The sequence below is a fragment of the Erythrolamprus reginae genome, chromosome 4 (genome assembly GCF_031021105.1).
Source record: "Erythrolamprus reginae isolate rEryReg1 chromosome 4, rEryReg1.hap1, whole genome shotgun sequence".
Taxonomy (NCBI): Eukaryota; Metazoa; Chordata; class Lepidosauria; order Squamata; family Dipsadidae; genus Erythrolamprus; species Erythrolamprus reginae.
In genome coordinates this window covers 35,111,003-35,183,091 of record NC_091953.1, presented here as the reverse complement: position 1 = coordinate 35,183,091, position 72,089 = coordinate 35,111,003, and the positions used below count along the sequence as shown (strand labels likewise).

Here is a 72,089-nt window from a genome sequence, read left to right as displayed (position 1 = left end):
TGGTTATCCATCATCTCAGAGGATAAATGACAATATAGGTTCATTAGTATATAACTATATAGATTCATTCACAAAGAAAGATCTATTTTTATTTGTCCTTAAACTATTAACTATAATTTGACCAGACTTGTTTAGAAGTATGAAAAAATAAATTTAATATAGTTCAGGCAGTTACAATAAAGCAAAGCCATCTATTATTAAAGTTATTTATAAGAAAGCAAAACTAGATTAAAAGATAATGTTTTCTCTGTTGGCTCATTAGAATGTAGAAACATAAAGCTAAACTATGGCCCCAACTTTGATAAAAACAAAATATATTTACTTCAGTGATATAAGAAAAGTTGAATAAACAAACTAAATTTGATACCTTCTATTCTGTTTTGGAAAATAATGAAATGACATACATACATCAAGAAGCATTCCCTGGACCCAGCCGTACTTAATAACTATCGTCCAGTCTCCAACCTTCCCTTTATGGGGAAGGTTGTTGAGAAGGTGGTGGCACTCCAGCTCCAATGGTCCTTGGAAGAAGCCGATTATCTAGGTCCCCAGCAGTCGGGTTTCAGGCCCGGTTACAGCACGGAAACTGCTTTAGTCGCGTTGATGGATGATCTCTGGCGGGCCCGGGACAGGGGTTTATTCTCTGTCCTGGTGCTCCTTGACCTCTCAGCGGCTTTCGATACCATCGACCATGGTATCCTTCTGCACCGGCTGGAGGGGTTGGGGGTGGGAGGCACTGTTCTCCAGTAGTTCTCCTCCTACCTCTCTGGCCGGTCGCAGTCGGTGTTAGTGGGGGGGTCAGAGGTCGGCTCTGAGGTCTCTCCCTTGTGGGGTGCCTCAGGGGTCGGTCTTCTCCCCCCTGCTATTTAATATCTACATGAAACCGCTGGGTGAGATCCAAGGACATGGGGTGAGGTATCATCAATATGCTGATGATACCCAGCTTTACATCTCCACCCCATGTCCAGTCAACGAAGCAGTGGAAGTGATGTGCCGGTGCCTGGAGGCTGTTGGGGCCTGGATGGGTGTCAATAGACTCAAACTCAACCCGGATAAGACGGAGTGGCTGTGGGTTTTGCCTCCCAAGGACAATCCCATCTGTCTGTCCATTACCCTGGGGGGGGATTATTGACCCCCTCAGAGAGGGCCCGCAACTTGGGCATCCTCCTCGATCCACAGCTCACATTAGAGAACCATCTTTCAGCTGTGGCGAGGGGGGCGTTTGCCCAGGTTCGCCTGTTGCACCAGTTGCGGCCCTATCTGGACTGGGACTCATTGCTCACAGTCACTCATGCCCTCATCACCTTGAGGTTCGACTACTGTAATGCTCTCTACATGGGGCTACCTTTGAAAAGTGTTCGGAAACTTCAGATCATGCAGAATGCAGCTGCGAGAGCAGTCATGGGCTTACCTAGGTATGCCCATGTTTCACCATCACTCCGCAGTCTCCATTGGCTGCCGATCAATTTCCGGTCACAATTCAAAGTGTTGGTTATGACCTTTAAAGCCCTTCATGGCACTGGACCAGAATATCTCCAAGACCGCCTCCTGCCGCACGAATCCCAGCGACCGATTAGGTCCCACAGAGTGGGCCTTCTCCGGGTCCCGTCAACTAAACAATGTCAGTTGGCGGGCCCCAGGGAAAGAGCCTTCTCTGTGGCGGCACCGGCTCTCTGGAACCAACTCCCCCCAGAGATTAGAACTGCCCCTACTCTTCCTGCCTTCCGTAAACTCCTTAAAACCCACCTTTGCCGTCAGGCATGGGGGAATTGAAACACCTCCCCCAGGCATGTTCAATTTATACATGGTATGCTTGTGTGTATGTCTGTTAGTATATGGGGTTCTTTTAAATCTTTAAATATTTTAAAGTTATTTGGATTATTTATGATTTGTTTATCTTGTTGTGAGCCGCCCCGAGTCTTCGGAGAGGGGCGGCATACAAATCTAAATAATAAATAAATAAATAAATAAATTATGCTAAACTCTTTTGATGATTTCAGATGATATCACTGAACAAAAAATTATTAGAACTTCCTCTGTATAGTTTGCTGTACTTTTTTATAATTAAAAAACGCAGGATGTTGAACACATCTGCTGAAATGAAATACTTAAAAAAAACAAGGAAAAACAAGAATATTACTCAAATACAAACTAGTAATGTATATGTAATACAAAATTGTGAAATAAAACCATATTGTGGTTCACTGGAAAACTAGTACAGTTTTTTTCCCCTTCACATAGGGGGCATTTTTATTTTATTTTATTTGTCTTCTCCACAAATCTTCCACAACTTTTCACTTTTCCTTCTTTTCCTGAGACGAGGATGTGACCTGCTTCAAACAGTAGTCTGTATATGGAATGCCAGTGGTACTCAATGCAAAAAAAATGTGTAAAGCATTAGCCCTACTCAGCATGATACAAGAAATGTTTTCAGCAGGACAGGTTTTTCAGACTAGTCTACCAAAAATTTATGCCTCTCATAGGTAGCCTAAAGTGGACTACACTCTTTAATTCAGAGTTTTGTCTTGCATAGATTTGGAATATTCTAGAATCTTTTCACAACCTATATTAAAAAAAATTACCTCTATGTGGGAAGTTTATTGTTTTCAATTAATTTTGGGATACCTAAAAAAAGGAATGGCTAATTAATAACTTTTTTAGATATACAGTACTGTAAGATTCATTAATTACATCATCAAATAGAAGTTCAAGATGTAGATCTTCCTAGTCCGTTATAGAAGTTCTCTGTTTCAAATCCCCTTTTACCTTGAATATTTTTTTAAAAACTCATAACTACCAAGCAATGTCTAGACTAAATATGGCCTTGAGTTGCTTAATAAACGAAATAATTTCTGTGCAAGACACCTTAAAAGATTCTAGGCATAATTCCCTGAATAAACTGATGAATAAACTGATGAAAATTATGAGAATAAGCAACATCCAATATACAAATGACTATATATAAATAAATAAGTGTAATCAGATATATTAATATCAAGACAAGAAAAGAATGAGATACTGAACCCTATGAAATAAATGCCTGTATAACTTGTTGACTTTGGGATTCTGGATATTTATTCAAATGCTCAGCTTATAGCTAAATAAAGGAAAGACCCTGTCGCATAGAACCAAGGAAATATGCTTATCAACAAGTAGCCCGCCCTCCCCACTCTAACAATGGAGACATTTTCTCATTTGTGGTTCTCAATTGGCATGCAGATCTCAGGAGCTAATTTAAAGTAGTAAATTAAACCATATAATTTACACATTTGAATTGGGACCTTTTCAGTTCAATTTCATTTATAAACCTTGAAATCAGAAAGCTTCATCTTTAGAAAAACCAGAAGCCAACTTTGCTTATAAAATAGAATAGAATAGAATAGAATTTTATTGGCCAAGTGTGATTGGACGCACAAGGAATTTGTCTTGGTGCATATGCTCTCAGCGTACATAAAATAAAATATACATTTGTCAAGAATCATGTGGTACGACACTTAATGATTGTCATAGGGGTCAAATAAGCAATGAAGAAGCAATATTAATAAAAATCTTAGGATATAAGCAACAAGTTACAGTCATACAGTCAACCTGGGAGGAAATGGGTAATAGGAATGATGAGAAAAACTAGTAGAATAGAAGTGCAGATTTAGTAGAAAGTCTGACAGTGTTGAGGGAATTATTTGTTTAGTAATGGCAATAATATTGGTTTCCTTTACAGAACGATTTTAAGAATGACAGAAAAACATTTTAGGGGATTTTTTGCTAGAACACAAAGTGAGTCAGGCTCCCTTTTTTGTTCCTTATAACTACAAAATAGACATGTATACATATTCTATACTTTCTTTAGCTCATGATGTATATAGTTATTTTAATTATTTATCAATTGTATATAACCTATGGGCTCTGCCATGCATTCAACTCTATTTTTGTTGTAATGCCAAAATGTGCTAGCAACATTTTAAACAACTGTCTTTAAGTGTAGATCTGATCCAACATAGTGCTTTTAGGCCTATCATCTTAAAAAAAACTACTTTAATTTGTACCCTTGTAACCTTATTTGATGCATTTAGTGAAAAAGGTTACCTTTATAAGGGAATTTAAAACTGTTCATGTCACATTTTAAGGGTCAAAAGTGGCATAATTACACTGTTGGAGATTGGTATTACACTTCACCCCATTCACCTTTAAAATTGGGGTGACAGAGTTTTAGTTTTCTGAGGATGAAACTTGAGAAATATATTGTCTCAAATGTAGAAAGTGTCATATTTCTGTGCAGTGCTCAAAATGAGTTGCTTCCATCTAAAAGTCTGGCTCTGTTATTACTATTGAGCTGAACTGGGTGGTATGCGGTTCCTTGAAAAAATAAGTGCAATACTTCAATACATCCAACACTATTTCCAACACTGCTCTATTTTTCCCCACTACTAACTTAATATTCACATACAAACCAATAAATTTTCCAGAAGTACCATCAATTGCCTTAAGAATAAAAGAATGAATGTCTTCCAATCTTTCTGGTTAATAACATTAATTACATGTTTCACCTTGAGTCATAGACAACCTCATATTAAATGAAATAACTCTTTAAAGAAAAATAAACTTTTCTTCTAAAATTGCACACTTTTCCTCCCTGAAGAAATGTGATTAGGCATCAAATATATATTACCTCAGCATGTATTCAGATACTGTTAAAATAAATTGTTCTCTTTCAAGTAAAACTAAGGCTTATTCATTCCCAAATGAGGATGGAGGATGGAGAGCTATCCCAAAAGATTTGGGGAAGAATTAGCCTGTTGTAAGTTCAAACACTAACTTAATTTAAAATTGATTTCTTTTACAAACATGGAAAACTAACCTCCAGGAGAATATAAAATAAATGGATCAACGTGGATTTTACTTTCAGATTTTTTTTTTAGAATAAGCATTTGTGTTCTAATCTGGTGATGAGAACAATAAACTTTCAGATAATGGCCTTATTATATGGTTTGTACATTTTGTACAAACAGAGATGGGGAATATCTCCGGGACCGCCTTCTGCCGCATGAATCCCAGTGACCGGTTAGGTCCCACAGAGTTGGCCTTCTCCGGGTCCCGTCAACTAAACAATGTCGTTTGGCGGGACCCAGGAGAAGAGCCTTCTCTGTGGCGGCCCCGACCCTCTGGAACCAGCTGCCCCCAGATATCAGAGTTGCCCCCACCCTCCTTGCCTTTCGCAAGCTCCTTAAAACCCACCTCTGTCGTCAGGCATGGGGGAATTGAAATTTTCCCTTCCCCCTAGGCTTATAGAATTTATACGTGGTATGCTTGTATGTATGATTGGTTCTTTAAATTGGGGTTTTAAAGATTATTTTTAATATTAGATTTGTTCACATTGTCTTTTTTATTGTTGTTAGCCGCCCCGAGTCTTCGGAGAGGGGCGGCATACAAATCTAATAAATACAAATACAAATACAAAATCTGTGGTTTCAGTTTTATCACCTCAGACCATTATCCATGCTCTTTTAAAAATAAAATTGGACATCCAACGATGAAATTTCTGCCTTTGTTTAAGCTAACAGAACGGCAGGGAAAAGTCAAAATATGTATTGCTGGCTAAACTTGGCAAAAATATTTCATCCTTTCTATCCCATTATTTGTGGTAGATACAATAATACTAGAGAATTGTTTATAGACAAGAAATGTAGTCTTTGTTTAATCTTGGGTATAGATGATATGTAAACTTCTCTTTCTAAAATGCAAAAGTGTCTGCTATTTACAAAGAATTTGTTTCTTGAGTAGATGATGATGATGATGATGATTATTATTATTATTATTATTATTATTAATCAGATTTGTATGCTGCCCCTCTCCGCAGACTCGGGGCGGCTAACAACAATAAAAAGACAATGTAAACAAATCTAATATTAAAAATAATCTAAAAAACCCCCAATTTAAAGAACCAATCATACATACAAACATACCATGTATAAATTCTATAAACCTAGGGGAAAGGGAAAATTTCAATTCCCCCATGCCTGACGACAGAGGTGAGTTTTGAGGAGCTTACGAAAGGCAAGGAGGGTGGGGGCAACTCTTATATCTAGGGGGAGTTGGTTCCAGAGGGTCGGGGCCGCCACAGAGAAGGCTCTTCCCCTGGGTCCCGCCAGATGACATTGTTTAGTCGACGGGACCCGGAGAAGGCCAACTCTGTGGGACCTAACTGGTCGCTGGGATTTGTGTGGCAGAAGGCGGTCCCGGAGATATTCTGGTCCGATGCCATGAAGGGCTTTATAGGTCATAACCAACACTTTACTTTTTCAGAGTGATTACTTTTTCAGAGTGAAATTCTGGCTATTGTTATACTACATTTTATTGTGAATTGCTTCTAATCACCCTAGTGCAAATAATAATATTTATTGAGGAGTATAAGTTGATGTGGAATGTTGCAAGCACACAGCTGGCACTTAAAGAAATAAAAAAGACATTGGAAGAATATCTGAAGGACAGTGAAAAATATGCAATTACAGTGGTACCTCGAGATACGAGTTTAATTCGTTCCGGACCTGGGCTCTTAAGTCGAGCAGCTCTTATCTCGAACAACTTTTCCCCATAGGAATTAATGTAAATAATTTTAATTGGTTCCAGCCCTCAAAAATCTCACAAAGTTAGTCTAAATTATGCAGAAAGACAAGTTTTTAATGAAGAAATGTACATGTACATATAAATGAATAATGAAGTTTCTTTCACTTAACTTGTAAACTTTCTTAAACTTTTAAATTTCCATATGTTCAACTTCTCTGCCACCCAATCCTGTAGGACAGAGGTCCCCAACCCTTTTTGCACCAGGGACCGGCTTTAAGCGATCAAGAGAGGAATGGGATAAATGAATGGACGGAGGGTGGGAAGGAAGGAAGGAAAGAGGGAAGGGACAGGAACAGAGGAAGGAAGCAAGGAAACTTATGAAAGGGGAGAGTAAGAGAGGAATGAGTGAAGGGAGGGAGGGAGGGAAGAAGGTGGGAAGGAGAAAGAAAAGAAGAAATAGAGGAAGGGAAGGTAAAAGAGAGAAAGAAAAAGAGCTAACTTCCGCGTTCAGCTTCAGGAGACAGCTGCGAAGCCGCGCGCGTGTTTTAAAAGGTTGCAGCCGGCCTGGGGGGCTCGGGGGGGTGCTGGCAAGCCCCCCAGGCCGGCTGCAAGCACCCCCCGAGCCCCCCAGGCCGGCTGCAACCTTTTAAAACACGCGTGCCGCTTCGCAGCTGTCTCCTGAAGCCGAACGCGGAAGTTAGCGTTCGGCTTCAGGAGACAGCTCCTTGGCGCTCGTATCTCGAATTTGGGCTTGTAAGTAGAACAAAAATATCTCTCCCCTCCCAGCTCTTATCTCGAGTTGCTCGTAAGTAGAGCAGCTCTTATGTCGGGGTTCCACTGTAAGGATTACACCATGAAAAAGAGACCAGAATAACTTACAAGAAAGACCAAATAGAGTAGGAAATAATATGGCAAAGCAAAGTGTTATATGGCCACTACATTAAAAAAAAAAAAAAACACCTAGCAAGCAAAGCCAATAACAACAAAAACTGGTAATCTGGAAATGGCTAAAAGAAGGAAAGTTGAAGAAAGTGATGGAGGGAGGGGAGGACAAGAGGAATGATTGGAGTGAGTGTGATTATGTGTGGAGGGATGGAGGGATGAGAAAGAGGATTCGAAGCATGAGCCTGATACAGAATTGTGAAGTTGGATTGCATTATGGAACTCAGACTCTTCAATAGTTTGCTTTTCTTGAAGTTTTACTTGTTTATTTCTGTGCTTGGTTGCACTCATATTGTCAGGCATTGTATGAACGAGTATTCTCACAGCAGTAGGTTGTTGTAGACTGATAAATTATCAGTCCCTTCTGGTTAAATAATTCCTGAATCTGAACTCCATGCGAGTAGCTCTCTCAATATGCATGTTGTTCTGTGGCAATACATCTTAAGCAGTAACAAGGGCAGTTAACCACAATTAATCTCCTTGTAATGTATTCACTGAGAGCTAAGAGACTCCAGTAAGACATTGCTAATGGGCAGAAATTAGTCATCCTTTCTTCTCCTGCTAGACAGGGGAAAGAGTGAATCCTTTTTTTCTTTTTCTTTTTGGTAGCAAAGAGTCACCCGGCAAAGGACGGTGACTCAGAAAAGGAGAGAAAAAGCTGACTGTTGAAATGGCAAGAAGGTTTTAAAAAAAAATAATGTGATAGAATCAGGAATTTGTTGAAATATTAATTTGAGAACATGCCTCCCGTGGTCAGTCACCTTGTTCAATACACATGTTATAAAAACACCAGGGTTGTAATCCAAATCCACCAAATTATTACCTAACCACATAGATTAGGTTCATTGAAAATGCAAGGCTGAAATATAATTGGCTAATTTGTGATTCAACATATCCTGTGAACCAGCCACCATATTTCCAAAGATGAGAAAATGAACCTCAGATTAGGATTTATAAATCTGAATGTTTTTCTAGTCAGTTATGAGGTATATTACAATTTTTAAAACGGTTTCAGGGAAGTCCCTTTTCACCATTGTCCAAACCAAAAATTGCATACAAAACATTTTATTTATTTATTTATTATTTATTTGTTACATTTGTATGCCGCCCCTCTCCATAGACTCGGGGCGGCTCACAACAGCAATAGAACAATTCATAACAAATCTAATAATTTAAAAACATTTTAAAAACCCCATTATTAATCAGACATACATACAAACATACCATACATAAATTTTATAGGCCCGGGGAGATATCTCAATTCCCCCATGCCTCGCGGCAAAGGTGGGTTTTAAGGAGTTTACGGAAGGCAAAGAGGGTGGGGGCAGTTCTAATCTCCAGGGGGAGCTGGTTCCAGAGAGTCGGGGCCGCCACAGAGAAGGCTCTTTCCCTGGGACCCGCCAAACGACATTGTTTAGTCGACGGGACCCAGAGAAGGCCAACTCTGTGGGACCTAATCCGTCGCTGGGATTCGTGCAGCAGAAGGCGGTCCCGGAGATATTCTGGTCCGATGCCATGAAGGGTTTCATAGGTCATAACCATTTTATTAAAATGTGGACACTTTATGTAAGTACTGAATAAGCTTTGAAATTCGGTCTTAGAGGGGTATTTGATAATCACATATCTGTATAATAGCACAAAGAGAAGCATAAAAATTGCAAATACCATTTGGAATTAAAAAGCAAATAGATCTATGCAATTATAAACATTAGTAACACATGGGCTAAAATGTTAGGAGGAAATATATCAAATGCCACTTTTTAAAGTTAATATTAAGCACAGATCTCTGACTTACTATTTTTCTATTTCTTCCAGACAGTATTTTCTGCTATCTACTTTGTTTAGTTTGTTTGGTTGCTTTCTGGCATTTTTACAAATTCTTTTATGTGTAATTTATCTTAATCTTAATCTTACAAATTTTCACAACTCTGTACAAAATCAATTTTTTCAAAAATTGCATGAAGGAAAAAAACCACCTTTCCTTAAACTTTAAAAAGCCTAGGATGTTTGTGGTACAGCTGTATAAAATACTTTGCATCCTGGCTTCAATCTTCTCTGGCATCTACTGGACTATTCATATGAATTTTACTTCTTCATACTGTAAATCCAGAAGGCAGAAAAACAAGCTGTGTTTAGAGTTGCTACAGCTGTGCATTTAAAAATATGTAATGGCAACACTCAGGCAAGGAAAGGGAAGTATCACCTTTGTTCACATTCAGATTTATACAGCCATAAATTCCACTGGGGTAAAATGTCCGTGTCCAGAATAATTCAAAATGACATCCTTTTGCATCTCGTGTGCATATTTATCTTTACCTCTGTATTCACACAATTTCATAAAAGCGGTTAATCTTTGCAAGGATTAAATTTAATGTTCTGTTTTTCAAAAGGGCAACAGTCTTACTGAGATTTCACAAGGTTCTGGATAGATTGCCTAAGTAAGCACATTTGAGCTAAAGAACAGTTTGGCGTCAGTGAATTACTTACAGCTTTCTAAAGATTTCTTTTCATGCTTTGCCAGAGCCCCAAGTACAACAAATATGCATTGCTACCTTTAAAAACAACTTGACAACATGCAATAGACTCTGGGTGATTTGATGCACAAAGTCTTAAGGAACAAGCAAGCATTTTTCTGCGGAAAAGCAGAAGGAAGGCAAAACTCCCAGTAATTTCTGAAGTACTGTACTCTAGGTTAGCCTAGATTTCATTAATTGGAAGGCTATGGCTGATGATACACCACATGCAAATTAGTCAGAGACCATTTTTTTAATTTGGAAGGGATCCTTTGAGACATAGAGTTATAGAAAAAGATACAATGGAGGTACCTAATCTTTTAGGTAATAGGATTGTGGGGTTTTTTTATTCTTAAATGTGAATTTACTCTAATTCTACATTCAAAATATATAATTTCCTCTTTAAAATTCACAGAAATTTGCCATGCAGTTCTCCAATTTAAAAGAAAAGAAAGTACTAGACAAAGAACAGGTGATCCTTGACTTGATACAATTGAATCCCAAAATTTTATTACTAAGCAAGACAATTGTTAAGTGAGTTTTGTTCCACTTTACAACCTTTTTTGCCACAGTTGTTAAATGAATAACTGTGATTGTTAAATTATTCAGTGGATCTGGCTTCCCCATTGACTTAGCTTGTCAGAAGGTCGCAAAAAGTGATCACATGACTCTGCAACCTTCCTCAATATGAGCCAGTTGCCAAGCATCTGAATTTTGATCTTGTGACCATGGGGATTCTGCAACAGTGGTTAAGTATGAAAAATGGCCATAAGTCACCTTTTCTGTTGTAACTCTGAATGGTCACTGAAAAACTGTTGCAAGTCGAGGTACTGACATTTATAGAAATTTTTGTATTTTATTTTATTTATTTATTTTATCAAACATGTACAAGATAGCAGGTATAGGTATAACCATAAACATAAGCAAAGTAAGTACAGTGATACCTCTACTTAAGAACGTCTCTACTTAAGAACTTTTCTAGATAAGAACCGGGTGTTCAAGATTTTTTGCCTCTTCTAAAGAACCATTTTCTACATAAGAACCCGAACCTGGAAACCTATGCTGATATGTAACAATGAGATGCTGCTGTGATGGGTACCCAACACTTGTGCGTGATGGGTGCCCAAGATCTTTCTTGCCGATTGCTGAGTTTTTAATTTTTTGGCTGAAGAAGAATGGGTATGGCACCACTGCACCCATCACAGCAGCATTCATGCCCTTAGCATTCGGGTAGTGTATTACACTGTGTACTTCATACTTAGAGGGAAATGGAATGAGGACACTCATCTCTAACCTTCATCATAACTCCAGTCAATGATCTACTGACCACTGGCACTGCTTGTTCTCTTCGGCTGGCTTCCCGCTACACGATAGTAGTATCAACTTCCCCCGCCAAAATTCCCGAGAGCTACATGCCTTGTAACCTTGCTTTCTGGATAACCCTTATGTGTGTGTGTGTGTGTTTGTGTATACATGTATGTACATATGTATATCGACTACTGTAACGCTCTCTACATGGGGCTATCTTTGAAAAGTGTTCGGAAACTTCAGATCGTGCAGAATGCAGCTGCGAGAGCAATCATGGGCTTCCCTAAGTATGCCCATGTTACACCAACACTCCGCAGTCTGCATTGTTTGTTGATCAGTTTCCAGTCAGAATTCAAAGTGTTGGTTATTACCTATAAAGCCCTTCATGGCATCGGACCAGAATATCTCCGGGACCGCCTTCTGCCGCACGAATCCCAGTGACCAGTTAGGTCCCACAGAGTTGGCTTTCTCCAGATCCCGTCAACTAATGTCATTTGGCGGGACCCAGGGGAAGAGCCTTCTCTGTGGCGGCCCTGACCCTCAGGAACCAGCTCCCCCAGAGATCAGAATTGCCCCCACCCTCCTCGCCTTTCGTAAGCTCCTTAAAACCCACCTCTGTCGTCAGGCATGGGGGAATTGAGATATTCCTTTCCTCCTAGGCCTATACAATTTATGCATGGTATGTTTGTGTGTATGTTTGGTTTTTAATAAGGGTTTTTAAATTATTTTAAATATTAGATTTGTTCATATGCTGTTTTATTATTGTTGTTAGCCGCCCCGAGTCTACGGAGAGAGGCGGCATACAAATAAAATAAAATAAAATAAAATAAAATAAAATAATAAAATAAAAATAAAATAAATGTATTTATGTATGTATGTATATGTATGTATCCATGCATCTATGTATACCTTTGTACTATGATTAAACATTTCTGTGTCTTTCAAACAAAGTAATACAGTTGATTCTCTAAGTCTAAGGACCTTTATTTATCTGCTGTCTTGGTTCACATTGGACTCCGTTGCTCCTCCAGGCTTCAAAGATCATTAAAATATCTTTCAGTTTCTAATGTATATTTGGGTATCTCTAGGCCCTGGTTCTTCCTCAGATATTTATCTGAGTTTAGGAAAACCACTCATTTCCTCTAAAAAGTAAAACCAAGAAAAAAAGGTCTTTTCAATTATGCGGTTACACATTCTCCTACACAGCATAATGCTTAGTAATTTTGCAACTGCAAGATATTGTTTTTTTAAAAACTCAATTGGAAACACTTTGGTTTCCATGAAAAACATATAGTCCACTCACTGATAACAATAATGTGAATGATCACTGCTGTAATCTTTCTATATTACATAGGAGAGGTTCATGGGTTTGCTAACTAATACTGTACAGTACTATCAAAGAAATGTTGCAACGTACTAATAACAAATATCACCATGACTAAAACAAAGTTACTTTCTAAGTTCAGCTTTCTCAGCCAAATGTATCTAGGAAGCCATGGAGGGAAATGATGGTGAGGAGGACAAATATCATAATCCCTTCTAAAAAGTTCTGTAGGAAAAAAAAAATTCCCAGGCGTTCTACATGGAGAAGTTACGTAATTGAGCTTTAGGCTAATATGCCATCTAGTGGCTTCCAATAATTTGAAGTTTCTAATGGCGAGTCTTCGGAGAGGGGCGGCATACAAATCTAAGTAATAATAAAATAAATAGATTTATCCCCACCCATAGAGAGGGGAAGAGAGAAGGAGGGAGGGAGAGAGGAAGCGAGGGAGAGGGAAAGAGAGGGAGGGAGGGGAGAGCAGCATTTGCGCCGGGCATAAAAACCTATCTACTCCTTCCAAGTAGCAGCTGGCCCGGAAAACAAAGATGGCTCTGGCCTGGCCCAGCATTTTCCCGAAGGGCCTTTGCCCCAGCGCCACCAATGGAGCGACTGAGCGCACTCTGCCTCTGGGTCGGCGTCGCTTTGGAAGCAGGTGAGAGAGGCAGTGCAGGTGCCTGCCACCAATGGGGGGGGAGAGAGAGAGAGAGAAGAAAGGGAGGGAGAAAGAAAGAGAGAGAAATAGAGAGAAAAGAAGGGTGGGAGAAAGAGAGAGAGAGAAAAACAGAGCGAGAGGGAGGAAAGGAGGGAGAGAGACAGAAAGGAAGAAAAAGAGAGGGAGGAAGGAAGAGAGAAAGAGAGGGAGAAAAAAGAGAGGAAGAAAGAAAGAAAAAGAGGGAGAGAGAGAAATAGAGAGAAAGGGAGGAAGGAAGAGAGAGAGAGAATGAGAGAGAAAAGAAGAGAATGGAAGGAAGGAAGAGAGAAAGAAAGAGGGACAGAGAGAGAGAGAAAGAAAAAGAGGAAGGAAGAGAAAGAAAGAAGGAGAGAGAGAAAGAGAAAGAGAAAGAGAGAGAAATAAAGAGAAAGGGAGGGAGGAAGAAAGATAGAGAGAAAAAGGAAGATAATTTTTTTAATAGGCCAAATTTGTAATCAAGACACATACACCCCAGGTCAATGGTGTCCCTCTTTACCAATGTTAATATCTGGTCACTTTATTCTTAACATATGTATCTTTTATGTACACTGAGAGAACATGCAGCAATGACAAATTCCTTGTGTGTCCAATCACTCTTGGCCAATAAAGAATTCCATTCTATTCTATTCTATTCTATTTATACTACTTTCATAGTTATGTATCTATTTGTGAAAATGTTTTCTAAGAGATTTTCCTTTCAAATTGATAAGCTGCTTTGAAAAATTCATTTGAATTCTAAATCCAAACAAATCTCATTGTATATCCTCCCAATAAACCTTCTGTACATTCAAAATCACATTCTCTCAAAACTGATCTCACCTACAAAAGGTGGCAATTAAAGTTTATTTGTATGTGTTTACATATGAGTAATTGGCCTATGCCTTCCTGTTAACCCAATTTAGTTTTGTGCAATTATGTACAATTCAAAAATGCCAGAACAAGACCAAATGTCAAGGAAAATGTTTTGACAAAATTCTGCTTTTTTTCCATTCCCCTCACTTATTCTGTAAATGTCAAGTCATTTAGAGTATGTTGTGTGCTTCTTGAATCATTTCAAATACAGTGATCCCTCGAGTATCGCGAGGGTTACGTTCCAAGACCCCTTGCGATACTCAATTTTTCGCGATATAGTGGTGCGGAAGTAAAAACACCATCTGCGCATGCGCGCCAGTTTTCCATGGTGTTTTTACTTCCGCTACATACAGCTCGCCGCCCGCCCGCCCGCCGCTTGTCCTCCGCCTGCCTGCTCGCCGCTTGTCCGCCCGCCGCTTGTCCGCCCGCCGCTTGTCCGCCCGCCGCTTGTCCGCCGCCTGCCTGCCCGCCGCTTGTCCGCCCGCCGCTTGTCCGCCCGCCACTCGTCCGCCCGCCCGCACGCCGCTACCGCCCCTCTCACCGCCGAGTCCAGCGCTGGCGGCCACCGTCCCCCGTAGGCACCCGCCCGCCCGCCTGCCGCCCCCCCCGAAAGAGATGAGAGAGGGAGGAAGAGAGTGTGAGAGAGGAAGAAAGAGAGAGAGAAGAGTGGAAGAAAGAGAGAGAGAAATGATAGAAAAAAAGACGTCATCGGGTGAGAAAAACCATGGTACAGTATAGCAAAAAAAACCGGGGAGTATTTTTAATTTATTATTTTTTGAAAAATCGCGATATAGCATTTCGCAATAATCGACATCGCGAAAATCGAGGGATCACTGTAATATTAATCTCATCTACTATACAAAAACAGTCAGTCTGTCCAAAAGTCTACAAAATCTTGTAAGGCTTTTTTCATGCTTTCTGAAAGACAACAAGCTAAACTTAATGCTTTGAAATTGCAGATGTTCAATTGCAGTATGCGAGTATAGAAAACTAGACATATCCATAGAGAGGAAGTAAACCAGGTTTCAATATAAATTCTTCCTGAATAATCATCTTATGATTAACTGATTTTCAGAGCTCTTCAAATTCAGCACACTCGATGGTAGAAGAATATCCTCTTTTTTATGATTTTCATATCATCTTATTGAGCCAGTCTGATGTAGTGGTTAAGGCATCATGATAGAAGCCAAGAAACTGAGTTCTAATCCTGACTTCAGCATAAATCAGCTAGCTTGATGATCTTGAGAACCAGCCAGCTTGATGATCTTGTTTTCAACAATCATGGGAAACCATTTCTGAAACATTTTGCCGGGTAAACTGCAGAGACACGTCCAAGCGACCTCCAAAAATTGGAGAAAAAAAAAATAAGTTGCTATTCACTATAAATAACGCATTTTGCTTTTACATACTTCTCCTCTCAGTTCAGGTATGATACTGTCTTATGTTGAAGATGAAAGATCGTGTTAACCTGATGGGAAATTACATCCTTTGTCATATATTACATTTTCCACTTGCACAAAGGTAGCATATGGTTCCACATCATTTTCCTATAAAACAAGAAAATATTTTGAGAAGAAAAGGCATGACATCTTCTGAATAAAGCTTTAAAGCATTCTTTAAAAAAGGAAGCATTAGTAACCCTGTCTATTTTTTCCTTTCATTTTATATACACTATTTATATTATGCTTATACTTGATGGGGAAAAATGTGCCATAATTCTATCCTATCCTATCTAAGTTTGTAACTAGGTTCAATTAAAATAAAAATAGACCATAATCCATTTTCTTTTTTTCCTTCTTGGGGAGATGCTGTCATAGCCTATGGGGATTTTATTTTGGAAGACAATGCTGTCATCTAACCAAGGCCTTTTCTAATAGAATATAGTTTCCATTGTTATAGCAGTGATAAGTAAGAAACCTTTCTGACTGGGCATGCTTTAAGCATAACTTGTGGTAAAAGTGGCAATGTTGATTGAATAACTAAAGTGAAAAAAGTTGAATCCAGTCTTCAGAGTTGATCAGGAAGGAAGTAAACATATTTCCGGTCACAATTCAAAGTGTTGGTCATGACCTTTAAAGCCCTACATGGCATTGGACCTCCGGAACCGCCTGCTACCGCACGAATTCCAGCGACTGATAAGGTCCCATAGAGTTGGCCTTCTCCGGGTCCCGTCGACTAAACAATGTCATTTGGCAGGCCCCAGGGGAAGAGCCTTCTCTGTGGTGGCCCCAGCCCTCTGGAACCAACTCCCACCGGAGATTAGAACTGCCCCCACCCTCCCTGTCTTTCATAAACTACTTAAGACTCACTTATACCGCCAGGCATGGGGGAGTTGAGATATTCCTCCCCCTAGGCCATTACAATTTATGCATGGTATGTTTGTGTGTATGCTTGGTTTTATAATAAGGGTTTTTAGTTGTTTTAGTATTGGATTGTTACATGCTGTTTTTATCATTGTTGTTAGCTGCCCCGAGTCTACGGAGAGGGGCGGCATACAAATCCAATCAATCAATAAATAAAATATTTATTTATTTATTATTATTTATTTATTATTTAGATTTATATGCCGCCCCTCTCCGAAGACTCGGGGCGGCTCACAACAAGATAGAACAAATCAGAAAACTTTAAAATTGAAGAAACTTCAACACATAACATTAAATAAGTGAATTAAAGCAGCATCATAATAGCTGTTGTGTACTAATTTCATGTTATTATTGTGCGTTACATTTATAGTTTGTTCAAACTACATTATTCCCTGTGCACAAACTGATATATAGCAATTAATTTGAGTTCCATATTGTATATTATTTCAAATCAGGAGTGAAATCCAGCAGGTTCTGACAGGTTCTGAAAAACCGGTAGTGGAAATTTTAAGTAGTTTAAATACCACCTTTGGCTGGCCCAGAGAGGGGTGGGAATGGAGATTTTGCCGTATCCTTCCCCTGCCACAACCAGCAAGCCATGCCCACCAAGCCATACCCAGAGAACAATAGTGAAAAAAATCTGGATTTCACCACTTCTTCAAATACTGTCCTGCTGTTTGAAGAGGTATTATTGGGATAACTATTTGATTTGCTTTTTGGTTGTTGTAAAGGTCATCACTACTGATAATTAGTGATTATTATTGATAAGCAGGAAAATACTGGATGCAAGAACTTTCAAATTAGATAGAGAGAAAAATGAGAAAAGCCAGTAAGAATCAAGATTGATATTTCATTGGTCTACCTTTAAAGAGTTAAGTTAATTAAGGAGTTCAAATCTGATGGAGATTCTTGAACATAAGACAATTAAAAATTATGACATTATCTAACAAAAATTGAAGCATAGAAAAGGAAAATAAATGCAAATATTGTTTACAGTAAACAAAGAAATACAGATATTTAATTACAATAAGATTTTGGAAGGGAAATCTTACTGGACGATATGACAAGACAAAATGTAAAATTTATTTGGATTTTGATGCAGATAAATTACTAAAGATTCAAAAAGTGTTTAGAATTAATTCATTTGTAGACCAAAGAGGGAATTTACATTTTTAATAAATAAAATGGCTATAATATGATTGAAACTATTCTGTTAAAAGTGAGTTCAAATATTGAAATTATTATCATGTGCTTAAGAAAATGACATGTTCTTAAGAAACATAAAGACTTGACATTTTATTTATAAAGCATAAATTAAAGTGCATGGCTACATTCCTTTTGGAAGTATTGATGATTGGAGAAAAGTATTCATTTATTCAAGGAAAGATGTTAATGAAACTATATCAGCAAGTGTACTAATTATGATAAACAGCAGGGACCAACTTCAAAATCAGAATTAGCAAAGTCAAGCCTATATAACTGTAATCTATAAAATACTCAAACTGTAAATTAAAGATAACATGGGTAAAATTAAGATGTCAAAAAATATTAATAACTTGAACAATTCATTTAACAGGAAGATGATTCTTTTAAAGCTTACTGTTGATTATTCAAGCTTGATTGCTTGTTGCACTTATTTCCTTTATGAAACTTGGGTTGACAAAGTATATCAGATTCTGTATTTAAACTTGAAGGTTTTTACAAGAATTAAATAAAGGATTTTTCATTAAAAAGGAAGGAGGAATAGGATGGAATATTAAGAAGAATGTATAAAAAACAGCTCATAAACATGGCATAATAATTAAGTTTAATGTTTACTAATATAATTTTAAGCTTGGGTCTCCTTGTTGCTTTGGAAAGGGCCAAATACTTGTTTCTGCACGGTGCTTACAATCCACTACAGGTAATTCTTGACTTATGACCACAATTGAACCCAAAATGACAAATTTGTTATGTGGGTTTTGCCCCATTTGATGACTTTTCCTGCCACATTTGTGAACTGAATCCCTGCAGTTGTTAAATTAGTAACACAGTTGTTAAGTGAATATGGTTTCCTTATTGATTTTGCTTGTCGGAAGGTTGTAAAAGATGATCACGTGACCCCGGGACACTGCAGCCATCATAAATATTTTATGACTTTAAAACAGTGTTTCTCAACCTTGGCCGCTGGAAGATGTGTGGACTTCAACTCCCAGAATTCCATAGCCAGCAGAGCTGGCCACAAGTCTTAAAGTTGCAAAGCTGGCTGTGGAATTCTGGGAGTTGAAGTCCACACATCTTCCAGCGGTCAAGGTTGAGAAACACTGCTTTAAAAGAAAGGCTTTAAAAACATGGCTGTGCTGGCAGGCCAGGAACCATTGAGTGACAACACTGCTCTGGCCAGTAGCATGAATGATAGTTGGATGAATGTTTTTTAATATTGGGGTTTTAAATTTTGTATTTGATTTTACTGTTGTATGCCACCCTGAGTCCGTCAGGAGAGGGGTGGCATCTAAATCTAAATCAATAACTGTCAGTTGTCAATCATCCAAATATAAATCATATGATCCTAAGGATGCTGCAATGGTCATAAGTGTGAAAAATGGTCATAAGTCATTTTTTCGGTAGTCTTGTAACTTCGAATGATCACTGAATAAACTGTTGTAAATGGAGGACTAACTGTACATCTGACTCAGAAAAGGAGCCTGCATCCATAAAATGTTTTTCCGATTGCACTATGCGCCAGCGCGCTTAGCCAAAATAAATGTGAATGTAAGCAACAAATGTTGGAAGTGCAAAAAAGAGGTAGGAACATACTACCACATTTGGTGGTGATGTAAGAAAGCAAAAAAAAATTGGACCCAAATTCAGACATGGATGGAAGAAATATTGGATTATAAACTTGAGATGAAACCAGAAATGTACTTATTCGGAATAATTAGAGGCAAACATAGTAAAGAAAATTATTACTTAATAAATCACATACTCACAGCTGCAAGATTAGCATTTGCACAAGTATGGAAGCAAGAAAAGACCCCAAACGAAGAAATGGTGATTAAAAAAATATTAGACTGCGCCAAATTTAGCAAATTAACATATGAGATAAAAAACCAACAAAATAAGGACTATTACAGAGTGTGGGAGAAATTATACAATTGGGTGGAAATTTAAAAAAATGCATAGTAAATAGAATTGTAAAAGATAAACTTTTAATACATATAGGAAATTGTAAATGTTTAATGTTGTTTGTATGGTGTTTAAATGTTTGTATGTTAAATAAAATCATTTTTTAAAGAAACCAGAAAAGGAGCCTGCATCTTAAAGCCTTACAGCTTCCTTTCTTGTATTTCACTATCAGTGGATAAAGCCTTTGAGACTACAAGTATTCTATTGACTGAAACTGCATTGCTTGCAACTTGCAGAGCTGGCTGTGACTCAGCAGCTCCAGGCTTTGGTATTAGAATTGCTTGCATACTGCCTGCCATAACTAGGGAATGGCACTTTGTTTTCAAGCCAAGAGTCACTTTTATCTGTTAAACTGCATTGCTAGGCACTATATTCCAAAAAGGTGGCTAGGTCAAAGCGTAAAAAAATTGTGATTGAAATTAATTTACAATAACTCCAAGTAAGCACTGAAATGAACTAATTATTTATTAAAGGTCCCTGATTACGTCAGGCACCGCCTTCTGCTGCACGAATCCCAGCGACCAGTTAGGTCTCACAGAGTGGGTCTTCTCTGGGTCCTGTCAACCAAACAATGTCGCTTGGCGGGACCCAGAGGAAGAGCCTTCTCTGTGGCGGCCCCGACCCTCTGGAGCCAACTCCCCCCAGAGATTAGAATTGCCCCCACCCTCCTTGCCTTTCGAAAGCTGCTTAAATCCCACCTCTGCCGCCAGGCATGGGGGAACTGAGATACACTTTCCCCTAGGCCTTTACAATTTTATGCATGGTATGTCTGTATGTATGATTGCTTGTTATATAATGGGTTTTTAACTGTTTTTAATATTGGATTTTGTTATATACTGTTTTATTGCTGTTGTTAGCCGCCCCGAGTCTGTGGAGAGGGGCGGCATACAAATCCAATAAATAAATAAATGAATAAATGAATAAATGAATAAATGAACGAACGAACGAACAAACAAACAAACAAACAAACAAACAAACAAACAAACAAAGATATTTAATAGTCTTCTCCCCTGCATGTTAATATATGAAAAGCACATGTAAACCCTCCTAAAAGTTATTGGGAGCTTTATAATGCCAACAATTTATTTTTAAAAAATATTAAAGGCTAGTTTGAAACGGATCAATTATTGTTTCCTTGAGCTTACCTGGATGGTTTGTCCTGAAACTGTTTCTATAGTTGTCGTTGCAGGGATTTTTCTTTTGCTGCTATGAAAGAGGAAGGAAAACAGTCAGATCTCCTTCTCTCAATAAATGCCACAGCAAATGAATTTTTTTTTAAAATGGCACTGGCTGCCGATTGGTTTCCGGTCACAATTCAAAGTGTTGGTAATGACCTTTAAAGCCCTTCATGGCATTGGACCAGAATACCTCCGGCACCGCCTTCTACCGCACGAATCCCAGCGGCCGTTAAGGTCCCGCAGAGTTGGCCTTCTCCGGGTCCTGTCAACCAAACAATGTTGTTTGGCGGGGGCCCAGGGGAAGAGCTTTCTCTGTGGCGGCCCCAGCCCTCTGGAATCAACTCCCCCCAGAGATTAGAATGGCCCCCACCCTCTTTGTCTTTCGCACGTTACTCAAGACCCACCTGTATCGCCAGGCATGAGGGAATTAAGACATCTCCCCCAGGCTTTCTTATATTTTATATTTGGTATGTATGTGCTGTATGGTTTTTTAAATTGTTGGGGTTTTTAATATAATTTTATTATTAGATTTGTTCTATTGTTACACTGTTTTTATTACTGTTGTGAGCCACCCTGAGTCTTCGGAGAGGGGCAGCATACAAATGTAATAAATTGAATTGAATTGCATTGAATTTCAAATGTATACCACTTACAACAAAGTACCTTTTCAATTTAACCATCATTTCCTCATAAGATGCAAAGGTGTCAGAGTTAAAATGAAGGGACAGTTTACCACTTCCTTCTGAGTTCTGAGTCCTCCTGTTCTAGAATTACCATAATTCTGCCATAACTCCTTCCCCTTTTTGCTTTTCCCCTCCTTTTACATTCCGTTGCACAAGCAACACTGCAGCATTCCAAGTGCAATGGTGTCACTATTGCCGTAATACACAGAGCAGATGCTCACGGTGTTCCAGCAGTGTCTGCAAGGGGACGGGAGGAAACCACGCACAGTGACATGATAAAGCTCCACCCCTTTGAATGGGTTCTAAAGGGGCGGAGCTTGTATTGCAATGCTCTGCCTGCCATCTTGCCAATGCCTGTACTCCCACAAATGTTGTCGTGGCCAACTCCGATAAATAATGAAAGAACCATGAGATAATTTAAGTTAAAACTTGGTATACATACCTTATACAGAACCTCCAGAAATAGATTGCAAGTGCAAATCCAAGTATTCCCAAAAGACCAGTAAGACAGCTATAGAGAATTATCATAGTAGAATTTTCCTTTTTTTCATTTCTATCTGAGAAAAGCGTAAAATGTAAGAAATAATAAGTAGGAGATATTAAAGTCCTAATATATTGAATTAACAAAAGGGTGTCAGAAAAGAAAATAGAATGACTAATTATAATTTAGATAGGTTTCTAGACAGATTCATGTTTACTAATTAAAAAAGGTTATTTAAGGCTTTGTATACAAAGACGCAGAAGACTTTGTATTCATTGTGAAATCTTTATTGCTTTAAGCTATAAAAGGTCATGGCAACAAATACAAATAGGAATGCAAATATCCAATCTTTCTATGAAAGTAACTGGAATTTTCAATCTGTGCAATTTAGCCACCCTAATTGTTTGAAGAAAATATTAAAGAGTACTTTATTTCTAGTATTAAAAGCATTCATTATTAGTTCCAACTTACTTTCTGAAATAATTAGTAATAATAGCTAGTACCTATATCAGTAATGGCAAACCTATGGCATGGGTGCCACAGGCGGCATGTGGAGCCATATCTGCTGGCATGTGAGCCATTGTCCTAGCTCAGCTCCAACATTCATGTGTGTGCTGGCCTGGTGATTTTTTTTGGCTTGCACAGAGGCTCTGGGAGGGCGTTTTTGGCTTCCAGAGAGCCCCCAGGGGGTAGGGGAGGGCATTTGTATCCTCCCCCAGTTCCAGGGAAGCCTTTGAAGCCTGGGGAGGGCAAAACATGAGCCTACTGGGCCCACCAGAAGTTGGAAACAGGCCATTTCCGGTTTCCACAAAGCCTTTGGGGGTGGGGGAAGCTGTTTTTGCCCTCCCCAGGCATTGAATTATGGGTGTGGGCACTTGCTCGTGCACGATAGCACACACGCACACTCTTTCGGCACCTGAGGGAAAAAAGATTCACCATCACTGACCTATATCAATAGTTTAATAATAAGCATACGCTTTCCTCAATTCCCATGGCTTAAGCAATTAAGAAACTTCAGATCGTGCAGAATGCAGCTGCGAGAGCTATCATGGGCTTTCCAAATTTGTCCATGTTACTCCAACACTCCGCAGTCTGTATTGGTTGCCGATCGGTTTCTGGTCACAATTCAAAGTGTTGGTTATGACCTATAAAGCCCTTCATGGCATCGGACCAGAATACCTCCGTAACCGCCTTCTGCTGCACGAATCCCAGCGACCAGTTAGGTCCCACAGAGTTGGCCTTCTCCAGGTCCCGTCGACTAAACAATGCCGTCTGGTGGGACCCAGGGGAAAAGCCTCTGTGGCGGCCCCGGCCCTCTGGAACCAACTTCCCCCAGGTATCAGAGTTGCCCCCACCCTCCTTGCCTTTCGCAAGCGCCTCAAAACCCACCTCTGTCGTCAGGCATGGGGGAATTGAAATTTTCCCTTCCCCCTAGGCTTATAGAATTTATACATGGTATGTTTGTATGTATGATTGGTTCTTTAAATTGGGTTTTTTAAGATTATTTTTAATATTAGATTTGTTTACATTGTCTTTTTATTGTTGTTAGCCACCCCGAGTCTGCGGAGAGGGGCGGCATACAAATCTAATAAATAAATAAATAAATAAATAAATAATTAACATAAAAATAGCTAGAGAAAAATGGAAATCTGTTTTATTAACATGCAAGAATGATTGAAGGAGGATCTGCCCACTTACGCAAGAACCTAGCAACAGGCCATGTGTGAATATAGGAAAGACCCTAAAAACCTTCGTCCATCAGAATAAATCGCTCTGAGCTAAACAGACAGCCTGATATATTACTTATTCATTATTTAAAATGTCAGCAAAGAACAGAGGCCTCCAGATTACTATAAAGTGAATATGACTTGGCGATTGAAACTGATGATTAAATGCTTAAATTTTACCTAGTAGGGTTAAGATAAGTGGCTTTCCTTCAGTAGGATGGGAGATGACACATTTAAGCTTCTCTTCATTAACATTTCTCATATTATATGTACTGATGACGGTCTTTGTGCCATTTGGAAATGTTTCAGTCGCAATTTGAGAGTCTCCTGGAGGAGTCCAGGATATTCCCGCAGCTGGTTTTCCTACAGCCGCCTTGCATACAGCAGTGCCATTGGCATGAGTCAAGGACACTTGTGGAGACACTAAAATGAAATGGGACATATAAGAAATAATTAATTACATTTATCAAGCCAGCACCCATTTAGTTTGAGAGGCATCTTATTATCAGATTTCCAGCCACATTTACCCATCAGTAAGCACATGATAGAATAAAACAGGAAAATACCTATATATTTTCCAATGAACAGACCAAGTAACCTTGAGAAGTAGGGGTCACTATAAAAAAGCATGTATTTGAGCAATCAGAATGACAGAGTTGGAAGGGACCTTGTAGGTCATCTAGTCTAACCAACTGCTCAAGCAGGAGACTATACCATTTCTGAAAAGTGGCTGTACAGTCTCTTCCCAAAAGCCTCCAATGATGAAGAACCTACAACTTCAAATGACCTAAGTGCTAAAGCCCAATGCAACAATATTGCCAAAAAGGCTTCTAGAGTTGTTAACCTGATCCTACGTAGCTTCTGCTCCAGCAATCTCACACTACTCACAAGAGCCTACAAAACTTTTGCCAGACCCATCCTTGAATACAGTTAATCTGTCTGGAACCCCTACCACATCTCGAACATCAACACCCTTGAAAACGTCCAAAGATATTTCACCAGAAGAACCCTTCACTCCTCCACTCGAAACAGAATACCCTACGAAAATAGACTAACAATCCTGGGTCTAGAAAGCTTAGAACTACTGCGCCTAAAACCCGATTTAAGTATTGCCCACAAGATCATATGCTGCAACGTCCTACCAGTCAATGACTACTTCAGCTTCAACCGCAACAACACAAGAGCACGCAACAGATTCAAACTTAATACGAACCGCTCCAAACTTGACTGTAAAAAATATGACTTTAACAATCGAGTTGTCGAAGCGTGGAACTCATTACCGGACTCAATAGTGTTAACCCCTAACCTCCAACATTTCTCCTTTAGACTATCCATGATTGACCTCTCTAAGTTCCTAAGAGGTCAGTAAGGGGCGTACATAAGTGCACTAGTGTTTATCTGTTTTTCCAATTTCGCCCATTTATTTTCACCTAATTGCAACTCCATTAACCTTTCCATTTGAAAAGCTTCCCTATACAGCTCCAAACATGGAACTCCCCATCCCCCCTCTTTTTCATTCGCAATTAACCACTTTTTTCTTATTCTTGGTCTCTTGTCTTCCTCAATCCAATAATTTAGTTTTTTGTCCCACTCTTTAACCTTACATACCGATAATCCCCCCGACAGCACCTGAAATAGGTACATAGAGAATTAATTTTTAGGAAGTGGAATAGGAGTGATATAGGTAAATTAATAGGCCCAATGAAAGGGACTATGGAAATTTGGAAAAAATGGCAAGGGAAAATAGGATTATATAAATCTAAACTGTCATCGCTTTATGTAATAAATAGAGAAAACGAAATTAACTTAAATAGGGTTATAGGAGAGTTGAAGGGAAGAGGGATAACTAAGATAGAACAGTTATACGAGAAGGATGGCAGGCCAAGTAGAAATCGTATAGAATGGTGGTTAGGTAAGGGAAGGTGGCTACAAATAAATGCAATATGTAAATATCTAAATGAAAGGGAGAATAAAGAAGTATTATGGCGGGAGGAGACAGGGTTAGAGAAAATAATAAGAGAAAAAAGTGAGGGGATAAAGGTGCAAGCAACTAATATATACAAACTGCTAGTGCAGTCAGATGGGGACACGATTGATGGATTGACTAAATGGTGGCAAAATGAGATATTAGTAGAGGTACAAGAAATGGAAAATATAGTAGAAGATATAAGGAAAATTAAAAATACAAGAATTAGGGAAATGAGAAGGAAAATATTACATAAGTGGTATTTCACTCCCGTTCAATTTGCACATTTTCAGCAGAATGTCAGGGGGAATTGTTGGCATGGTTGTCAAGATAAAGGAGTGTTTATGCATATGTTTTGGGAATGCCCGATAGTGCAGGAATTTTGGCAAAAAGTGAAAGAGGATATCAATAGAATGTTAAATATACAATGGACAATCACTAAGGAAATGGCAGTACTAGTAAAAAGTAATGCGATGGGAGAATGTAGAGAAATAAAAAAAGCAGCAATAGAAAGCGCTCAGGCAGTAATAGTTTTGGGTTGGAAGGATGCGACAAAATGGACAATGCAAAATTGGTATAGGTACATGGTGGACCATATTCAATTTGAAATTATGGAAAAAAGGATAAATTTGGATAATGAAACTGAGTTGGGACAGCTGATGGGACGGTGGGACAAGGTAAGACGATATATGACGAGCAGAATCCGAGACCAAGCTACAAGAAATAAACTGGAATCACTCTATAATATGTAAACAGATATATTGCTCTTGGGTTAAGTGGATTATACAAGAAATACCCCCAAATTTGGTGGTGGGGAATGTGTGTATGTCGGGGTGGTGGGCACAATTCACAATTCACTACGCACTGTTTTATGTTGTGTGATTTTAAATTGTTAAAAATCAATAAAAAATATTAATTAAAAATAAATAAATAAGTGCACTAGTGTGCCTTTCGTCCCCTGTCCAATTGTCTTTCCTTTATCTCATATATCATATATATTTTCTTCCTTTCATATATCTTCTCCTCTATTTTTACATATTATCTTTACATATATTACTTCATGTCTATTCTCTTTCATATGTATTGTGTATTGGACAAATGAATAAATAAATAAAATAAAACTTCTCCAGGTGTTAAATTGATTGATTGTTCTATTAAAATATTTCTGGGTTGAATCCCTCCTTGACCAATTTCCATCCATTTCTCCTTGTCTGGCCTTTGGGTGCTTTGGAAAATAGATTGTCCCCAATATTGGGCAGCCACTATCTGGATGGTCCTTGGTAGCTGGTGCAGGCGCGCATGCTCCCGACACGTGAGATTTGGCTTCTACCCATGCGCGGAAGCAAAAAAACAGCAAAAATAGCCAAAATCTCATGACCACAAGTGAAATTTTGGCTATTTTTTATGGGATTTTTGCTTCTGCGCATGCACAGAAACAAAAACCTAGCAATTTTCACTGGAAATCTGTCCGTCGTGCTATTCCTGGGCTGAAATCTATTGGTCGTGCCATTGCTGGGCCATTTCCACTGGCTGGACAGCATCTCCCCCATATGGGGGAGAAGTCCATGACAGATTGTCCCTCTGCTCATTGTGACAGTCTCTCAAATGTTGGAACACCACTAACATGTCATCCCGGGTCCTTATCTTCACTAGATTAGCTATGCCCAGTTCTTGCAAACTTTTTTCATATTTTTTAGTCTACAGGCCCCTAATCATCTTTGTTGTTCTTCTCTGCACTTTTTTCTAGAGCCACCTCTTTTTTATAATATGGTGGCCAAAACGTGATGCAGAATTCTAGATGAGGCCATACATTCAATACTATATACAGTGTTCCCTCGATTTTCATGGGGGATGCATTCCGAGACCGCCCGTGAAAGTCGAATTTCCGCAAAGTAGAGATGCGGAAGTAAATACACTATTTTTGGCTATGAACAGTATCACAAGCCTTCCCATAATGCTTTAAACCCCTAAATTGCAATTTCCCATTCCCTTAGCAATCATTTAGATTATTACTCACCATGTTTATTTATTTATTTATTTATTTATTTATTATTTAGATTTGTATGCCGCCCCTCTCCGGAGACTCGGGGCGGCTCACAACAAGTGAAACAATCAAACAATATTTATTAAAGTTTTTTTAAAAAAATATTTATTAAAGGCAGACAAAAGTTTGGCGATGACATATGATGTCATCAGGCGGGGAAAACCGTGGTATAAGGAAAAATCCCATGAAGTATTTTTTAATTAATATTTTTGAAAAACCGTGGTATAGACTTTTTGTGAAGTTCGAACTCGCGAAAATCGAGGGAACACTGTACCTTCATATTGCTGCCCCATACTTAGTTTTGCATAGGTTTTTCTTTTCTTAGCTTGATGTTCTGTCTGTGAATATAGAAAAAAGTAGGTGCATTCTCCCTCCTTTCCATCCCCCCGTCTTGTCAAGCTTTCCATTCTTGCAACATCACAAATTAATCATCAGTCAACCCTGTGTTAATCCCCTCGGTCAATTGCAGTGCTGATAATAAAATTGCTCTATAAAAAAAACATAATGGAAAGTCTCTCCCCAGATTGTTGAAGGAAAATAGTGTGAGGAAAGCTGGGTTGGAGGTTTTGCCAAATGTCCCATGTGTGAGCATTGCATGAGTAATAAAAAAGATAATATCTGTAAGGTCTAGTCTTACTTCAGGACAGGATGGGTTGACGAATATAAATGTTTTTTGATCCCAAAATATTCTAAGAATACCTATAGGAATTGGAATACTACAGCAAGATTACAACATTAATCACAGTGTTCCATTAATCACAGTGTCTCAGGGATGTCTCTCTGCCACAAAGAAGAAGGAGTCAAGCTATTCTTCAAGGCAGAGGTCTTCAAACTTGGCAACTTTAAGACTTGTGGACTTCAATTTCCAAAATTCTCCAACCAGCTATGCTGGCTGGAGAATTCTGAGAGTTAAAGTCCATAAGTCTTAAAGTTGCCAAGTTTGGGGACCTCTGTTTCAAGGCATTTGAAGGCAGGACAAGAAGCAATGGGTGGAAACTAATCAAGGAGAGAAGCGACCTAGAACTATGGAGAAATTTCTTGACAGAACAATTAATCAGTGGCACAAATTGCCTCCAGAAGTTATAAATGTTCCAACAATGGAAGGTTTAAAGAAGAGATTGGATAACCATTTGTTTGAAATGGTATATGAATTCTTGCCTAAGCAAGGGGCTGGACTAGAAGACCTCCAAGGTCTCTTCCAAATCTGCTATTTTTTTTAAAGTTATTTCTTTATTTTCCATTTAAAAAAATATAAACATTTTATCTCTCCTTAAACATTGTGTCATCGTTGGTTCAAATATTCTGTGCAACATCCTCCCACAAATTATATACATTCAACTCATTTTCTTCATAACGTATCTTTTAATAAAAATAGAATAATAACATTAGACATGATTGTTCTCATCATGTTGCCATTTTATTCTTATCTCTATCTTAACGTATTTTCTACATCTTCTTCTTTTATTTCTTATTTCCTTTTTCATTCTCTAAACATTGGTAAAATGCTTTCCATATCATATAATAATCAGTTTGTTCTTTCTCCTTAATTGCTAGTGTTAGTCCATTCATTTCTGCACATTCTAATATTTTCCTAATCACCTTCTCTTTAGTAGGAATCTCTTCACTTTTCCAATGCTGTGCAAATACAATTCTAGCTGCTGTTAATACATGAATAAATAAATATATATTTTCTTTGTTATATGTTTCAGGCCAGCAAAAACATTTCTGGTTTAAACTCAATATGTTGTTTTGTCATCTTTTCCAACCATATATTTATTTTTGTCTGATACTTCTTTATTTTTGTCGACCACATATAAGATCCAGGTATCTGGTGGCATCTCCAACATTTAGTTGATTTGTCTTTAAAAATCTTTGATAACCTAGCAGGTGGAAGGTGCATCTATAAAACATCCTGTATAATTTCTCTTTATATTTAGTTGACATCGTTAATTTATAATTCCTGTCCCACAGTTTCTGCCATTTACCATATTTTTCAGAGTATAAGACATATTTTCCCCTCCCTAAAAGACACTGAAAATTTGGGTGTGTCTTACATACTGAATATAGCTTTTTCGAAGCTTTTCCCCCCAGCCCTGACTGGGTGTTAATGATCCTCCTGGTTTCCTACTTACCCCAAAGCAGTTTTTCCTGCCCTAAAACTTTGTAGGGTTGCTTTTATTTCTACTCTCTCTGAAATTCTTTTTTCCAGTCCTAACCAGGAGATAAAATAATGTGCTGAAGCTGACCAAACTAAGGATGCTAGCCAGCCTGGTAGGTAGATTTTTCCCCTTATTTTCCTCCCCCAAAAGTAAGGTGTCTCTTATACTCCAAAAAATACGGTAACTAGTTCTATCGTATAACCAAAAAAAATTGCCCATGCTATCATTGTCTCCTTTACTTGTTCCTCTGTTAGCTTTTCACCCAGTAAATAATTATACAGTTTCCTTAGTAATCTTTCTTCTGTTCTTGTTAAGATTTTATCTAGTTCTGTTGGTTCTGTATAAAAACCCCATGATTTTGCATCTTTCTCATATCTAGAATGCATCTGCACTTTTGCATACCATAGTATATTGATCTCTTGCTCATCCATTTCCTCTTTCATTTTCAGTTCCCCTTTTTATTCAAAATGTCTTTGTACCTAACAATGTTTTCCATATTAATAACATTTGGATGAATCAATGCTTCCATTGTTGAAAGCCAGACCAGTATCTTCAAATAGTGTTGTTCTTTAATTTTCTCCCATACCAAAATTAGTGCATTTTTTACATAATTATACTCTGTTATTCCATTCCATTCTATTCCATTCCGTTCTTAACCATGGCCAACTAACTGATTAAGATCTGTTGATAGGAATATTGCACATCTATGTTGGCATTTGAAAAATATGGAAAATGGAACTTCAAATTTTTTATGTGTTCAAAAATGAGCAATCCCTACATTTTGCTAGGTTTAAATGAAGATAATAATCGGCTGATACTCCATAACAATCTGCAGTTCCTCCCCAATTAAATAAGCAGAAGGATGGTGGAAGTTTCCTAGAAAATGCCAACAAATGGGATAGCTGACTGCAAATTTTAGCAATTGATGTAAACAAAGGCAGTTGAAATTCCTGAGGGAAGTCTACCATAATAAGTGTCTATCAACCTACCACCTCTTCCAAAACTAGACAATGCAGTATCAACAGTAGAGTCCTTCAGCTTTCAGAGTCCTTTCATATCTCAAGACTTAACATGGACATCTAACATAAAAAGTCATCAAAAAAGCACAACAAAGAATATTCTTTCTGTCTTCAGTCTTAAACTCAGAAAGATTAAACTACCCAAAGAGCTGCTTATTCAGTTCTACAGAGGAATTGAGTCTGTCATCTGCACCTCCATAACTGTCTGGTTTGGCTCTGCAACCAAACAAGACAAACACCGACTTCAATGGATAATTAGAACCGCAGAAAAAACTATTAATACCAATCTGCTTTCTACTGAAGATCTGTATACTGCACAACTCAAAAAGTGGGCTGTGAAAATATCTAAAGACTTCTCATATCCTGGACATAAATTGTTTCAACTTCTATCCTCAAAACGACACTATAGGGCAGTGTTTCCCAACCTTGGCAACTTGAAGATATCTGGACTTCAACTCCCAGAATTCCCCAGCCAGCATTTGCTGGCTGGGGAATTCTGGGAGTTGAAGTCCAAATATCTTCAAGTTGCCAAGGTTGGGAAACACTGCTATAGGGCACTGTATACCAGAACAACTAGATACCGTATAAGGGTAGGGGTTTTTTTTTTCTGGAATGCCATCACTCTGTTTAACAACTAATCCCCACAACACTGTCAAATTATTTACTAAGGATGGAATTAAATGAAAAGGAGGACTCAGAATACTATGAAATTTGGAACAAATTATATGATTGGCTTGAAAAGAAAAAGCAAAATAAATCATTAAATAATTAACTTATTGTAAACATGATGATTCTCAACTATAGTAAAATGGAACAATTATATCAATGAATAACAATGAAATATGTTAATGAAAAAGATTATGTAAGTATGTTAATACAAAATATTACATAAACATGGATTTATTGTTGGTAAAACTTGCTCTATTATAACCTTAGAGCAACTCCTTAATATAGTTCTTCATGTTGTGCTGACCCCTAACTGTAAGTCTAGCACCAATTCTCCCAACAGAGCTTTAAGCTGATTGGCAGGAAGGTCAGAAGAATACCCCCACTGTAAACTCCTGATTGGTCGGATTGCAAAAATATTGTCCAAGCTGCCAGAATAGAAGCTTTAGTTCCTAACACCATGGGAAATTTGTCTTTTCCCATGGTCTTAGATGACCCCTGTGAAATGGTCATTCGACCCCCCAAAGAGGTCCCGACCTCCAGGTTGAGAACCACTGCCCCAGAGGTTATGTAGTGCATTGTATGGAATTGTACTGTACTGTATTGTATTTTTCTTTTTTGTATATATGCCTTTTTGTTGTTTTTAAATATAAATAATTTAATAAAAAACAAATAATTTACTAAGACTGTATTACTATTAGTCTTCTCATCCTTCCTAATACCTATCTCTTCCCACTTCTATCTTTCAATTTACAGTGTTCCCTCGACTTTCGTGGGGGTTGCATTCCGAGACCGCCCGCAAAAGTCAAATTTCCGCGAAGTAGAGATGCGGAAGTAAATACACTATTTTTGGCTATGGACAGCATCACAAGCCTTCCCTTAACACTTTAAACCCCTAAATTACAATTTCCCATTCCCTTAACAACCATTTAGATTATTACTCACCATGTTTATTTATTAAAGTTTATTTTAAAAAATATTTATTAAAGGCAGACGAAAGTTTAGCGATGACATGATGTCATCGGGCGGGAAAAACTGTGGTATAGGAAAAAAAATAGCGAAGTATTTTTTTTAAATTAATATTTTTGAAAAATCGTGGTATAGACTTTTCGCGAAGTTCGAACCTGCGAAAATCGAAGGAACACTGTATATTGTTTTTATTTGTTTCCTAGTATGATTTGATAGCTTACTAGTAACCTTGACTGTCACTAAGCATTGCACCTTTTTATTCTTGATGAATATATTTAATTCTCCTTATGTACTTTGAGAGCATATACACCGAAGACAAATTCATTGTGTGTCCAATCACACTTGGCTAATAAAGAATTCTATTCTATTCTATTCTACTCTATTCCTATTCTTAGATTAATAATGCTGAAAATTCCACTGTGCCTTAGGCACATTAATGTAACAAGGCATTACAAGAACAAGCAAATGTATTAATCATTGTATTTTATAAGTTTGCAAGTCAGCCACCCTGAATCTACGGAGAAGGGCGGCATAGAAATCTAATTAATAAATAAAAAATAAATAAATAAAATTTAATATTATAAACTGTTTTGAGATATCTTGAAAAAATGACATAAAAGTATGAAAAAGAAATATAATAGTTCTGACTATAACAATTCAAGAAAATGATTTTAAATACTGTATACTGTTTCTTACCTGATAAAGATATTTCATATTCATGGTTTAACATTCCTTTAGCAGTAGCAATGAAACATCTATATATTCCTTCACTGTACATTTTAAATGATTTTATCTGAACAGCAGAATCTTCTTCCGGTTTAGATGCCCAATCCATGTTCATACTGCAGTTTCTGGCTACGGTATTGTTCTCTCTCTTAAATGATAAATGGCAACGCGTTCCATTGTTAAAGTTCACTCTCCATACTGTCAGATTAGATCTTTCTGGAGGGCAGTGCAATTCAATGGTTGTTCCAAGCTTTGCATATTTACTTGATTTATCTAGAAAGATACAGAAAGAAATGTTATCAAGAATTATTATAAACAGGGTTGTCCACAAAGATGCCTCTTTGGGCTTCCCCACAGGAGGAAATCCACATTTTAGAAAAGAAATAGTGACAAGACCAAAGTGGTGGACCAATGATAAAATAATACTAAAGTACTAAAAAAGAGAAATTAAAAAAGGAAAAGAAACAAAAGTCAAATTAAAATGAATTTACCTCAAACCATTCAATATACTTCTCTCCACTTTTCTATACCTGCAAATCACTCTTTCTTCTATCACATGATTCATCCACTGCCATTTTATTTATTTATTTATTTATTTATTTTGTCCAATACACAATGAGGGTTTTAGTGGGTATATATCTATATACACATAGTAAAATACATGATGAAGGTTATAGAGGAGATACTCATAGTAAAATATATCTAAGAAATAATAGAAAAGAAGATATAGTAATAGAACATATCAATGAAAGAACAGAAGAAGAGATATAGGAATAGAAGAAAGGTATAGGAGATATAGGAGAGCAATAGGACAGGGGACAGAAGGCACTCTAGTGCACTTGTACTCGCCCCTTACTGACCTCTTAGGAATCTGGATAGGTCAACCGTAGATAATCTAAGGGTAAAGTGTTTTGTACATTTTGTACATTAACCTTCTCATATCTTCTCACTGCTCACATTGTCAGGGGTGTCACCCATTCTATCCACCCATGATTTTCTCCATCAGCCTTTTTTCCTCAATCCATTCATTCTTCCCACATTTATTTTGCTTTCAAGTTCAATTATAATTTAATCCCTTTGTATGGGGGAACCACTTGAATATACAGTAATCCCTCATTTTTCGCATGTTTTTAATGAGTATTTGCACTTTAAAAACCCACCCTTTGCATTAAACAGCCATTCTATAATGTTTTTCAGCAGGAACTACATGTGCTATCCTACCAGTTTTTTTAATAGATTACAGTAGTACTGTAGAGGAATTTTATGAATTTTTAATGGATTTAAAATTTTCAATGGATTTAATGCATTTAAGCCCCCTTTGAAAACCCGTGAAGTAGCGAATCCGCAAAAGATGAACTGCGAAGTAGCGAGGGATTACTGTACTTCTTTTGCATTGATCACTCACCTTTTTCATCATTTATCACACATTTATTAATGATATTACAACTTCTGGTTTTACCACATGACTAATTTTTCACCAGGTACCTTATACATAACTTCCAAGTTCCATTTCACATTTCCTGTCAAAGACAACTGCCTTTGATGCATTAATTTTGAGATTCATGTTTGTGGCGTTATACAACGTGTCTAACATTTCCTAAATATCATTCAGGTTTCCTGCAATAAACATATTATCTTCATGTAAGACATTTGTTTTCATGATATCGGGACAGCTGAGGCTAGAAAGCGTTGTTTATTTATTTTGTTTATTTATTTTATTTATTAGATTTGTATGCTGCCCTTCTCCGTAGACTCGGGGCGGCTCACAACAATAACAAAGACAATGTAAGAACAAATCTAATAATTTAAAAAACACTAAAAAACCCATTATTAAAAGGAAGCATACACACAAACATACCATGTTTATCAATGATACAACCTCTTTCCAGAAGTAAGACTGTTGCCTTCCATAATAGCCTTGCAAAAATCACTAAAGGCTAAACTTAGAGCGTCTATGGTATATAATCATTTATCATCATCTCTTTTTAATTACATTTTTTTCATTTTTATTGTAACTATCAATTTAGGGCGTTTTTGGTTTTTTGTATTACAAAGGATGGCACATATTTTTTTTATCACAACTGTTTTATTATTTGGTTTTGACTATGAAGGGTGTTTTTATTGTGGTATTATTTTGTTGTAATGTAAACCACTGGAATGATTTAGTGGCTTATGTATTTAATAAATACTCTCCTAACATTTTCACAATTATTCTTTATAGATTTATCAATAAATAAATTAAAAACCAAGTTGGACTAAAAGACCTCCAAGGTCATTTCCAATTCTGTTATTCTTCCTTTATTCCGTAGCGTGGGTTGACAAACAAGATCACTATGCTGGATTTCGTATTTCCTCACCAGTCGGGCACTTCCCAAGCACCTAAGACTGCGTGATGTAGCGGCAAATTATGTTTGCCGATCCCAATTAAGCGGTCTTTTGCAATTGATAGATGGAGATTTTGTCAATTCCGATGGTTTTCAAATGTCTGCTGAGATCCTTTGGCACTGCGCCCAGCGTGCCAAGTACCACTGGGACCACTTTCACTGGCTTATGCCAGTTGTTGCAGCTCGATTTTTAGATCTTCGAATTTCACTAATTTCTCTAGCTGCTTCTCCTCAATTCTACTGTCCCCTGGGATTGTGATGTCGATGATCCATACTTTCTTTTCCTCCACAATCAGGATGTCTGGTGGTGGTGGTGGTTGTTGTTGTTGTTGTTGTTATTATTATTATTAATTATTATTATTATTATTGAAAGTGGCTTCCAGAATAATTCAACTCAATACTGGCATATTATTTTGATTACTAAGGTGATACTTTTTAATTACTCACTGAAAAGTTCATAGCATAAGCTGGCCATTTCCCATCTATTAACATAGTCTGGATGGCGGTGGATATAAAATGTGTGAAGGAAGAACAATATTTGCAATTCTGAACTCTGGATTAATTATGGAATAAAAACATAAACAGACAGTAATATAAAAATAATAAAGAAGTAAAATAAATTACTAAGTACATATATCACTATAACCTATAATGATTATCCATTTTTCTCACTCTATAGTTATTCTTCAGGTTATTACACAAACTTACTTTCATGTAACAATGCCACCTACTTTCAACATGATAAAGCAAGGGTCATTGCTTTAGGAATGTAGGTGTTAACAAGTACTTACAAAATATTCTATCTTTAAAAATTGATAGATAAGAAAATTAATTAACATAGAGAATATAGAATATAGAGTTGAATTTAATAAGAATATAGAGTATATATGTTATGTTTTTGTATCGATCTGATCATAGTTAGGCTTTTTTTTCTTTTTTGTATTAGTTAGACTTCTATGATAAGCGGAGCAATGGTAGCTCCTTAAATGTTGAATGTTGTCTGTCCTTTGTTTGTCTTTTGAGAAACTAATACAAAAATTTATATAAAAAAATAAAAATTGTTTAAATATATCCCAGATCTTTTGAAAAACATCCTACTCCTTTCCAAAACAGAAGCAAATGTTCCAGGAAAAGGCGGCATCTATACTTACTGTAACATATTGAACTTACCAGATACTGCCATGGCTATCATAATACTCAGAAGGGTCCCAGCACCCCAAATCTTCATAATAAAATCACTGCATTTTGCTTCCATGGTTCACACAATTGTTTCTGTATTTGACCCATTCTATTGTACAACTATTAGTTGTTCTAATGAGCATCTTTTGGTGAGCATTTTTTAAATTCCAGATGGCATCTTTCTCCTGCTTTTAACATCCTTTCTTTTCTGCAGCAACCGATTAACAATTTTGCTTCTGTCAACTGCCTTTGTACTGCGCAAGACTTCCTGTGCTTACAGTCAAAATGTGATCACTGAGGAAACAGATCAAACATTTATCGCATTTGTTCCCTAAACAAAACTGCTGACTTGTGAAGATAAGTTTTCCCAATAAAATTCAGAGAAAAAGAAGGAGGCGGCTAGCTAAACTTAGGCACTGTCTCAAAACAGAGACTGCTTCAAGTTTCTCTATTTGATCTCCACACATGCTTTTGGTGGGTGATTAAGTTCAAAACAAGTTTACAGAAAGGAAAAACTGTATTAATTTCCACTAATGTGATTCAAAAGGGCACAAGTTTAGTTTTCTAAGAAACGTAGCATTTCTGCCAAGGTACCCTTTGATAAAAATACCTATAAATAGCAGAGGGCACTGAATGGAAATTAAAATTAGTTTTTACAGTACAGTGATACCTTGTCTTACAAACTTAATTGGTTCCGGGACGAGGTTCTTAAGGTGAAAAGTTTGTAAGACGAAACAATGTTTCCCATAGGAATCAATAGAAAAGCGATTAATGCGTGCAAGCCCAAAATCCACCCCTTTCACTGGCAACGGAAGTCCGGAGGTGGGGTTTCCCAGCGAGGTGAGCATCAGTGAAATCGCAGCATCGCAAAAACACCGAAGTCCTCGAAACCCCACCTCCGGACCTCTGTGTTTTTGTGATGCTGCAATTTCACTGAGGCTCCCCTTGCTGGGAAACCCCACCTCCGGACTTCCGTTGCCAGCGAAGCGCTCGTTTTTGTGCTGCTGGGGTTCCCCTCCTGGGGTTCCCCTCCTGGGGTTCCCCTCCTGGGATTCCCCTGCAGCATCACAAAAACACGGAAGTCCAGAGGTGGGGTTTCCCATGGAGGGGAGCCTCAGGGGAATCCCAGCAGTGCAAAAACGGGTGCTTCGCTGGCAACGGAAGTCCGGGGGCGGGGCATCCCAGCGGTGGCGGTGGGTTTGTAAGGTGAAAATAGTTTGTAAGGAGAAGCAAAAAAATCTTAAACCCCAGGTTTGTATCTCGAAAAGTTTGTATGACGAGGCGTTTGTAAGACGAGGTATCACTGTATTTGCTCTTGCCTATTTCTAATCTTAGTATGTTTATTGTATTTTTCAGAGGATAAGACGCATCAGAGTATAAGATGCACCTAGATTTTAGAGGTGGAAAACAAGGAAAAAAGTATCCTGAAGCAAAAGGTGTAGTAATATATTATTTAATAAACCACCAGTATAGCAGAATAGGTTTTACAAACATGTACACTTTTTACAAACTTCAAACTTGACAGCTTTAAGACCAGTTTAAGACTTCAACTCCCAGAATTCCTCCTCCGGTCATGCTAGATGAGGTAATTAGAAGGCAAAAACAGCCCCGTTTTTGTGAAACATGGGCCAGTTTTTGGATATTTTTTTCACAAAATGGGGTGGGCAAAAGGTCTGGGAAGCCTGCAGGGAGCTCCTGGATGCTGGGGTTGTGGTGGCAAAAATGCCCCCATTTTTTAAAATAATTGACCATTTTTGCCAGGTTTTTTTGCAAAAATGGGGTGGGCAAAGGGTCTGGGAAGCCTGCAGAGAACTCCTAAGTGTTGGGGGATGGCAAAAATGCCCCCTTTTTGTGAAAAATGGGCTGGATTTTGGCCATTTTTTCAAAAAAATGGGGGCAATTTTTGCCTTCCTCCAAGCCCCAGATCCTTTGCCCATCCCATTTTTGCAAAGAATGTGCAAAAAATAGCCCGTTTTTAGCAAAAACGGGTGAAATTTTACCATCCCTCAGCACCCATGAGCTTCCTGCAGGCTTCCCAGATCCTCTGTCCCAGATTCTGTTATGCAAACAAATGGGCCGTCTTTCCTGGCCAGCCGAAACGTGCACTCCAGGGAGGATGTCTCCGTGATGTCAAAGCTCCGCCCCTGGAATTCCCTATTGGGATTCCCCACCTCCGTTTGAGCCTCCTGACCGGCCAACAGTTCCACGGCTCTTTTGGGAAGGTGACAGCCGGGCGGTGGTGTTTTTCGGCGTTCTCCCAAACCCGAACGCTGAACCCGAACTTTTTCTGAACTTCCGGGTTTGGCGTTCGGGAGAACGCCGAGAAGCCACCTGGCTGTTTCGGAAGGTGACAGACGGGCGGCGGTGCTTCTGGGCATTCTCCCGAACCTGAACCCGAACTTTTGCCGAACTTCCGGGTTCAGCATTTGGGAGAACACCGGGAAGTGCCCCAGCTGTTTCGGAAGGTGACAGCCGGGTGGCGGCACCCAGCAGAGCGCCCGTTTTTGCGGTCCTGGGAGGTGGGGTTTCCCATGGAGGGGAACCTCAGGGGAATTCCAGGATCTTAAAAACGGGCCCTTTGCTTGCAACAGAAGTCCGGAGGTGGGGCATCCCGGAGGCGGCAGGTTGGTAAGGCAAAAAAAGTTTGTAAGAAGAGGCAAAAAATTTCCAAACCCTGGGTTCGTATCTCAAAAAGTTCGTATCACAAGGTACTACTGTATTTATATTCACAACTTCAACTCAAGCCTCATCACTTTTTGACTTTTCCCTTCTACCCATCATTGTCCCTGCCTGAAACTCCCTCAGGTGCTTGAATGCTTTCTGATAGGTTTTTCTATCTGGTCTGCATCTTCAGCATGAGCTTCAGTGTTAAGTTGAAGTCGAAATTGAAGAGACAGGACTCGCATAGTGAATTCAGCTCTTTAATAGTTCTCAGTATATCTCTGTCTCTTCTGCCTGGCAGCTCCCTATTTTAAGGGGAGCTATCAGGCAGCTCAGCCAGTAGGAGTGCTCTATTTTCCCGCTTCCACTTGGGCCAAGGATAGGCAAAGTTGGCTGTTCTATGACATGTGGACTTCAACTCCCAGAATTCCTGAGCTAGCATGATTGGCTCAGGAATTCTGGGAGTTGAAGTCAATAAGTCACAGAAGAGCCAAATTTGCCTCCCCCTGGCTTGGGCCAATTAATTTAAACCTGTGTTGTTCCTTGCGTCCACGCAGACCTTGTCTACATCCCAGACTTTGTTCTTAATCTCCATATTCAACACTTAGATCTAGAAAGGCCATGATAAGCTGAAGGGAGAATTAAAAAAACCTCTTCCTGAACAATAAAACTATCTAGACAAGTCTGTGGTTCCACAGAAGCACTAGTAACTAGGTCATGAGGAGAGCTGTTTCTTTTCTACACATTGTTCATATAGCGGCTCTGATATTCCAGAATTTGCAGAATATTAGTAAGAAAGTGGATAGATTAAATCAAATAGTACTAAGCTGTCTTTGGGCACCAAAATGGAGACAAACTCTAGTTGAAAGGAAATTCAGGTGTCAGGGTCAGTTTCCTAACTGAATAATTACATTTGTCTCTATTAAATTTAATCTGCTTATTTTAGCTTAGTTCTCTTGTTTTTTAAGATTGCTATGAATTGCCTTTTAAGATATTTGTTCTTCCACTTCTTTTAAGCTGGATGCTGCATAGAGTATGCCATGAGTGTTTCTTGTGCATTATATCCTAACTGTAATTATTTCTGTATTGAAATTGTTCATGATTGAACTATATTAATAATATTAACTGAAAACTTCAAATCTCAACCAACAGGTCCCACAGAGTTGGTCTCCTCCGGGTCCCGTCAACTAAACAATGTCATTTGGCAGGACCCAGAGGAAGAGCCTTCTCTGTGGCGGCTCCGACCCTCTGGAATCAGCTCCATCCAGAGATTAGAACTGCCCCCACCCTCCTTGCTTTTCGTAAACTCCTTAAAACCCACCTCTGTCATCAGGCGTGGGGGAACTGAAACATCTCCCCCTGCCTATGTAGTATTTGTGTATGATAGGATTGTATGTATGCTTTTATATATTGGGCTTTCTTGTTTTTAGACTTTTTAATGTATTATTATTATTATTATTTAGATTTTAAGTATTACATTTGTCATTATATATTGTTTTTATCATTGCTGTGAGCCACCCCGAGTCTACGGAGAGGGGCGGCATACAAATCTAATAAATAATAATAATAATAATAATAATAATAATAATAATAATAATAGCTCTGATTTACACATTGGCAAAAAGAATCAGAATACAAAATACAAACATAGAGGAAATGAACTTGTAGATGATCTTCATTCTATCAAAGACCTTGGGGTATTCATATCCAACGACCTAAGTGCTGGAGTCCACTGTAACAACATTGCCAAAAACGCACTTAGAGTTGGTAGGTAGCTTCTTCTGTGGCAATATCACACTGCTAGCCAGAGCTTACAAAACATTTGTTAGACCAATTCTGGAATACAGCTCACCTGTCTGGAACCCGCACTGCATATCAGGCATTAATACAATTGAGAGTGTCCAGTAATATTTCAAAGAAGAGTACTTTACTCTTCCGCTCTCAACAAAATACCTTATTCCACTAGACTTGAAATACTGGGATTAGAGAATTTTCAATTATGTTGCCTCCGATCTGATCTAAATATAGTCCATAAAACCATATACCAAAATGTCCTTCCTGTTAATGACTACTTCATCTTCGATCGCAGAAACATAAGCATGTAATAGATTCAAACAAAATGTAAACCACTCCAAACTCGACTGCAGAAAATACGATTTCAGCAATAGAGCGATCAATGCCTGGAATGCATTACCTGACTCTGTGGTTTCTTCCCGACACCCCAAAACTTTAACCTTACACTGTCTACAGTCGACCTCTTCCAATTTCTAAGAGGTCTGGTAAGGGGCGTGCATAAGCGCACCACTGTGCCTACTGCCCCTGTCCTACTGTCCTATTTTTATCATTACTTTTTACTCATGTTTATACAAACTACTACTATCCTATAAATGTTAGATAGATAGATAGATAGATAGACAGACAGACAGACATACAGACAGACAGACAGACAGATATGCTTAGATATCCAATCATATATGCCTTTGTGTTCTCATGCTCTGTAAATCAATATCAGATAGTAAGGATCATGAATTATGAATCTTTTTCTTCCTGATATTTTGTTGAGTTTAATATACCCCATGACACCATGATTCTCACATCCCTCTACAAGGATCCAGGTTTTATTGAAAATCCTTTACCTTATTCTTTGAGAATCCTATTTTCTTTCATCCCTACAGCATTCCGTTTAAAGCCTTCGTTATTGAGTTCACTGTCTGATCAAATACATTTTTATTAGTCCTCGTGAGACACAACCCATCAGAAAAAACTTGCTCACTTAGGCCCTAAGCTGGATAATAATAATAATAATAATAATAATAATAATAATAATAATAATAATTTATTAGATTTGTATGCCGCCCCTCTCCGAAGACTCGGGCCAGCTCACAACAATAATAAAAACAATGTTACAGTGGAACAAATCTAATATTAAAAGAGAAAAAACATATAAAACCCCGTCATTTAAAACCAAACAACACACACATACCAAACATAAAATATAAAAGCCTGGGGAAGGTGTTTCAGTTCCCCCATGCCTGGCGATATAGGTGGATCTTGAGTAATTTACGAAAGACAAGGAGGGTGGGGGCAGTTCTAATCTCCAGGGGGAGTTGATTCCAGAGGGCCGGGGCCGCCACAGAGAAGGCTCTTCCTCTGGGGCCCACCAAATGACATTGCTTAGTCGACGGGACCCGGAGAAGGCCAACTCTGTGGGACCTTATAGGTCGCTGGGATTCGTGCGGTAAAAGATACTATTTATTATTATACTCTAAGGCAAAATGATTATCTGAGCACTTTGTTGAAACCAGGATCCTATTGTTGTTGTAGATTGAGCATTCTCTGACCAAAAATATAAATGATGTGGTTTCCCACCATTTTGTGGTTCAGCACACAACCTCCAAAAAATGCTTCCCACTTTTAAAACAACTAATTTCACCACAAACAGAAAAATCCTGGTTGTTTACATATATGGCGAAACTCTGCTCACTTTGTAAAGCTACTATGTCCCTCTTTTCCATCCCTTCCCAAAACCATCAAATACAGTGATACCTCGTCTTACGAACTTAATTGGTTCCAGGATGAGGTTTGTAAGGTGAAAAGTTTGTAAGACGAAACAATCTTCCCCATAGGAATCAATGGAAAAGCGATTAATGCATGCAACCCCAAAACTCACCCCTTTTGCCAGCCGAAGCACCCGTTTTTGCGCTGCTAGGATCCCCTGAGGCTCCCCTCCATAGGAAACCCCACCTCTGGACTTCCGTGTTTTTTTGATGCTGCAGGAAAATCTCAGCACGGGGATTTCCAGCAGCTGAAAAATGGATGCTTAGATTTGTATTGTACATTGTTTTTTCTATTACTGTTGTGAGCCGCCCCGAGTCTACGGAGAGGGGCGGCATACAAAATAAGTAAGTAAGTAAGTAAGTAAGTAAGTAAGTAAGTAAGTAAGTAAGTAAGTAAGTAAGTAAGTAAGTAAGTAAGTAAGTAAGTAAGTGAAATGAATGAGACTCAGACAAGGAGTACAAGATGGTTCCGTTTATTCAGCTCTCTCGAAGTGACTTCAGCAAGGAACGCATCTGAGCTGTCAGTGTCAGAACAGCCCTTTATATACGTTTAAGGCTCGCGCCTAAAAGAAACGGCCGTGCGTCTTAGCCAATCAGACGCGGCCAAGGTTTATTCATAGTTTAAACAGTATTTACAAGGTCTTTTCTTTTACAGAATTTTACATTGGTTATATACAGACTTAACACCCCTCCCTCATTAGTTGAGTCAAACTGTCAATCAGTGAGCCAAGTGACGTAGTCCTCCAATCGATTGGGCCGGCGTGACGTGCGCTCAGACCTGCGCAGATCATTACCGGCTGGTATGTCTATGGTGGAGGTTGGCTCGTCGTTGTCTCCTGTCCGCGGCTGGGCCCAAGTTGGGGCTCTGGCCTGCGGAGACAAGTATGCTGATGGCGCACCGTGCCCAGAAGAGGAGGAAGGCTCGGCGTCGCTGGAGGATGCATCTGGCCGTGGTAAGTCCTTTTGTAATTCCAAAAGTTCGAGTTGCGAATTAATGTCTGCTTGGGGGGAAGAATTTCCGTTAGCGGCCGGCTCTTCAATTGGTGTTATGCGCCCCCTTAAATGATCGATGTGCCGCCTCCATGTGCGGCCATCTTCCAATTGTACCACATAAGATTTTGGGGCTGTTTGTTGCATTATTTTTCCTTTCAGCCAACTCAACCCCCCATCAAAATTTCTAGCAAAAACAAGTTGCCCTAGGTACATATTTCTTTCAGGTGCTATACATGTTTCATTATTTACATTTTGAGTACAATAACGAGGGTGCAACCTGTCCAGGGGGGACCTTATTTTTCGACCCATTAAAATCTCTGCTGGGCTTTTGTTTGTGATGGAATTTGGGGTGATATGCTGCATTAGTAAAAATTGATCTAATTTGTGTTGTATTTCCCCTGGGCCTGCCCTGCGCAAGGCTTCTTTGGCCACACGTACATAACGTTCTGCAAGGCCATAAACCCATGGCGAGTAAGGGGATGTGAGTGCGTGTCTGACCCCTAAGTTGCTTAAAAAACACTCAAATTGTCTGGCAGTCAATTGTGGCCCGTTATCTGAAACTAGGATGTCTGGGCACCCATGTGTGGCAAACAAATGGTATAATGCCTTAATGGTGGCACAAGTAGTAATGTTTTGCATAGCAATGATTTCCACCCATCTGGAGAACGCGTCTACCACAATTAAAAAGTTTTGAGTTCCAATGGGCCCTGCGAAGTCAATATGAATGCGGGACCATGGCCCAGTGGGTCTTTCCCATTCCAGAGGTGTTGTTTTCGGGGGATTGGGTCGTGACTCCTGGCAAGGGTCACAGTTTGCTACCCATTGCTCAATGTCCCTATCTAAACCTGGCCACCACAAGTAACCCCTGGCCAAACCCTTCATTCTGACAATGCCTGGGTGGCCTGCATGCAACATACTTAGTACCTTCTGTTTTAAGGTATTGGGAATGACCACCCTGTCACCCCATAACACGCATCCCTTCAAGTAGGATAATTCCAACCTTTTAGATTTAAATTCTGACAGCCCAGTTTCCTCAGAGTCTCCCAACCATCCTTTTTGAATACAATTGATTACTTTTAACAATAGTGAATCCTTCTTAGTGTGCTCAGCCACCTCTTTGGCAGTGGTCAGGCAGTTTTCCTCAAGGTCAATTAGTAAAACATCCTCTGTGGGGGTTGGATCTGAGACTAACTCGGGCATGGGGCATCTACTTAAGCCGTCAGCATGGTTTATTGATTTTCCCCCCTTATGTGTTAGATGGTATTGGTATCCTGACAGGAATAGAGCCCATCTTATTAATCTAGGGGACATGAAGGGAGGAGTTGGTTTATTGGCAGCTAGAAGACCAAGCAGGGGTTTGTGATCTGTTATTAGTTCAAAGCTCCTCCCACAGAGATAGTAATGGAATTTCTTAACGCTAGAGACTAGGGCCAATGCCTCTTTGTCTAATTGGCTGTAATTTCTTTCTGCCATGGACAATGTTTTAGAAAAGAAGGCGATGGGGGCCTCTGTATTGTTTGGCATTATGTGAGCTAATACCCCGCCAACCCCATACGCCGAAGCATCGCACGTGAGCCTTATTGGCAAAGTTGAGCTATATTGAACCACTACGCTTTTAGAGGTCAATAACTGTTTTATTTTATGAAAAGCTTCGCGCTCCATTGTGCCCCAGGTCCAGGGAACTCCCTTCTGCAGCAGTCGGTGTAGCGGTTCTGCTGCCGTTGCCTTCTGTTTCAGGAAGACAGAATAAAAATTAAGGAGGCCCAGAAATGCTTGGAGTTCTGTCTTATTATTTGGCTCGGGTGCTTTGGTTATGGCCTCTAATTTATCTGCTGTGGGGTGTATTCCCTCACTGTCTATTCTATAGCCCAGAAATTCTATGCTATTGGCTCCCCACACACATTTGTCTGGTTTTACTTTTAACCCCTTAGCTTGCAGTCTAGCCAACACTTCTCTGATGCGCATGTTTAATTCTGCTTGGTTTTTTCCTGATATAAATATATCGTCAAAATATGGGGAGGTTCCTTTTATACCTGCCAATAATCGTTCCATGAAACTTTGGAAAATACCTGGGGCGGTACTGACCCCGAATTGCAGGCGGGTGCACCTGAAAGCACCCCTATGGGTCACTATGGTCTGGGCCAGGGATGTGGCCTCATCGACCGGAAGCTGTTGGTACGCTTGCGCCAGGTCGATTTTTGAAAATACTCTCCCTTCCCCCAAGGAATGTAGCAATTGTTGGACTACTGGGATCGGGTATGGATGGTGTTGAAGGGCTTTATTGATAGTGGCTTTGTAGTCTGCACAGACCCTTAAGGAGCCATCAGGTTTAACTGGGGTGACTATGGGGGTTTCCCATGGCGCTTGTTCTACAGGGACTAAGATGCCCTAGGCAATCAATTTGTCCAATTGGATGTCTAGTTTAGGCAATAGTGGTAGGGGTACCCTGCGAGGCTTAAGTCTGACTGGGGGTACCTTGGGATCTAGAGAGAAGGAGATAGGGGCCCCATTATAGGTGCCCAAAGTAGGGCTGAAAACCTCAGGAAATTCTTGGATAAAGTTAGGAATATCAGGTTCAGCATTTACATGACAAAGACCCAGTATTTCAATACCCAAAGGAGACATCCATGTTAACCCCAGGAGGGAGTGTTTGGCTCCCTCAACCACAATCAGAGGAAGAAAATATTCACAATTTTTAAATTTTACAGGCACATCTACTTTCCCCAAAACAGGTATAATATTACCTTGAAAATCCCTTATTATTAAAGTTGAGTTAACAAAGTCAGTTTTAAGAAAATTTGGCATATACATTTTGAATTTGTCCCAAGGCATAATAGAATGCTTAGAGCCTGTGTCTAATTCTAGGTTACAGGGTTTGTTATTTAAAAGTAGCGAGATGATAATCTTGTTCCCTCCTTTAGCAGTTGCGCAATTTACGTAAGTTTGTGCTTTACCTCGTGCGTAGTCACGGTTAGCGGTAGAGTCGTTTCTGCGATTGAAGCCTCTGGAAAATTTGTTGTCTCGCGGTTGTTGTGCCTGGTTGTTGAAACGTTGTTGGCGGGGTGTAGAGAAGGACTCCTCTGGAAGGGGCGCTCTGCAAGCCTCGGCGATGTGCCCGCGTCGATTGCAGCGGCGGCAAATGGCGTCCCTGAAGGGGCAACGCTGTCGTGGGTGATTTCCTCGGCAACCAGGGCATGGGTTGGAGGGACGTTGGTATCTGGGTTGTCTGGCTTGCTCGGATGGCAGCAGGAGACAGGTGTCGTCGTCCGTGGCAGCTGGGCTGAGGTCATCTGTGGTTTCGGCGCGGGAAACAGCAACGGAGATTTTGGAGACGGTCTCCTTCTTTTCGTGTTCCTTGAGTTCTTTGGCGGCCGCGTCAGCTACTTCGGCTGTTTGAGCCAGCTTGATGACTGACTGAAGCGTTGGGTCGTCCTCTGTCAGGATTTTGTTTCGGACCGTCGCATTCTTCATCCCAAAGATCAGAGCGTCTGTGAGGCGAGCTTCTGGGCTGTCAAATTTGCACTTTGACAGTACCGTGCGAAGTCTCGTGGCGAATTGATTGATTGTCTCAGACTCACGCTGGGTCATCCTGGAAAATTGATGTCTGTAGACTACGGCAGGCTTTGTTGGTTTGAAGTGGTTTGCAAGTCTTGCTTGGAGGTCGTCCCACGGAACGGATTTAGCTGGAAGCGGGTCGGTGAGCGTTTGGACGAGGTCAAAAATCTCAGTCCCGCAATAGTTCAAGAAGATCGCCCGCTTCCTGTCGTCTTCAGCTTCTCCCATTCCTGCCGCTTCTAGGAAGATTTCAAATTTCGCCATGTAGGCGTCCCAAGACGACTTCTCGGGGTCGAAGTAGTCGGGAGCCCGGCCGATCTGGAGGTGATTCATGCTTGACTCGTGGATTCTTCGTTCTCTCGTCGCCAGTGAAATGAATGAGACTCAGACAAGGAGTACAAGATGGTTCCGTTTATTCAGCTCTCTCGAAGTGACTTCAGCAAGGAACGCATCTGAGCTGTCAGTGTCAGAACAGCCCTTTATATACGTTTAAGGCTCGCGCCTAAAAGAAACGGCCATGCGTCTTAGCCAATCAGACGCGGCCAAGGTTTATTCATAGTTTAAACAGTATTTACAAGGTCTTTTCTTTTACAGAATTTTACATTGGTTATATACAGACTTAACAGTAAGTAAGTAAGTAAATAAATAAATAAATAAATAAATAAATAAATAAATAAATAAATAAATATATATATAAATAAATAAATAAATAAATAAATAAATATGTTTGCAAGAATTGTGGAATTTAAATCTTGTGTAGCCAGGGCCGAAGCAAAGACATACAACATAAACATTACTGCTTCATCGTGTAAAAAGCATGGATGTTTTAAAATAATTTATTCATTATGTGTCCACGTAAGAGAAAGACATAGTGATAATTTCTTTTTCCTGTAAGACTTAACAGAAGCAATGTTCAACAAGAAGCTAAATTTATTCTTTAAGAATGCTTTTCTCAGCACAGAATTTGGCCTCTAAATTTGCCATGTCATGCCTGTGTCATCAGCCTATAATTAGAAATTGTCTGAGAAGTTATAAACAGCAACCAAGACTTTTAGACATATTTCCTCTTTTTTATTCCGATACATACTGTATGCGTCATCGGAAAAATTCTGTTCTCAAAATTGTGGGATTCAGCTTCTCAACCCGAGCAACATTAAAATGTATGGATTACAACTCTTTGAATTCCCCAGCCATTTGAAGTTGTAGCATTATCAAAGAGATAACAAATGTAGCCTCTTGTTGAAAATTGCTTCTATAAGTTTCATGGAAAAAATCATAAATTATAAAAATTATAAATTTATAAATTCTACCCACAACCATTAAAAGCATGGTGGATTAATGTTATATTTTATTAGATAGATATTTTATTATAGAAAATAGCACATACACATCATTTAATACTAAATATTAACATTATTGACAAATGCTTAAAATTAACTTCATATTTCTGAAAAAAAAATATATTTCTTTTGATTCCTTTCCTGAATATTTATTCACAAATGTAAACCAGATTAAATTTACTTCACAATTAATCATTGATCCCTCCATTTACTATTATTATGGATCTGCTTTGTCCTTGTGCAAAATTTGGGCTTCATCCAGTCATGTTAATATGCCTGTTAGTAGAAATAACACCACTTAGCCACCTAAGAACTGGGATGTAGCTAAGTGGTGTTATTTCTACTAACAGGCATATTAACATGACTGGATGAAGCCCAAATTTTGCACAAGGACAAAGCAGATCCATAATAATTAAAAACACTTAAAAGATAAAGGACCTGAAAACTTTTTGTGACTAACAGAATTTTTGATCAAGATTTGCCATAGGAAAAAAAGATGTGGGCAGCAAGCATAACCAAAATAGATTTGAATTGACAACCAGAAAAGCTTTCAAGTTTTCCCCATCACAACTAACTTTTTTCCTTACAATAGCTACATTCCCAGAAAAATGCTTTTTGTATGTACTGCCACCTAGCTGTCAAACAATAAATTGCGGTATTATTGTGTTACAGCTTACAGATACTGTAGATGTCAGGGACTCAGAAGTGTTTGAAACCAAACGTATTGTTCTGACAGCTTTATTTCAAAGAGGGTTACAAACAAAAATCAGGCGGTTTAAGACTGTAATGCTAATAAACCCTAATGCGTGCATAAGCGCATAATTGTGCCTATTGTCCCTGTCCTATTGTCCTTTTTTATCATTACTTTTTACTTACGTTTATACCAACTACTTTCCTGTACATGTTTGACAATCAATCAATCAATCTTTTGGCTTAGGATGGACATGATACATGAGCTCATCTGTTTTGCTTGAGTAATAAAACCATGGATTGATTATTGATTGATTGATTTGGTTAGTTAGTTAGTTAGTCCAATGCACAACAATACACAATGAAGGTTATAGAGGTTATACTCGAGTAAAATATATTAGAGAAAGAATAGAAGTAAAAATTTAGGAATAGAATATATCAATTGGAGAATAGAAGGATATTATGAGAGTAGTATAAGAGTATAAGAGTAAAATGTAGACATAGACTTTGATAAACCACTAGCGGAGCATAATCATTGACTATAGGGAAAACACCCTGCACATTTCATTTTAAGCCATGGTCTTATCAATGTCTACTTGTCTACTCTTGACGATTTCCTATTGCTTACATATGGTATAAGTTCGTTTTTAATAAACTGACCTACCTATGAAGCTGCTTACAAAGCCACAAATCCCCTTCCCCCAAATCAAAATGTACGGTACTATTACTCGATCACCTTTTCCTTATGGAGCTATTCCTTGTTTGATGGCTCAGCCACAACGATTAAATTCGCAAATGTACACCAAGACAAATTCCTTGTGTGTCCAATCACACTTGGCCAATAAAATTCTACTCTATTCAAAGCATGCTACGCGGCAGACTAACCACGTTGCGCCTCAGAGCAGAAGGTGAATCAATGGAAAGCTTTAACGCAACTCTCAATCGTTGCCAAAGGCCAAATTCCCACAGCTGTAAAAAAAAAAAAAAATTCGGAAGGGAACTGCTTTTTAATTTATTCGGGTTTCCCTCACGGGTCTATAAAACGCGATTCGGTTTTTGAAACTGCCTTGCGAATAATGTCTGAATATCGCTATTCAGGAAGGACCTTTTCTAGCTCTATGTTCTGTGGCGTCCAGGTCAAAGACTTCCGGGTAAGGCGTGCTGGCTTTCCGTACTGATAGAAGCGTGTATGGAGGGAGACCTTGGTTTGTGCTGCGGCTGTGCGGGTCTTCTTTGGATCTCCGTCTCTGCAATCAGGTTGCGTTGAAGTTTCCTTTCTCTGTTCAGTCTTTGCCGATTTACTGTCCTGTCCTATGAAGGACATCACATTGGGGAAGCAACTTCGGTACCGCAAATGCATTTTTTTAAAAAAAAAAAATTAATCACTTAGCTCTCCTAAGCTATGGATTTTATATAACAATTACAATTAGAACTAATGGGAAATTTCCTGACAGTTAGAACAATTAATCAGTGGAACAGCTTCCCTCTAGAACAGTGTTTCCCAACCTTGGCAACTTGAAGATATCTGGACTTCAACTCCCAGAATTCCCCAGCCAGCATTTGCTGGCTGGGGAATTCTGGGAGTTGAAGTCCAAATATCTTCAAGTTGCCAAGGTTGGGAAACTGCTCTAGAAGTTGTGGATGCTCAGACACTGGTAGTTTTTAAGAGGATGTTGGACAACCATTTGTCTTAAATAGTGTAGGGTTTCCTGCCTAAGCAGGGGGTTGGACTAGAAGACCTCCAAGGTCCCTCCCAACTCATTATTATTATTATTATTATTATTATTATTATTATTATTATTATTATTATCATCATCAGCAGCAGCAGCATCATTATTACTGCTGCACCGTGTTCCAGATTATCGTTTGTTTATTGCTAAATGCTTATTACAGCTTTCCTCCCCACAAACATCTGCCTTTAAATATTCAATTTTATCTAGCAAAAGGAAATTATTTCCCTGACTGAATCTTATTCACTAGGCGCAAATACAAGATGTCATGCAATAGAATGATCAATACCTGGAATGCACTACCTGACTCTGTAATTTCTTCCCCCAAACCCAAAAAACTTCAACCTTAGATAGAAACATAGAAGACTGACGGCAGAAAAAGTCCTCATGATCCATCTAGTCTGCCCTTATACTATTTTTTGTATTTTATCTTAGGATGGATCTATGTTTATCCCAGGCATGTTTAAATTCAGTTACTGTGGATTTACCAACCACGTCTGCTGGAAGTTTGTTCCAAGGATCTACTACTCTTTCAGTAAAATAATATTTTCTCATGTTGCTTTTGATATTTCCCCCAACTAATTTAGATTGTCTACACTTGACCTCTCCCCGTTTCTAAGAGATCTGTAACAGATGTGCATAAGCGCACCAGTGTGCCTACCGTCCCTGTCCTCTTTTATCATTACTTTTTACTTACGTTATGTTTATACAAATAAATACCATCCTATACATGTTTAACAGATAAATAAATAAAATAAAATGCATAAATGATGTATACTTTTAGCCAGCATTTGTTAAAGAAAAAAAATGCTACAGAGCAGGAGTAAAATGTTTGTGGTATTATTTAATTATTACAACCTCTAGATCAACAGTTTTTAACTACCTATGGAAGTGATTTCCAGCCCAAATACTCTCCAGATATTTGGAATGATAATTTCCATCAACCATTGAAAATAGGGGGACTGATGATGGTAAGATTTGAAGGCCAATCCCTTTGGAGAGCACCAGGTTAAAAAAAAAAGAATTAAAACAGTCATGATTGCTAACTTTCGTTCCTTTTTTCCCCACTAGAAATTTGGCCTTGAAACTCCCCATTTTGAAGATACATATCTGTAGTCACTGAATTTATTTATTGGATTATTTATTGGATTTGAATTGCCGTGGTGATGGAAAATCTATGCATGAAGGTGCATCAATTGTCAAAATCTAGCAGATATATCAACCTACTACAGAAAAGGCTTATGGCCCAAGGCAGGACACCTGTACAATATGCTTCATTTACAGACGTTCAGCAGCTCCCCGAAACACAGTTTACTGCCATTACGTTTCCTCTCCAAGATCTGGCAAAATTCTTGTCTCCTAATGTGGACAAATCATCCTTCTACACTTTCAAACCTAACCAGAATGACATCCAGACAGCAGAGATGTTTTTCATTCCATCACAGCGACATATTATTGATTATTCCACTTCTGCAGTCAGGATGGATCATGCCCCAGAAATGCCTCAGCCTGAGGTGAGATAAGTGAAAAGGAGGTTCCATTTTTATTATAGAAACATAGAAACATAGAAGACTGACGGCAGAAAAAAGGCCTCATGATCCATCTAGTCTGCCCTTATACTATTTTCTGTATTTTATCTTAGGATGGATATATGTTTATCCCAGGTATGTTTAAATTCAGTTACTGTGGATTTATCTACCACGTCTGCTGGAAGTTTGTTCCAAGGATCTACTACTCTTTCAGTAAAATAATATTTTCTCATGTTGCTTTTGATCTTTCCCCCAACTAACTTCAGATTGTGTCCCCTTGTTCTTGTGTTCACTTTCCTATTAAAAACACTTCCCTCCTGGACCTTATTTAACCCTTTAACATATTTAAATGTTTCGATCATGTCCCCCCTTTTCCTTCTGTTCTCCAGACTATACAGATTGAGTTCATGAAGTCTTTCCTGATACGTTTTATGCTTAAGACCTTCCACCATTCTTGTAGCCCTTCTTTGGACCCGTTCAATTTTGTCAATATCTTTTTGTAGGTGAGGTCTCCAGAACTGAACACAGTATTCCAAATGTGGTCTCACCAGCGCTCTATATAAGGGTCTCAAATGGTGGTTTGTACTACAGAAACAATAGATTGCCTTATTGTGGCACAGAGGCAACACAATTTATTGCTATCGTATTACTTCAAAGCCTCAATTGTCAATTCCATTATACAGAACAGGTTTCTGATCTTGCATTGTGCATTTACAGAAAACATTTGCTATGTTAGCATTAACTGATATATGTTGGCTACTTCATTTTTAAATCATATTGCCATATTTGACCCGTTCAATTTTGTCAATATCTTTTTGTAGATGAGGTCTCCAGAACTGAACACAGTATTCCAAATGTGGTCTCACCAGCGCTCTATATAAGGGGATCACAATCTCCCTCTTCCTGCTTGTTATACCTCTAGCTATGCAGCCAGGCATCCTACTTGCTTTCCCTACCGCCTGACTGCACTGTTCACCCATTTTGAGACTGTCAGAAATCACTACCCCTAAATCCTTTTCTTCTGAAGTTTTTGCTAACACAGAACTGCCAATACAATACTCAGATTGAGTATTCCTTTTCCCCAAGTGCATTATTTTACATTTGGAAACATTCAGTCAAATAATAATAATATTGCTTCTGATCTTTCCCCCAACTAACCTCAGATTTTGCCCCCTTGTTCTTGTTCTTAACCCTCAAATTGGCATAAAGATGGTATATGTAATCAGCATTTATCGTGGTGGTTGTTGAGGAGGTATGGATAGGAGGACAAATGTTATCAGAATTATGCTATTTGACATGTTGAGCAGAGATATGGAAGGGAAAAAAGTTTCTAAAAGTCCAGGTTGTAAAAATATTTGATTTTTTTTTTACAGAATATCTATCTTGTAAACAAAATTTTGGTCTTTGTGACATGAATGCTGCCCAAATAGCAAAACTGAAAAGGTAAATCTGTTAATGGACCAGGCCATGGTTGTCCCAAAGTGCTTTTTCAAGAGCCAAATGCACTTTCTGTTTTTTCTTTCAAGATGTTTCACTTCTTATCCAAGAAAAAAGTATCTTTGGGTTAATCATTTATCGTTTCTTTATAAATGCCTCAAAGATAAACACAAGCTGATTCATGCTATCTGTTTATTTCTTTCTATTTTAGGTCAGTGTTATCGTTCAGGTACTTAAGTGGCTTTCCAAGAAATATAATCCAAATTCATTTTTGTTTGTTGTAGCTTTGTTTTTTAAACGGGAAGATCCAAAAAACAAAATGATAGCAACTACAAATAAAGCTAATCTTGTAACATTGGCAACTCAATGAAAACAATTATAGTTTAGCAGTGAAAATATTATTTTAATGCACAATTTCTCCCACATTTTTTTCTTTCAACCTCTGTAAATCAGTATTATGTATGTCTGTTAAAAATTTGGGAACAGGCTTGAAACAATAAGATAACTCTTACTGTTTTATTGTAGCTTGGCAATCTTTATGAGCTTGAATTAAAAAAAACCTGGATAGCTAAAACATCAGGAATCGGTTAAGTTCACTTCTTTGGCTAGAAAGTAGAGGTTAAACTTTCAGTCTTAGCTCTATCTTTTACAAGAGAGGGAGGACTCCTCCTTGGCTTCATTTTACTTTAATTAAGACGTGACAAGAAAGAGAGATTTAGGAATTTTATTGAGGAAGGAAAAAGAGTCATAAGAAGGGAAACAAAAATATTTGCTTATGTGCGGTGGCAAACAATAACAAAACTCCAGCTTTTTATTCACAATATCACGAGGAGAGATGGATTGGTGGGTAATGGTTGCAGAAAGCTATGCTTGGCTGCATAGCTAGAGGTATAACAAGCTGGAAGTGGGAGATTGTGATCCCGTTGTATAGAGCACTGATGAGGCCACATTTGGAATACTGTGTTCAGTTCTGGAGACCTTAGCTACAAAAAGATATTGACAAAATTGAACGGGTCCAAAGGGGCTACAAAAATGGTGGAAGGTCTTAAGCATAAAACGTATCAGGAAAGACTTCATGAAGTCAATCTGTATAGTCTGGAGGACAGAAGGGAAAGGGGGGGACATGATCAAAACATTTAAATATTTTAAAGGGTTAAATAAAGTTCAGGAGGGAGGTGTTTTTAATAGGAAAGTGAACACAAGAACAAGGAGACACAATTTGAGGTTAGTTGGGGGAAAGATCAGAAGCAACGTGAGAAAATATTATTTTACTGAAAGAGTAGTAGATGCTTGAAACAAACTTCCAGCAGACGTGGTTAGTAAATCCACAGTAACTGAATTTAAACATACCTGGGATAAAAATATATCCATCCTAAAATAAAATACAGGAAATAGTATAAGGGCAGACTAGATGGACCATGAGGTCTTTTTCTGCCGCCAATCTTCTATGTTTCTAAATGACAACGAGCTTTGTCATTTTGTAAAAGAAGCAAACAATGAGCACGATGGGGGGGGGCATTTCTCAACCGATTCACTGCTCTTTTTTTGAACAATCCTACTACCATAGTTAAAGGTAACCCTCAAAGTGGCATAAAGATGATATAGGTAATCAGCACTTATGGTGGTGGTTGTTGAGGAGGTATGGATAGGTAGTAGGAACTGCTTGGTTCCAACTGTAGGACCTTCCAAAACACATGCCTCCCTTCCCTAACAGGAGTCTGCAGATGGTCCAGGATTGACCTCCATGTGACTTTCTATCCGTGTTACCTACAGAACAGAGATAGAGGTAGCATCTGAGATCATCAGGAAGGTTTTCCTGCCCTAAGAGAAGCAAGACACGTAAGCAGATCTGCTGCCTTCCCTTCAATAAGATGGCACATGCTAAGAACAGGAGCACAGACCTAAAAAGAGGGGGGCAATCGAAATCATACCTGGTTTCTCAATGGAGGCAATCTGTACCCCTACAGAAGAGACTCTCTAAGGTCCTCCAGCCATCAAGGGAATCATACTCATAAATGGAACTACAGTGATCCCCCGATCGTTGCGAGGGTTCCGTTCCAGGACCCCCCGCAACGAGCGGGTTTTCACGAAGTAGCGCTGCGGAAGTAAAAACACCATCTGCGCATGTGCAGATGGTGTTTTTACTTCCGCAGCGCTAGCGAGGAGCCGAAGATTGGGGGCGGCGCAGGTGTTTTAAAACGTCGCCGCCGACATGGGCTCGCTAGCACCCCCCTAACCCGGGTTGGGGGTTCGAGGGGTGCTAGCGAGCCCCCCATGTCAGCGGCGACGTTTTAAAACACCCGCGCCGCTTTCCAATGAGTCCCGAAGACAAACGTCAAACTTCCGCGTTTGTCTTCGGGACTCATTGGAAAGCGGCGCGGGTGTTTTAAAACGTCGCCGCCGACATGGGGGGCTCGCTAGCACCCCCCCGAACCCCCAACCTGGGTTTGGGGGGGCACTAGCGAGTCCCCCATGTCGGCGGCGACGTTTTAAAACACCCGCGCGCCTTCCCAACTGAGCCCTCAAGCCAAGCGCCAAAGGCGAACTTCTGCGCTTGGCTTGAGGGCTCAGTTGGGAAGGCGCGCAGGTGTTTTAAAACGTCGCCGCCGACATGGGGGGCTCGCTAGCACCCCCCCGAACCCCCAACCCGGGTTTGGGGGGGTGCTAGCGAGTCCCCCATGTCGGCGGCGACGTTTTAAAACACCCGCGCGCCTTCCCAACTGAGCCCTCAAGCCAAGCGCCAAAGGCGAACTTCTGCGCTTGGCTTGAGGGCTCAGTTGGGAAGGCGCGCAGGTGTTTTAAAACATCGCCGCCGACATGGGGGGCTCGCTAGCACCCCCCCGAACCCCCAACCCGGGTTTGGGGGGGTGCTAGCGAGTCCCCCATGTCGGTGGCGACGTTTTAAAACACCCGCGCGCCTTCCCAACTGAGCCCTCAAGCCAAGCGCCAAAGGCGAACTTCTGCGCTTGGCTTGAGGGCTCAGTTGGGAAGGCGCGCGGGTGTTTTAAAACGTCGCCGCCGACATGGGGAGCTCGCTAGCACCCCCCCGAGCCCCCAACCCGGGTTTGGGGGGGTGCTAGCGAGCCCCCCATGTCGGCGGCGACGTTTTAAAACACCCGCGCCGCTTCGCAGCTGTCTCCTGAAGCCGAACGCGGAAGTTAGCGTTCGGCTTCAGGAGACAGCTGCGAAGCGGCGCGCGTGTTTTAAAACGTTGCAGCCGGCCTGGGGGGGCTTTCCAGCAACCCCCGAGCCCGGGTTGGGGGCTCGGGGGTTGCTGGAAAGCCCCCCTCCGATCGTTTTAAAACAGGCGCGCCGTTCTCCGCTGACTCTTGGCGAACTTCCCAGGCGAAGGGCGAAGGGCGGGCGAGCGGGTGCTGGGGGGGGCTTCGCCCTCCCGCCAGCAAGAGGGGGAAGACCCAGGTAAGCCGCCCAGCAGCTGATCTGCCCGGTGCCATCTACGCATGCGTGCCCATAGAAAAAAAGGGCACGCATGCGCAGATGGTGTTTTGACTTCCGGGTTCAAAAATCGCAAATTACCCTGTTCGCAATGGTCGGGGACGCAATAACCGGGGGATCACTGTACAGTGATACCTCATCTTACGAACTTAACTGGTTCCGGGACGAGGTTTGTAAGGTGAAAAGTTTGTAAGACAACAATGTTTCCCATAGGAATCAATGGAAAAGCGATTAATGCGTGCAAGCCCAAAACTCATCCCTTTTGCCAGCCGAAGCACCCGTTTTTGCACTGCTGGGATTCCCCTGAAGCTCCCCTCCATGGGAAACCCCACCTCTGGATTTCAGTGTTTTTGCGATGCTGCAGGGGAATCCCAGCAGGGGAATCCCACCAGTGCAAAAACGGGCATTTTGCTGACAACGGAAGTCCGGAGGTGGGGTTTCCCAGCGAGGGCAGCCTCCACGAAATTGCAGCATTGCAAAAACACGGAAGTCCTTGAAATCCCATCTCTGGACTTCCATGTTTTTGCGATGCTGCAATTTCGCTAAGGCTCCCCTCGCTGGGAAACCCCACCTCCGGACTTCCGTTGCCAGAAAAGTGCCCGTTTTTGCGCTGCTGGGATTCCCCTGCAGCATTGCAAAAACATAGAAGTCTGGAGGTGGGGTTTCCCATGGAGGGGAGCCTCAGGGAAATCCCAGCAGTGCAAAAACAGACACTTCGCTGGCAACAGAAGTCCGGAGGCGGGGCATCTCAGTGGCGGTGGCTTGGGTTTGTAAGGCGAAAATAGTTTGGAAGAAGAGGCAAAAAAACCTTAAACCCCAGGTTTGTATCTCGAAAAGTTTGTATGATGAGGGGTTTGTAAGATGAGGTATTTGTAATGCTCAGAAAAGTTTTGGAATGGGCAAAAGCAATGATGGCACCTCTAAGTTCAGAGGTTTCTCCAATTGGACTCAGAACAAGTCCAAGGGGTAGATTCTTACCATTTCCCCTATGAGAAAACAAGAAACTTTATGCCTGAATGTAATCCTGGCTTATTAGATTCAGCAGTAGAAAACATCTTAATATCTAAATGTCCAGCAGCTAAGTACAATGGATGCTCTGGTCAATTTGGCAGCTATTCAGAAGGTAGTGGCAACATTAAGAGCCTCGGTGGTGAGTCGTTAGAGAGCAGTACTGCAAGCTACTTCTGCTGATCACCAGCTGCCAGCAGTTTGGCAGATCGAATCTCAGTAGGCTGAAGATTGACTCAGCCTTCCATCCTTCCAAGGTCGGTAAAATTAGGATCCAGATTGTTGGGGACAATATTTATTTATTTATTTATTTATTTATTCATTCATTCATTCATTCGATTTTTATGCCGCCCTTCTCCTTAGACTCAGGGCGGCTTACAACATGTTAGCAATAGCACTTTTTAACAGAGCCAGCATATTGCCCCCACAATCCGGGTCCTCATTTTACCCACCTCGGAAGAATGGAAGGCTGAGTCAACCTTGAGCCGGTGATGAGATTTGAACCGCTGACCTTCAGATCTACAGTCAGCTTCAGTGGCTTGCAGTATAGCAGTCTACCTGCTGCTTACTCTCTGTAAACTGCTTAGAAAGCACTGTAAAGCATTGTAAAGCGGTATATAAGTCTAAATGCTATTGCTATCAGTGGGAATAATAGAGCGTCTGGGTTTCCTTTGATTAAATTAGACAAAGAATTGCCACTAAAACTGGCACAAGTCATAGCACTCTTACATAAACTTAGAATGTTCAAAAAATGATTGAAAAATCAGGCAGTACATAAAGGTAATAATTTAATAATAAATAATTTAATACTAATCATTTATCAATTATCATTCATTACTATTATGAAGCCTGCACTGTCAGAAAAATGAGTACATCAACAGCTCCATGGCCTGGCTTCCTTTGATCGATATTGTACTTTTTTTTACTAATCCATGTAAGATAAGTTTGTATCTGCAGAGATAGCTTCAGATGGTCTCATCTACAAAGATAGTGCTGTAATTTATTATGTGACATAATGTCTTCTGATTGCAAAAACATGGATCACCAGTCTTACCTTAGTGAAAACTACTTATAGTTTGCTATGTTCCAGAAGAAATACTCGACCACCTGATTTGTTGCCCACCTAGCATTTGCTTATAAATTATAACTCCGTCAAGTTGGTGAAAAATTAATTTTTTTAATAATTAGAGAAACATTTCTTAGGCTGTCTTCTGGATAAAGTTAATTAAAGTGGCTGCTGATGAGAGCTTAGCCTCCATTGGGTGGCAGCAAAGTTTAAACCTTGATGCTAGCAAATTTTTGTTATATCCCAATTTTTTGGAGTCCTCTGGAATGTTTATGATTAGATCCCAGTTGCCCCAACCCCATATGTGAAGTCAAGGCAAAATGCCTCCCGTTGGCTAGTTCCTCTTTCTAAACTAAAACATTATAAAACTAAACCCCGTAAGATAAAAAACAGTCACTATCATACACATGCACATAATTCATAAAATTGGCCATCTAGAGTGTAAAATTTATGGCCCCCAAGCCTGCCAGCACAGCCAGGTCTTTGTGGCTTTACGAAAGGCCAGCAGGGTGGGGGCGGTGCGGACATCGGGTGGAAGCTGGTTCCAAAGAGCTGGGGCAACCACAGAGAAGGCCCTCCTCCATGGTCCCGCCAACCTGCATTGCTTAGTTGACGGGACCTGAAGGAGGCCAACTCTGTGAGCTCTTATTGGTCTCAGGGAGGTATGTGGCAAGAGGTAGTCCCATAATAGCCTGGCCCTGAGCTATATAGGGCTTTATAGGTAATGACCTAAATAGATGTTATTACGTTTTGCAAACCTTGAGATTTCTGTGTGGCTACACAAAAAAAGTGTTTTCATCAGGAATTCCTTCTGTATCTATTGCTAGACCCAGGACATTGCAGATATTTTTTAGTATTGGATTATTATTATATGCTGTTTTATTACTGTTGTTAGCCGCCCTGAGTCTGCGGAGAGGGGCGGCATACAAATCCAATAAATAAATGAATGAATGAATGAATGAATGAATGAATGAATGAATGAATGAATGAATGAATAAATAAATAAATAAATAATAATAATAATAAATAAATAAGGTTGGTATTAAAGGCACTAGCTTCTTGAAAGTAACCAACATATTTGGAGAACGCCAGGCTACTATCAATATGCCTTGTTTAAATGATACATCCTTTATTGCATCGCGAACAAATCACTATAACTTTCTCTTTCAGGTTTGCTTTTTAGGAAGAAGCAATGTTGGAAAATCATCTTTAATTAAAGCATTGTTTTCATTGGCCCCTGATGTTGAAGTCAGAATTTCCAAACATCCTGTAAGTTTCCTGTGAAGATTGATTACATTCACCTTCAAAGTGGATAGAGCATACAGTAGTACCTCTAGATACGAGTTTCATTTGTTCCAGAAGGGAGCTTGTATGTCGAACAACTCGTATCTGGAACAAATGGCTTTAGACTTTGTTTTTCCCCTCCGAGATAACCAGAAGCAAGGATTCTTGCGCCACCTAGTGGACGCTCGGCTCATATCCCGAATTTGAGCTCAGGTCTGGAACAGAAATTTCTCTCCCCTCGTGGCTCGTAACTTGGAATACTCGCATGTGGAGCTGCTCGTATCTAGAGGTACTACTGTATATCTGTATCATAAAACTTTATATAGCAATAGCACTTTAGACTTATATACTGCTTCACAGTGCTTTACAGCCTTCTCTAAGCAGTTTAGAATCAGCAAATTGCCCCCCAACAACCTGGGTACTCATTTTACTGACCTGGGAAGGATGGAAGGCTGAATCAACCTTGAGCATGGTGAGATTTGAACCGCCGAACTGCAGCTAGCAGTCAGCTGAAGTAGCCTGCAGTACTTCACTCTAACCACTTCGCCACCTCATGCTTCACTTCTGAAACAATATAGTTTTAAGGTCAGGTAATTTTTTTTGAATAAGTGCATCACACACATCTAAATTGATCACAGTTTTATAATTACGGGGTGAAATTTTTAAAGTGTTAGGTGTCTATTTTATTGAGGAGTTACAGAATATACAAATAACATACTGTATATGTTGTTCCATCCAGTCAACCTATTCACATTTTATTCAATATAAATAGGGTGATTGAATTTTAGTTGAATACTCCATGGGACTCTGCTTTTATCAGGGTTTTCAATTATGGGCAAATGTTTAATTTATATCCCAGGAACTTAAACATAAATTCTACATAACTTGGTGAGATTGAGAATTTACCCGGCGGACCTATAAATACTACATAGGTACATTCTATGTAGTACATATACATTGGTACATATACATTGTATATTCTTTTATTATAGTGAGGTCTAATATATATATACAGTGATCCCCCGTTTATTGCGTCCCCAACCATTGCGAACAGGGTACTTCGCGATTTTTCAACCCGGAAGTCAAAATACCATCTACGCATGCGTGCGTTTTTTCTATGGGCACGCATGCGTAGATGGCAACCGGGAGATCAGCTGCTGGGTGGCTTTCCTGGGTCTTCCCCCTCTTGCTGGCGTCAGCGAGGAGTTTCCCCACCGCCCACGCAAACTGCTCGCTGCCGCCCGCCCTTCGCCCGCCCACGCCGTTCATTCTCGCCGCTTTCGAGCTGAGTCCTGAAGCGAATTCGCTCCCGGACTCGGCTCGAAAGCGCCGAGAGACAGCGCCAAGGAACGGGCCTGTCCACGCTGTCTCTCGGCGCTTTCGAGCCGAGTCCGGGAGCGAGTTCGCTCCCGGACTCGGCTCGAAAGCGCCGAGAGACAGCGCCAAGGAACGGGCCTGTCCACGCTGTCTCTCGGCGCTTTCGAGCCGAGTCCGGGAGCGAGTTCGCTCCCGGACTCGGCTCGAAAGCGCCGAGAGACAGCGCCAAGGAACGGGCCTGTCCACGCTGTCTCTCGGCGCTTTCGAGCCGAGTCCGGGAGCGAGTTCGCTCCCGGACTCGGCTCGAAAGCGCCGAGAGACAGCGCCAAGGAACGGGCCTGTCCACGCTGTCTCTCGGCGCTTTCGAGCCGAGTCCGGGAGCGAGTTCGCTCCCGGACTCGGCTCGAAAGCGCCGAGAGACAGCGCCAAGGAACGGGCCTGTCCACGCTGTCTCTCGGCGCTTTCGAGCCGAGTCCGGGAGCGAATTCGCTCCCGGACTCGGCTCGAAAGCGCCGAGAGACAGCGCCCCCCGGTCCGCCAACCCGGGTTTGGGGGGCTGCTAGGAAGCCCCCCATGCCGGCGGCAAACAGCCGCGCCGCCCCCAATCTTCGGCTCCTCGCTAGCGCTGTGGGAGTAAAAACACCATCTGCACATGCGCAGATGGTGTTTTTACTTCCGCATCGCTACTTCGCGAAAACCCGCTCGTTGCGGGGGCTCCTGGAACGGAACCCTCGCAACGAGCGGGGGATCACTGTATATGTATAAAGTTTATGTTAAGTCAGGAACAGGTTAATAGAGAAACAGTGTTCTGAAGATATTTTGGATATGGCTCCAAACAAATTCAAAGTGTTGGTTATGACCTATAAAGCCCTTCATGGCACCGGACCAGATTATCTCCGGGATCGCCTTCTGCCGCACGAATCCCAGCGACCGATTAGGTCCCACAGAGTGGGCCTTCTCTGGGTCCCGTCAACTAAACAATGTCTTTTGGCGGGACCCAGGGGAAGAGCCTTCTCTGTGGTGGCCCCGGCCCTCTGGAACTGACTCCCTCCAGAGATCAGAATTGCCCCCACCCTCCTCGCCTTTCGTAAGCTCCTTAAAACCCACCTCTGCCATCAGGCATGGGAGAACTGAGATGTTCTTTCCCCCTGGGCCTCTACAGTTTATGCATGGTATGTCAGTATGTATGTCTGGTTTTTATAATAAGGGTTTTTAGTTGTTTTATTATTGGATTGCTACATATTGTTTTTATCACTGTTGTTAGCCGCCCCGAGTCCACGGAAAGGGGCAGCATACAAATCCAATAAATAAATAAATAATAAATAAATAATCCATCCATTGGTTATCCTGGCTGAACATTGTGGTTGAAAACTGAAACTACTTCAGTTATTTTAATAGAATCTCAAAGTGAGAAACATATAAATAGACACCTTTTATTCCATTTTAGGTGTTTTGCAGTACACTGCAATATTACTTAAAAATGAATCTGCTGGATATGTCTTTTGAGTTGCAGATTATCTACAATAATTTACTGGTTTATGTTATATTTTAGTTAATGTGCACGATATGATAGATACATTTTTAGACTTTGTCATGAATTTATGATATTTTTAAAAGTACATTTTAAGTACGTTCATAGATTTCATAATGCTTTATCCGAAAGAAGTCAGGAAGAAAAAGCTCTCTTTTTTTTCCCTCAGGGTCACACAAAGAAAATGAATTTTTTCAAAGTGGGAAAATTCTTCACTATGGTGGATATGCCAGGCTATGGGTATAAAGCACCCAAAGATTTTGCAGAGATGGTGGAGCCTTATTTAAATGAACGCCAAAAGTAAGATTGAACATTATATTTTTGGGGAAATTTTTATGTAGGATTAGGAGAGGGGGAACAGAGTTATAAAAAGTTGTAGAAAGATGTGCTTGGGCATACAAAACAATGTTTAGGTGAAACAACGATAAAATACGGTGCTGTTATAACCACTATTTAAACTACATTTTAAAGTAATTCCTGAGGTATGGGTAAAGCCATATAGAATAGAATTTTTATTGGCCAAGTGTGATTGGACACTCAAGGAATTTGTCTTGGTGCATATGCTCTCAGCGTACATAAAATAAAATATACATTTGTCAAGAATCATGTGGTACAACAGTTAATGATTGTCATAGGGGTCAAATAAGTAATGAAAAAGCAATATTAATAAAAATCTTAGGATATAAGCAATATTGCTCTAATTTTCTGAGTCACCTCAATTCTATCTGAAGCAGCACCTTTTCTCTTCTTCGAAGAGGGGCGGCATACAAATCTAATAAATTATTATTGTTGTTGTTGTTGTTGTTGTTGTTGTTGTTATTATTATTATTATTTTTATTATTATTATTATTATTATTATTATTATTAAAATACAGTATATCTTCACTCAAAATAATTCTGTTGTTCTGCCATAGGAGAATTTACCACAAAATAATGGTATAAATGTCCGGTACAATGATAGAATATAAATATTTCTGAACTAACTTAAAAATTAGGAATAAAAAACACCTAATTCTCCTGCTTGACTGTTGTGGCTCTGTTTCTATTTACTGCAGTTTGAAGCGTACATTCTTATTAGTCGATGCTAAAGAAGGAATTCAGGAAATGGATAAAATTGCTGTAGAAATGTTAGAAGAATTTGGGATCCCTTATGTTGTAAGTAGCACACTTACCTTACTTTAAAATAATGAGTATACAATATTAAGATTCTCTAAAAATCATATAACATGTTCTGTCAGGCTCTCTGGTAGACTCCTCCCAAAAATTCACAGGTACAAATTTCAGACACACACACGTTTGAAAATTCAAAACAATGTTCTTTATAATGAAAATTCACTTAACCTAAGCCCTCTTTTGGTATAGCAAAGAGCACTCGTCTCCAAACAAACTGGTAATTTGTACAAGTCCCTTATCAGTTCTGTGATACTTAGCTTGCAGCTGTGAGGCAATTCACAGTCCTTCTTCTTTCACAAAGTGACACACACTTTGCTCTGGTTTAGTTTCAAAGCGGGGAAAAATCAGCACCCAAAAGGTCAAAGTCAGTAAAGCAGTCACGAAACACCACAATCAGATAATCCTCCACAATGACCAAACCCACAGGCTCACTAATTACCACAGCCCCACCCAACCACAGGTGGACTCATTTTCTTTGATAATAATCTCTCAGTTGTTGCTGCCTATGCATCGCTCTCTGCATGCGTGGCTATATCATTAACTCTTGTTCTGAATCCAAGGAGGAGCTAGATAATTGATCTCCTTCTGAGCTGTCTGCCACACTCTCCTCCTCCCTGTCACTCATGTCTTCTTGGTCAGAGGAGCCTTCATCAGCAGATTCCACCGGGGGCAAAACAGGCCTGCAGCATGTGGATGTCTCCCCCACATCCACAGTCTTTGGGGCAGGAGCTGGGCCAGAGCTAACCACAACATAACAGTAACTGAAAAGTATAAATACTATCTAGCCAGACTATTGATTATGTCTAAGAAAGCATTTCTCAATCGTAGAATTCTGAGTTGAAGGACACACTTCTTACTTACCTCTTCACACTTACTTCATACTTCTTACTTGTTAAGGTTAAGAAACATTGGTCTATGATAATTTTGTTTAAAAAGTTGTAAAGAAACAGAAGAAGCCATTTTTTTAGGAATTATATTCCAATTTAGTAAGAGATGTGCATGCCAACAATAAAATTTGTAATTAAAATGCTGCTCTCATCAACTGCAGTTTTAAAATTGTACTAAAATGTATGCAGTATTTTAACCATCGTAATAATAGAAATTTATGTGGAAGTATAATGGCAAAATGAATATATTTCTGTCCATCTTAAATAAATTGTCTAATCCTGACATAAACCCTTTTGCTCCAACATAATCTACTCTAAATATTAGCTGAAAAAAAGATGATGTTACCTGCAAGAAATATATTTTTGAGCACTTAACTAAATTCGTATTATGGGCCTATATTATGTGTTTCCTTTATCATTGACTTGTGGACTTCATTCCTTAAGAAGTATACTGTGGATATAAAAAGTCTTCATATCCAACGGTGTGATTCAAATATTTCCCTGACTGGTTCTATGGCCGTGGCATGGTGAGCATGGCAGGGGAAGGATGCTGCAGAATCTCCATTCCCATCCCATTCTAGGGCCAGCAGAGGTAGTATTTGCCGGTTCTCCGAACTACTCAAAATTTCTGCTACCAGTTCTCCATGCTAAATTTCACCCCTGCTCACACCCCTGTTCAATTTGCTGTATGTGAATTTTATATGCTATATTAAAAATGAAAAAAAAAAAAATTCTGAAGTTTTTTATCTTGGTCTGATCTTTTTTTACATCTCAAAAAACTCATCTTCACAGGGGTGTATAGATTTATGTCCACTGTAAATAGATAGAATTTGACCCAGTTAGTTCCATTTGACCTCACATTTATAACTTATTTTTTTTTAGTGCATGGGTGTCAAACTTGATCATGTCACGTGATGTATTGCACCCTTTTTTGCCGCTGTGGGGCCGGGGTAGGTGTGGCCTGCGCATGATGCATCTGGATAATGGGCCAACAGTTTGACATCCCTGTTCTAGTGCTTTCAGCAAGATTCAAATACAGTGATACCTCATCTTACAAACCCCATGTCCTACAAACTTTTCGAGATACAAACCCGGGGTTTAAGATTTTTTTTGTCTCTTCTTCCAACTATTTTCACCTTACAAACCCAAGCCGCCGCACTGGGATTCCCCACCTTCGGATTTCTGTTGCCAGCGAAGCACCCGTTTTTGCGGTGCTGGGATTCCCCTGAGGCTCCCCTCCATGGGAAACACCACCTCTGGACTTCCGTGTTTTTGCAATGCTGCAGGGGAATCCCAGCAGTACAAAAACGGGCACTTTTCTGGCAATGGAAGTCCGGAGGTGGGGTTTCCCAGCGAGGGGAGCCTCAGTGAAATCGCAGCATCACAAAAACACAGAGGTCCGGAGGTGGGGTTTCCCAGCTAGGGGAGCCTCAGCGAAATCGCAGCATCACAAAAACACGGAGGTCCGGAGGTGGGGTTTCCCATGGAGGGGAGCCTCAGGGAAATCCCAGCAGCGCAAAAAGGGCGCTTCAGCTGGCAAAAGGGGTGAGTTTTGGGCTTGCACGATTAATTGTTTTTCCATTGATTCCTATGGGAAACATTGTTTCATCTTACAAACTTTTCACCTTCCAAATCTCGTCCCAGATCCAATTAAGTTCGTAAGATGAGGTATCACTGTATGACTACAGTAATTTAGACCAGAGGTCCCCAACCTTTTTAGCACCAGGGACTGGCTTTAAGTTAGACAAGTTTTCCACGGCCCGGGGGGGGGGGCCTTTGGTCATATGGGGGTGGGGTTATGGAGGGGTGGAGCTTAGTGACGCAGCCCTCCACACTTCTCCACAGGGCGGGGAGAATCAGGAGGCTCCTTTGGCGGCTGGGGGCTGCCTGGCTTTGTGATTTTGGCTGGGGGGGGAGTTAGGAAGGTCCTACTTCTCCCCCCCCAGCCAAAAATTCAAAGCCTATCTGCTAGATACGGGCGATGAGTGGGACAGAGCGGCGCGGAAGCCTCTTGCAGCAGCTGCCACAGCCACCGGCTTCGGCGCCGCTCGTCCCGCTCATTGCCCGTGTCTGGCAGAAGCTGCTGCCCGAGTGCTCTTGGCCGGCGGGATTTAAAGTGCTGGGGTGGGGGGTGTCCCAGCGGGAGGCGAAGCACTGGGGTGGGGGGGCTGTCAGGACACCCCCCACCCCAGCACTTTGAATCCCGCCGGCCAAGAGCACTCGGGCAGCAGCTTCTGCTGGATTCGGGCGATGGGCGGGACGAGCGGCGCCGAAGCCGGTGGCTGTGGCAGCTGCTGCAAGAGGCTTCCGCGCCGCTCTGTCCCACTCATCGCCCGTATCTAGCAGATAGGCTTTGAATTTTTGGCTGGGGGGGGAGAAGTAGGACCTTCCTAACTCCCCCCCCCAGCCAAAATCACAAAGCCAGGCAGCCCCCAGCCGCCAAAGGAGCCTCCTGATTCTCCCCGTCCTGTGGAGAAGTGTGGAGGGCTGCGTCACCGCCCGACGCCCCACCCCGTCCTGCATAATGTTCTCTGCCGGGAGGGCAGCGGCGCCGCGGACCGGCTGAAAACCCCCAACGGCCCGGTCCTGGTCCGCGGACCGGCGGTTGGGGACCTCTGATTTAGACTGCATCCAACCATATTAATTGTTTGACCCCCTATAGATTGCTCAGTTAGGCCTTTTACTTTGTAGGTAGAAATAAAAGTTGTTGGTGAAATTCAGATTCAAAAAATAAGTCTCAAAGTCAAAAAAGGTGGAAGAGGAAAGACCAGGATCTTATTCTTTTAAATAACAGCCTGTGAGGCTCCCTAACCTAATTCATTGATGAACTTTAAAATGATTTAAGGTTTCAAAAACTTGTACTCAGCTATTTTTGGTCGGTGTGTTTTTGTCTTTTGACAGCTTGTATTAACCAAAATTGACATAGCATCAAAATCAGCGATGGCAAAAAATGTGCTACAGATTCAAGACTTTGTAAAGAAAAATGCTCAAGCATGTTTTCCTCAACTTTTTCCTATCAGGTAACAGCTAACAAAGTCATATGTTATTTTATTGGAATAATATGAAGTAGTTTGCCAATAAAGTATGACTTTTGATAAAGTCAAACAATAAAGTTTCACTTTTGAAACTTTCAATTGCTACTTGCTACTAATCTAATCTACAATGTACCATATTGGTTTCCCATCCCAATACAGTGGTACCTCGGTTCTCGACCACAATTTGTTCCAGAAGTGTGGTCGAGAACCAATTTGGTCGAGTACCGAATTAATTTATCCCATAGGAAATAATGGAAATGGGTTTAATTGGTTTCCAGCCCCTATTTCCTTTATTTCCTATGGGATAAAGATATGAGGTCTAAGCACTCCAAGCTGTAGTAAGGGTGGGGGCAGCTGCAATACCGGCAGTTTCGGGGGGGGGCTCCTTTCCTCAGTGGTTCGTCTTCTTCCCTTTAAGCAGTTACACCAACTTTCTCTTTCCCGGCAGTAGCAGCGGCGGCGGCTTTCTTTAGAGCAGCAGCAGCACCGGGAACGTGACATGAGAAAGGGAAGCCGCTGACGTTCCCGGCGCTGCTGCTGCTCTAAAGAAAGCCTCTGCCGCCGTCAGGAAGGAGAAAGTTGGTGTAGCTGCTTAAAGGGAAGACAAACCACTGAGGAAAGGAGCCCCCCCAAAACTGCCGGTATTGCAGCCACCCCCACCCTTCCTACACCCTTCCGCTCCAAGCTGTAGGAAGGGTGGGGGCAGTTTCGGGGCGGGGGGCTCCTTTCCTCAGTGGTTTGTCTTGTAGTTGTAGGCAGCTACACCAACTTTCTCCTTCCCAACGGCGGCAGAGGCTTTCCTTAGAGCAGCAGCAGCGCCGGGAACGTGACATGAGAAAAGGAAGCCGCTGACGTTCCCGGCGCTGCTGCTGCTCGAAGGAAATCCTCTGCCGCCGTTGGGAAGGAGAAAGTTGGTGTAGCTGCCTACAACTACAAGACAAACCACTGAGGAAAGGAGCCCCCCCGAAACTGCCGGTATTGCAGCCGCCCCCCCCCCCCCCTTCCTACAGCTTGGAGCACGACTGGGAGGCTGTTTAGTGGGCGGCCAGGATGGGCGTGTCGGATTCCGACTCCCATTCCTTCTCACCCCGTCCCCTCATTTCGGATAATAAACAACATTTTCTGTGGCTGTTCGGTATCCGAATTTTTGTTCAGATACTGAAGCAAATTTTTGTCAAAAATTTTGTTCGGTATCCGAAATGTATGAGAACCAAAGCGTTCGAGTACCGAGGTACCACTGTACTTACCAGAGCTGACTGCTCAGGACCATGAAATTAGCCAAGGTTGGCTAGAGTTTCCATTTAGCTGAACCTAAACTCTAAGGAAGAGTTGTTCCTCAAGCAAAAACAGCAAGAGCAAGAATAGAGAACAAATGCAAATTTATTTTTATGAGACTGATATAATATTTCTGTCTTTGTTTCCACAGTTCTTTGAATTATACTGGAATCCATGTATTGAGGTGCTTCATAGTTCATGTTACTGGAAATCTTCCATTATCCACGGAATAAAACATTTTATTTGGAAGTATCTTGTTTCAAACTTCATACTAGATGCTGTATAAATATAAATTATTTTGGAACAATAAATGCTATATAAATTCAATATTATTATATACTTACATACTGTAAATACATAGCATTTTACCCTCCAAAAGAGGATGAAAACTTGGGTGTGTCTTATATACCGAATGTAGCCCTACCCAGCAACGCCCATTCTTTGGTCTCTGCCTGCCAGCAATATACAGTGGAACCCCGACATAAGAGCTGCTCTACTTAAGAGCAACTCGAGATAAGAGCTGGGAGGGGAGAGATATTTTTGTTCTACTTACAAGCCCAAATTCGAGATACAAGCGCCAAGGAGCTGTCTCCTGAAGCCAAACGCTAACTTCCGCGTTCGGCTTCAGGAGACAGCTGCGAAGCGGCGCGCGTGTTTTAAAAGGTTGCAGCCGGCCTGGGGGGCTCGGGGGGTGCTTGCAGCTTTCTTTCTTGCTCTTTTTCTTTCTCTCTTTTACCTTCCCTTCCTCTATTTCTTCTTTTCTTTCTCCTTCCCACCTTCTTCCCTCCCTCCCTCCCTTCACTCATTCCTCTCTTACTCTCCCCTTTCATAAGTTTCCTTGCTTCCTTCCTCTGTTCCTGTCCCTTCCCTCTTTCCTTCCTTCCTTCCCACCCTCCGTCCATTCATTCACCCACTCCTCTCTTGATCGCTTAAAGCCGGTCCCTGGTGCAAAAAGGGTTGGGGACCTCTGTCCTACAGGATTGGGTGGCAGAGAAGTTGAACATATGTAAATTTAAAAGTTTAAGAAAGTTTACAAGTTAAGTGAAAGAAACTTCATTATTCATTTATATGTACATGTACATTTCTTCATTAAAAACATGTCTTTCTGCATAATTTAGACTAACTTTGTGAGTTTTTTGAGGGCTGGAACCAATTTAAATTATTTACATTAATTCCTATGGGGAAAAGTCGTTCGAGATAAGAGCTGCTCGACTTAAGAGCCCAGGTCCGGAACGAATTAAACTCGTATCTCGAGGTACCACTGTACTTCCTTGCAGCAAACAGCAGCATGGTCTTATTAGCACAAGCCACATCTGCCTCCCGACACTCAACTGATTGATTGAAGTTGCCCGCTAGCCCATGTACTAAAATGAAAGGGAATCTAAAGCTGGAGGCAAAATGTAGCAGAGAGAGGAGGCAAAGGCTGAAACTGGCTGTTTGTTTTTGCTGCAAGGAGGCAAGTCAATAATTATAAATGCCTATAGAATGTTCAAATTATTAGACTTATTTTTAAAGGCTATTTTATTATTGTTCTAGACAACAAAATGAAGAAGCTTTTTAAAATAAATGCTTGATCTGAAGGGGCCCAGTGCTATTATATCTTCTTTTAAATAGCAGAGAATACTTTCAGAAAGCTACATCAATTTTAAAGATCTGAAAAAGTATAAT

General features: G+C 40.3%; 2 protein-coding genes across 8 annotated transcripts; one reads left to right on the top strand and one right to left on the bottom strand.

Annotated features, from left to right (window-relative positions):
- Positions 1 to 14,932: 14,932 nt before the first annotated feature.
- CD200R1 (CD200 receptor 1) lies at positions 14,933 to 37,104 on the bottom strand. 4 transcript variants are annotated; one of them, XM_070749956.1, is made up of 7 exons: positions 36,889 to 37,104; positions 33,305 to 33,607; positions 23,966 to 24,208; positions 22,020 to 22,134; positions 20,862 to 20,922; positions 15,657 to 15,735; positions 14,933 to 15,505 (listed from the first exon to the last, which is right to left on the bottom strand). In XM_070749956.1, the coding sequence occupies exons 1-7, from the start codon at positions 36,971 to 36,973 to the stop codon at positions 15,468 to 15,470; spliced, it is 924 nt and encodes a 307-aa protein (XP_070606057.1). In that variant the 5' UTR covers positions 36,974 to 37,104; the 3' UTR covers positions 14,933 to 15,467. The 4 variants fall into 4 exon arrangements, with proteins under 4 accessions (XP_070606057.1, XP_070606058.1, XP_070606059.1 ...); XM_070749957.1 differs by having other exon boundaries at positions 20,862 to 20,919; XM_070749958.1 differs by having other exon boundaries at positions 14,933 to 15,735.
- Positions 37,105 to 50,581: 13,477 nt separating this feature from the next.
- Positions 50,582 to 70,671, top strand: GTPBP8 (GTP binding protein 8). Of its 4 annotated transcripts, none has more exons than XM_070749961.1 (7): positions 50,582 to 50,844; positions 52,495 to 52,937; positions 61,090 to 61,188; positions 64,221 to 64,351; positions 65,107 to 65,206; positions 69,013 to 69,131; positions 70,573 to 70,671. In XM_070749961.1, the coding sequence occupies exons 2-7, from the start codon at positions 52,590 to 52,592 to the stop codon at positions 70,652 to 70,654; spliced, it is 879 nt and encodes a 292-aa protein (XP_070606062.1). In that variant the 5' UTR covers positions 50,582 to 50,844; positions 52,495 to 52,589; the 3' UTR covers positions 70,655 to 70,671. The 4 variants fall into 4 exon arrangements, with proteins under 4 accessions (XP_070606062.1, XP_070606061.1, XP_070606064.1 ...); XM_070749960.1 differs by lacking the exon at positions 50,582 to 50,844 and adding an exon at positions 50,862 to 50,950; XM_070749962.1 differs by lacking the exon at positions 50,582 to 50,844 and adding an exon at positions 51,006 to 51,038.
- The last annotated feature ends 1,418 nt before the right edge of the window (positions 70,672 to 72,089 follow it).

Excerpts from the sequence above, each read along its gene's own strand:
- CD200R1 (XM_070749956.1), bottom strand. The coding sequence starts at position 36,973 with ATGGAAGCAAAATGCAGTGATTTTATTATGAAGATTTGGGGTGCTGGG. Across the intron at positions 33,608-36,888 it reads GATAGCCATGGCAGTATCTG|ATAAATCAAGTAAATATGCA; the intron begins GTAAGTTCAATA and ends GTATCTTTCTAG. Across the intron at positions 24,209-33,304 it reads ATATGAAATATCTTTATCAG|TGTCTCCACAAGTGTCCTTG; the intron begins GTAAGAAACAGT and ends ATTTCATTTTAG.
- GTPBP8 (XM_070749961.1), top strand. The coding sequence starts at position 52,590 with ATGGAAAATCTATGCATGAAGGTGCATCAATTGTCAAAATCTAGCAGA. Across the intron at positions 61,189-64,220 it reads TCAGAATTTCCAAACATCCT|GGTCACACAAAGAAAATGAA; the intron begins GTAAGTTTCCTG and ends TTTTTCCCTCAG. Across the intron at positions 64,352-65,106 it reads TATTTAAATGAACGCCAAAA|TTTGAAGCGTACATTCTTAT; the intron begins GTAAGATTGAAC and ends TATTTACTGCAG.